Source organism: Silene latifolia, chromosome 11 (assembly GCF_048544455.1).
Source record: "Silene latifolia isolate original U9 population chromosome 11, ASM4854445v1, whole genome shotgun sequence".
In the NCBI taxonomy this organism is placed as follows: domain Eukaryota; kingdom Viridiplantae; phylum Streptophyta; class Magnoliopsida; order Caryophyllales; family Caryophyllaceae; genus Silene; species Silene latifolia.
The window spans coordinates 123,219,872-123,291,960 of NC_133536.1; the positions used below are offsets into that span (position 1 = coordinate 123,219,872).

Consider the following 72,089-nt stretch of genomic DNA (forward strand, 5'->3'; position numbering starts at 1 on the left):
AAAGGTGGGTAGACTGTAACATCCGTAAAATTTTAAATTTATAATAACAAGTTTAGAGTAAAATTAAAAAAAAAAAAATAAAATAAAATGGAGTGTGTTAAGTAAATTAATTGACATGAGTCTATGAATATAATTTTAATTGTGATTAATTTACCAATTTTCGACACGGGCTGACCCGAAAAACATCGGACATTCTAATATGTAATAAGTTGACTTGGTTATTAGACCTAATTTTATTACCGAGTAAAACTCGTGAAACTCACGTATACAAAACTAGCTGCCGCCTTCTTTTTTTTTATTCCCTTCTTTTCCCTTCCTTTCCCATCTCAATTGCTTCCTGTTCAATCTTCATCTTCTACTCCGCTATTGCTCTTCAATCGTTCTAGGTAAATAACTCTGAGACTCGATTTAGTAACAAAATATAATCGTTTGGGTTCGATTTGATTAGTAAAGTTTGGTTCTTTACCTTAATTGTATCGGTGAAGGTGGTGACGATCCGGAGGCTGATTCCTACATAATCGACGACGATATTTAGGGCTACTCATATAAGGTGATCTAGATGCCTCTTGTTTGCTTAATTTCATAATACGTGCTATTTTATGTTGATATCTCTATTGGGCGTCACTTTTGGTTACAAATTGGTATTTATGTGGACTTTGATCTGGGAACTCATGTTCTGTACTACCCTAATTCATGCCGTCAATTAATATGCTGATTAGTTTTCCATGTCAGTATACATGAGCTTTGTCATTGATTTGTGATATGTAATGTTTAACTTTGGGTGAATACTTGATTAATCTATTACTTCATTGCCTGTTGGCTCATGTTAATTGTTGGCGTAATATTGTTCGATTGTGTGTGCTATTCGGTACTAGATGGTTGGATACCTACTGAATTCTATCAACCCATGTTTTGATTTTTAGTTGCTTCTTAAGCATTACCAAATCATATTAGATTTAATGCTTCAAATCATAATTAGACACTAAAAGAAGGAAGTTGCAGTGGCCATATATGTCATAGCTTTAAGTTAGTGTAGTTGGGTGAATTCTTGATTCTATCGCATGCTTGTGATGTAAATTTAGACTAACAAGGATATATATTTCTTCTGTATTTTAATCATGTACCTATAACTGACACCGAGCATAGCTGATGGACAATGTTTTATGAATTTATACATGCTACAAGTCAACCGTAAAATTCGGGTTATTGGCAGGTTTATAGGTTTATAGAATTTATTGTCAATTAACTAATTTGGTTGCCATATTGCTTTCTATCACATGTACCATTTGTTATTATGAATTGAAAATGATGTTGAGTTCATATAAGATTTGTGGACTGATTGTGAATGACGGTCTTTGGTGAATTTGCCACTTATCTTGTCTTTATAATTATAGTAGTTATAGTGGGTCTAGTTGAGAGGTAGCAAGACGGGTGTTTTGACCCCCCTTGTTTTGGAACATGTGCCACCCGTTGATGGGTTATCACTGAGTGGGTAGATCCTTGTGCCATATTGTTGGTACTGGGTCCACGAGGTCGCTCCGTCGAGTAGCTGCGGTTACTTGATTTGAGACTATGGGATTGGTTTACCTTTTAGGTTACCAGTTGTTGAATCGGGTATAATTGGTACTCGAGAGTTTGGCCAAACTTAGACTAGGACCGTATTATGATCGTCGTCCTACCGTAGGGAATTAGATGTCAGTATTGTCTGATTATCTAGAGTGTGTCATATTGTTGATTCACTGGCGTTCCACCGTACTTGTAACTGACCGAGCTACAATAATTATTATTGTTATATTGGTCACGTTTTCTATTATCATATATATTGCCATGGATTATCATGTTGTGTACTATAGTGTCTGTTGTCACAGCTATTATTGATGACGTGAGCTCCACTTGTTGGGATTTGGACATATCTCTTGTTATCATCGTGTATATTCCCTCGTTTGCATATATTTGTTCATTTACCATAGAACATGGTGCATGGAATTGTATTGTGTGTGCTTAACTGTTGAGGCATCTAGTGAGAAACCGTTATTCGGATTGGTGCAGGTTGATACTTCGAAGATGGGATGCTTATCTGTTCGGGTTGGGTTAACGAGTGAGCACACGGACGACTGGTCAAAGATTTAATTAATTATTTTAGATAGTTATTTTACAGATAAACTAGTATTTCGTAACTTTTCTATTCTATGTAATTTAACTATTCATTTTGAGTTTAACGAACCGGGGTTTCTATTTACTCGATAATTCCGCTATCGGGCGAACTTATTTAATTAAAAATATTAAATTTTATTATAAACGTTATTTTAAAATCTGGTTTGTTACAATAGCTCTCTATTTATACTAAGCTAGACCGACTCCTAGAAGAACTTAAGGAAACAAACGACTTCTCTAAGCTTACACGACTTAGGCTATGGATAAATTACCTTATTATAATCCTAATCCTTTTAGGGAAAATAATTAAAGAAAATAAAAACAATAGAATAATTAACTAAACCAGATTTTAAGAAAATTTGAAACTTTCCTAAAATCGGATAGACTACTAATTAGGAAAACTAGAATAAGGAAAGATATGACAACCGATTTTGTGCTTGCCTATGCACGTTTCCTTGCTTCTCCATACTCGGTCTTTGTTACTTGGAGTCCAAGGTAAGACTATACTTAGCGCCCAAGTAAACACACGACTCCTTTGGCTGACTCGGACTTGGCGCCAAATAGTTGATGAATTTGAACAGTTTTGGGGACTGTTTCATTTAGCTGCTACAAGTCTAAGTTAACTTCCTCATCAACCAATATCGTATTATCCCCTCCCCCTTTGAAAGGAATTGTCCTCAATTAAGAAATCCCATCATCATCAAGGTATGGAGATAAATCCCCGACATTAAATATAGCATGTACACCATAATCTCCTGGAAGTTCAATCTTGTATGCATTATCGTTCACTTTCGCGATCACTTTGTAAGGTCCCTCGGCCCTTGGCATTAATTTGTTCTTCCTTTTGCCAGGGAATCTTTCTTTTCTCAAATGTAACCATACTAGATCTCCTGGATTGAAAAGTCTTGGCTTCCTATGTTTGTTTGACTTCTTCTTATAAGCCTCATTAACGGTTTTGATCCGTTACCTTACCTGTTCATGCAACTTGATTATAGACTTCAACTTTGACTCCGCATCCTTATGCACCAATTCATCTTTAGGCAACGGTATCAAGTCTAACGGTAAGTAAGGATTCAAACCATAAACAACTTCAAATGGAGAGTGAGTTGTTGCAAACGTGGGAGAAAGATTGTAAGCGAACTCAGCATGTGCTAATTTCAATTCCCAATCCTTTTGAGGCTTGCTTACCAACCCTTGCAAAATAGTTCCAAGAATACGATTAGTAACTTCAGTTTGCCCATCGGTTTGTGGATGGTGTGAAGTACTAAACAAGAGCTTTGTGCCAACCTTCCTCCATAACATATTCCAAAAGTAACTCAAAAATTTTGAATCACGATTAGAAACTATCGTCTTTGGTACTCCATGTAGACGAACGATCTCCTTATAATATAAATCGGCTATATTGCTTGCGTCATCTGTCTTGTTACAAGCAACAAAATGCGCCATTTTGGAGAAACGACCAACTACCACCATAATAAAATCCTTACCTCGTTGAGTGCGAGGCAAAGCAACAATGAAATCCATCGACACATCTTCCCACGGCCTAATTGGTACCGGCAATGGAGTGTATTCCCCGGGTTTGAACTTGCTTTTCATAATATGACAAGTCACACACTTGCTTACAATGTTATATATATCTCCTTGCATCTTTGGCCAATGAAAATGTTCCTTCAATACATCCAATGTTCTTTGCACACCAAAATGACCAGCTAACCAGCCTCCATATGCTTCACGCACCAATAATTCACGAACCGAGTGCTTAGGTACGCATAAAAGATTACCTTTGAAGAGGAATCCATCTTTAATCACGAATTATTTGAATGAAAAATCTTGACATTCCTTGTAAATATCCCCAAAATCAATATCTTCAATATAGTAATCTTTCAAGGTCTCAAAACCTAGCAAACAAACTTCATGTGTAGACAACAATGAATAACGACGTGAATGAGCATCTGGCACAACGTTACTCTTACCATCCTTATACTTCGACGAAAAATGAAATGATTGTAGGAATTCAACCCACATAGCATGCCCCGGATTCAACTTTTGTTGCCCATGTATATATTTCAATGATTCATGATCCGAGTGTAAAATAAAATGACTTGGTCGAAGATAGTGACTCCAATGATCAAGAGCTCTAACAATAGCATAAAATTCTGTCATAAGTTGAATAATAAAGTCAAGCTCCTCCTAGCTTCTCCGAGAAATAAGCAATGGGTCGCTTATTTTGAACAAAAACAGCTCCAATCACTACACCACTAGCATAGCATTCGACTTCGAGAGGTTGTGAGAAGTCGGGTAATGCTAACACGGGAGCTCCACATAGCTTCTTTTTAATTTTTTCAAACGCCCCTTGGGCAGCCTCGCTCCAATGGAATGTGCCTTTCTTCATACACTCCGTAATAGGACTATTAACGGTACTAAAATCACGAATAAAACGTCGATAGAAAGAAACAAGTCCATGAAACGATCTAATCTCGGTTACTGTTTTAGGACTTGGCCAAGAACTAATACCCTCTATCTTTGTTTGATCAACCGATACTCCATCTTTCGAGACAACATAACATAAGAACACCACGTTATCTACCAAGAATGTACACTTCTCGGCCTTACCATACAGCTGCTGTTTTCGAAATGTTTCAAACACCCGCCGCAAGTGTTCAAAATGCTCTTGTATGCTCTTACTATAGATTAGAATATCATCCAAGTAGACGACAACAACCTGTCCCAAGAACGGTTTCAAAACTTCATTCATTAATCTCATAAAGGTACTTCGGGAATTAATGAGACCGAATGGCATTACCAACCACTCATATAATCCATGCTTTGTTTTGAACGCGGTCTTCCATTAATCTCCTTCACGCATCCGAATCTGATGATAACCACTTCTCAAATTGATCTTTGAAAATATAACAGAACCATGAAACTCATCTAACATATCATCAAGTCTTGGAATAGGAAAGCGATATTTGATAGTAATATTATTTACCGCTCTACTATCGATGCACATCCTCCACGTTCCATCCTTTTTAGGTACAAGCAAAGCGGGAACGGCACAAGGACTCATACTTTCACGAACATAACCACGCTCCATGAGCTCTTCAATTTGACGTTGTAACTCCTTGGTCTCCTCGGGGTTACTACGATAAGCAGTCTTGTTAGGAAGTGGGGCACCCGGTACGAAATCAATTTGATGTTCAATTCCACGAATAGGAGGCAAAACCGATGGTACATCTTCGGGGAAAACATCCTTAAACTCGTGCAATAACTCCTTAAGTAGTCCATCTTCATGAGTTGTTGTGATGGTCTTTGTAGGACTCTCACTTGAGACCAATGCATATACCATTTCACCATCATCAATAGCTTGCTCCACCTCTCGTTCACTACAAAACATAGATAAACCTGGTTTCTTACCCTTCTTTGCGTGCATAGCTCGAATTGCCTCCGGGGACATAGGACGCAATACAATCTTCTTGCCATTCACCAATAAAGAATATTCATTACTTCTTCCATTGTGATTAACATTACGATCAAATTGCGAAGGACGCCCTAAGAGAATAAGACAAGCATCCATAGGAATAACGTCAAAAAGCACCTCATCCATGTAAGAACCCATTGTAAAACCAACATGTACCTACCCTCGTAACTTTTACCTTACTACCATCATCAAGCCAATGTAAATATTAGGTTTAGGATGTACCATATTGACGAGTGCCAATTTATCTACCATCTCCGTTGAAGTCACATTCGTGCAACTTCCCCCGTCAATAATCACACTACACCACTTGTCTTTTACTTGACACTTTGTATGAAAAATCTGGTCTCGTTGCTCCATTGTAATAGGCTCTGTATTAGCTTGCAAAGTACGTCGTAGAACAATATTAGTATCAAATATAAGTGGTTCTTAAGGCTCAAAATCTACCTCTCCCTCTTTGGCTTCATTCATTATAAACAATCCATCTTCGTTGTCTTCTTCAAATAATTCATCACGAACATCCACGGCCTCGTTGTCTTCTTCAAATAATTCATCACGAACATCCACGACCTCTCGCAATGTGATATTTCGTTTGTTAGGACAAGCATTCTGAAAGTGTCCAAAACCGTGACACTTAAAACAACGAACATAAGCCAAACTCTTTTTCTTTAGGCGCCTGGACAGTCTTAGGAACTGTTTGAGTGACTGGTGTTGCTGGAACAGTAGGTTTCGAACAAGAACTCGAACTAGCTCCCATATTCTTTGACGAATTAGGTCTACTCCAGCGATTAACTCTAGATGAGTTACTTACATTAGCACGTTTAGCCTTATTTTGCCCCTCCGCCTTGATACAAAGATCACATAACATGTCGAAAGAAGAATAAGGGTGCATCTCGACCGCATGAGCAATATTAAGGTTTAGTCCTCGAAAGAAATGAGCCATCTTTTGTTCCTTAATCTCCTCTACTTCATTCATAAGGGTTATTCTTTCAAATTAAGCAATATAATCGGCAATACTCAAGCTCCCATGCATTAATTCAACCAGTTTACGATATAAATCAATCTTATAAGTTTTGGGAACAAACCTCATGCGTAGCTTACATTTTAAAGACTCCCAGGAAGCTAGCTTTTCCTTCCCTTCATGTGCCCTAGCAGCTCTCGTACCATATAGATGCGTTCTTGCGTAGCTTTAAGAATGCATATTTGCAACGCTTTTCATCATCAATATCCTTGAAGTCGAACATCCTCTCCATTTGTCTTTCTCATTCAAAATATTCCTCGGGATCCGTGCCACCAATAAAATCCGGAAGTTCATTGATTTTGAACTCGTCTATGTACTTGACCGGTTCTCTACGTGGTTGCATACGATGTCCTGTGGAAACGTTCATGTTCCTTAAAGCCTCTTGGAGATTTTGAAGAAAATTTGGATCATTAAAATCCATGAACACAGTCTTGGATCAACAAACCTGTCTCTGATACCAAATGATACGAAAATTACTCAAAAGAATAAGATTCGTTAGAGCTGCAGCGGAATTAATAAAACTGGACAGTTCCGAGAACTATCTGATTGTCGGATTTGTATGATTTGAACGGTTTAATGAACTGTTTGAATCCGAACGTGAACTTAGTAATTTTTATTTGTTTTTTTATAATATAGACGAAGCAAGAAAATAAAAGAATATTTGCTTGAGCAAGACCTATAGCTCAACCAATGGTGAATTATAATCAAGACCTATTGATTATAACTCGTATTAATGTTCGAAAACGCGTCAAACAATAACGGGATTTGGAACGAAACTCGTCGAACCTTGATGCTTACACAATGTAAACGAAAACTTGAAAGTTTAATGATAATTCTTGGATGTGGAATAGGGATACAATAGCTCCATATTTATACTAAGCTAGACCTACTCCTAGAAGGACTTAAGGAACACTAATGGAAAAAACCCCTATTGCGTCAGTTCTAAAGGGCCTTTTGCGTCAGTTCTGGCCTAACGTATATCGAGGGGTCATATTTGCTATGCGTCAGATGTGGAACCGACGCCAGTTCTGTCTTAAAAACCGACGCAAAAAAGCACCATTTGCGTCAGTTCTAAGCGTCAGTTCTAACGATATAACTGACGCAATAAATATCTGCAACTGATGCAAATAATTATTATTTGCGTCAGTTCTTTTTAGAACCGATGCATTTTTTTTTATCATTTGTTATAAGAACTGATGCATTTGATATTTTGTTTTAGTGAAAATTCATTTTCCTTATTTGCTTCATTTCTTTCAAGAACCGACGCAATTTATTAATGTACTTTCTTTATATATATAAATTTGCTACCAAAATTTCGGCACCACCTCCCCATAAAACTGACAATACGAATACGAATAGCAAAACTTAAAAATCTGCAACAAAAAATCCAACTAACCACTAATACATCACATGTAAAACAACATTACATTTCATTTAACCAAACAACGTTCGGAATACAAACCAATGTATAAATAATGCACAAAAGTTTTAGTTACTAAGCTAATTTATACTAAACGTTCTCTAAACATCTAGTAAACTTACAAAAAACTATATATCAATCCAATCTTCAAGTATATCTCGTCACGACTCTTTCCAAATAAAACTTTGCTGAGTCGATCCTGTAATGAATGTCTTAAAGAACCTATTATCAAGCATAAAGAAAAAAAAGGATCAATGTAACTTGATACGATAAGGTTAACGGAAATCATAAGTCAGACATTTCTTTACACCACCAACTTAAATCCTAAAAACAAAAAAAATACATAAATTAATTTTTTTTTTTGGTGAAATGTGAGCTTTTGATATATTAATTAATAAGAAGAACATTACAACATTGTCCAGAATTCCGCATCAAGAAGACCATTACATAGCACCTACACTAAACATTAATGTCAATGCTACTTAGCCATTGCCTGTCCCTTGATTGCACAATCTCCTTCAGCTTCTGCTTGACTCTACTCTAGACTGCTTCTTTGTATTAGTCGATAACCGAGGGGGCACCGAGCTTGAGTTCAACGCATTGATTCCTTTCCATCCAAATAGTATACCAATAAATCGTTCTGGTAAGACTGACCACCTGAGTCTGCACTTTTGAACAATTACATGTCCTGATTAGCAGCTTCTTTTGGAGCCAAATTTCTAAGCCTGTAAGAATTTGTTGACTATAGGCACAGTCAGCAAACAAATGAGAATGGGTTTTAGGCCCCCCTTCATATAGAACACAATTATCAGTATCAACCACTCCAAACTGAGACAATTTAACTCTTGTATTCAGAGCTTGTCTGCAAATAAACCAAGCAATGAAAGCCTGCTTGGGAACATTCCAATCATTCCATACATCCTTGTACCATGGTACAGAGGGGTGTGAGTGATGTGACCATAATTGGCGCATATTTAGCCCCCGAATTACCATTGTTTCCATGCTTTTTAGTGCCTATTTGGGTCATTTCTTATCTTTAGTTCTTTGTTTTGCATTTTCTTTGAGATTTTGATCCCTTGGTAGGAAAGGAGTAAGAATCTTGCATTTTCATGGCAAAACGAGGCTAAATTGATTGTATTTAATGACCAAGCATCAAGAAGAGACAAGACTAGAAGGCCTTTGTACATATCATAGTAGAAGAACAATGTTGAGAAAGGATCCTTGCGTCCCCAAGGAAATCCCCAAGGAATTTATGAAGAAAAGGGAAGAAAAGAAGAAGAATTTGCCGACCAACAATCCGAACGGATTTGCGGACAATCCGCCGAATCCGGCCCGGCCAAAGACAATCCGAGCGTCCCTCCTTGGAATCCGCTCGGATTCCCCTTCAACAATCCGAGCGTCCCTCTCCTGAATCCGCTCGGATTGCACCGCCCAAATCCATTTGTCCCGACCCTAATCCGCACAGTTCTCTGACAAAGACGGATTTCATTCTTCAAGCTACGAAAAGAGAAGCCCTTCTCTCAGAAAATACCGGGTCCTCCTTGCTCAACTTAAAAAGTATAATTACTAGTTTAGCCCTTAGTTAACCCTAATGCATCCTCCCTAATTTTCACTATAAATACCCCATTAGTCTAATTAGAGGAGCATGTTCTTCTTATCAATAATTAGTGTAGTTAATATCAATCAAATCTCTTTTCAATATTGTAATCAAGTATTAATCAAGTTTTAATCCAAGTTTTAGTTCTTTAATCTCTCTCTTGTTCTTCCTTTATTTTAGGTAATTGAAGATTATTTGGGTTATTATTGGGAGATTGACAACCTCTCAATCTATCATTCAAATACTTCTATTATTCTTGCTTTATTATTGGAATCATTAGTAGGTATAATCTCTTAATCCCTTTTTAATTATTGTTAATTACTTTCATTTATTCATCATGTTTCATATTGTTGGTATGATTGACAACCTTGCTAGCATGATCAACATGATAATGAGTGAGTAGTCTCTTAGCTAGGGTTTAATGGGTGATTAGGGGAAACCATCATGGGGAATGATTCATGCTTAAATCAATATGCTTTCATATCTTATTTGCTTGCTTGTTTTGATCTTAATACATGCACATGTTATATTTGATGAAATGCTAAGCCTATGAATCCTTGCATTTACTATCATCTTCTATCTTTTCAATGAGACTTGTAAGACATAACCCAACTCGAGTCTCATTAGACCATGCATGTGTTGAGTAGGAAAGATTAAGTCGACTTGTAGGTGTTGTACAATCTAATCGATTCGGCTCCGGGACCCAAACTTTCCTAGGATTGTAAGATATAACCCAACTCAATCCATCACAACAATAATTGCTTGCTTATAATTTGAGAACATGTTTGTATGATCATATCCCATGATTCCCCTATGATCCCATGACACCCTAGTGCTTTTAATCAATTGTTTACACCCCTTATTTTATTCATCTTGCTAGTTTATCTTCATTGTTATTTTAGTTTAGTGACCTTCTACATCAACTCAATTTGTGACACCCCTAGACACTACTAGTTGCAATAGAATTCTCATTTCAATACCCGTCCCTTGGGATCCGACCTTTACTTGCCTCTTTACTAATTGTAGAGTTGTTTGTGAAGTATAAATTGTGTTTTGTATCGACCATTGACCAACGACCACATATACTTAATTGTGAACACGAAATGGCATCGATCAAAAATGGCGCCGTTGCCGGGGACGGTGTTTAATTGATTTAAGATTTCTTTTATTGTTATTAGTTGTGTCTTTTTCACCTTGGGGAAGTAAAAATCCTCAAGGTTTGTTCTAATTGTTTTCGAGTTGTTTGATATTTTGCATGTCTAGAAGGTCACAAAGTGATTTGTTACCTTTTGACCGTGAAATCGAAAGAACCTTGACGAATAATAGGAGACTTGTTAGGAGGAATTTGGGAGGTGTTGGTGAAGTTGTTCAACCCACTAGTGAGTTTGTCAATCCTTTCGCAATAGAAGGAGAAGAGAACCCATTAAACAATACCACACAAAATCCACCTACAATGCCTAAATTCTCGTCACACTCTATACCCACCGAGGAGAATCTACCAAATGGTACTCCTACACCGCAACATCTCATCGGTAATTTTATTGCCAAGTCCGCCTTCATCCAACTAGTTGAGAGGAGCCAATTCGGGGGAATGCCTAGTGAGGACCCTCATTCTCATATGGAAACCTTTTGCGATTATTGTGATGCTATCTCTCAAACGGGCGTGACTCAAGACCAAATTAGATGGGTCTTATTTCCTTTTTCGTTAATCAGCACCGCAAAGCAATGGTTGAAGGGCCTTGATAAGGCCACCCTTGGAATAGATTCTTGGAAGAAGTTGGCTCTAGCTTTCTACAAAAAATTCTACCCACCGAAAAAGACTAACATGCTAAGAGCTCAAATTACGGGTTTTAAGCAAAGGGATGAAGAATCTTTGTATGAGGCTTGGGAGCGGTTCAAAGGTATTTGTCGCTCATGTCCTCACCATGGACTTAGCGAATGGTTTTTGGTGCAACAATTTTGGAATGGTTTATATGAAGATTCTAGGAACATTCTCAATATGGGATCAAATGGAATGTTCACCGAAGTTGATGACAATCAAACATGGAACAAGATTGAGGAAATGGCGGTCCATAATTCACAATATAGTAGACCTCGCAAGGCTACAAGAGGAGGAAAGCATGAAGTGGACTCCGTTACTCAATTGGGTGCTCAACTTAGTGCTCACATTGACACAATCAACTTGAAGTTTGAACAAGCTATGGCTAGACTTGAGGAAAACTCAAAATCATCAAAGCATCATGTCAATGCCATGACGGCATCCTCATCAATCCCAAGTGGGATATGTGAGAATTGTGGAACTTTGGGTCATGACCCAAGTGAGTGTAGGGGAACAACCGAACAAGTTAATGCTTTCCAAGCTTACAAAAGTGGTACCCCTTATTCAAATTTTTACAATGAAAACACCAAGTTCCATCCAAATCTCTCATACAAAAGCCAAAATGTTCAAAACCCTCAAACAACATACACTCCACCACCCATGAGAAATCAAAATCAAAGACCCTTTTACAATCAAAACCAAGGTTACCAAAATCAAAATCCATACAATTACCAAAATGACCAAGGTTTTGATGTCCAAAAAGCGGTCCTCCAAATGCAAAAGAATCAACAAGAATTTTTCACCCAAATGCAAAAAGATAGCCAAGTAAAAGACACCACCATCAACAACATTCTAGCTCACACCAAGATGTTGGAAACCCAATTGACTCAACTAGCATCTTCAAGCTCACAAAGACAAAAGGGGCAATTACCACCTCAAAGTAATCCCCCTAGACATGAAACGGTTAGTGCCATTCACTTGAGAAGTGGTACAAGATATGAAGCACCGAAGGAGCAAGTTGAGAATGAAGTTGTGAAAGCTAGTGAGAAGGAAGAAGTTGTGCAAAACTCCAAAGATGGAGAATCATCAAAAGAAGAAAGTTCAAAGAAAAATGAAGACAAGGCCAAAGAAAAGGAGCCCATTGTGATTAGACTTCCTTTTCCAAGTCGTCAAGCCAAGCCCAAATTTGATGATCAACTTGGAAAGTTCATGGAAATTGTGAAGAACTTAGAAGTCTCAATTCCTTTCACGGAATTAATCAATCACGTTCCGGCCTATGCAAAGTACATGAAAGATATCCTCACAACGAAGAAGTCGATCCGGAAACTTGAGACTATCGCCTTCACTAAGGTGAGTAGTGCAATACTTCAAGGGAGTTCACCTCCAAAGTTAAAGGATCCGGGAAGCTTCTCAATACCGTGTACCATTGGCGACACGACGATCAACAAAGCCTTATGTGATCTAGGGGCTAGTGTGAGTGTCATGCCGTACTCGGTAAGTAAAAGGTTGGGAATGGGAGAGCTTAAATGCACCAATATCACGCTCCAAATGGCTGATAGATCGACGAAGACACCGTTAGGGATATGGGAAGATGTCCCCGTGCGAATTGGGAAGTTTTTCATCCCGGTAGACTTTGTCATTGTTGATATGGAGGAAGATTCCAACATTCCAATCATCCTAGGAAGACCTTTCCTACACACCGCAGGTGCGGTGATTGATGTGAAACATGGAGAGCTCACTCTAGAAGTAGGAGATGAAAGCATAACTTTTAATCTTGACAAGACCATGAGAGCTCCTCGTTTGCATGAGCCATGTTTCATGATTGATCATTATAGCCGAAAAGATGAAAGGAAGAAATCGGAACTCCAATGGAGGAAGAAAATTGAAGATGCTCCATTCAAAGAGCAAGTGAATTGTGACAAGGAGAGCTTGCATAACTCATCAAAATCAACTAAGGAAGAAGAGGATGGCCTCATTGGCCAAGAGAAGAAATTGGGAGAGTTGTCTCCATCTAAGCAAGAGATTTTCAATGATCAACTCAATGAAGTTTGTGGTCTTTGGGACGACGAGTTTGAAGGGATTTTTAATCCCTACATTGGGCATGCCATCGATCATGATCAACAACAAGGGCCACGGTCTATTGAGGACCTCTACCACAATAATGAACAAGCTTTTGATTACTTCTTCAAGGTGTTGAGCAACATCAACAACACCTTGAACATGCCCCCTTGACATCTCATCAAGAATGAGAGTTTGGTGGAGTCCTCCCTAAACCACCACTTGTAAATATTTCTAACTCCCTAACTTACATTTCAATTCTTTTATTGCATTTTTGTCATTTTTGGATTTTTATTTACTTTGATCAAAATAAATGTCATGTAAGAGAGAAGTGAGGGAGGGACTAACGACTTCAATTGATGTGTAGTGCTTTACCTTAGTGTGGGGATGGGAATTGCCTAGGCTATTCATGCCTTAGTAATGCCCCCACGATGAAGAACACAAGAAATGAAGAAGAATGGAAGAATGGTAAAGGGAAATGCATTGTGCACGAATGGAATGAATCCGGGTACAAAGGACCAGAATCCGAGCGGATTCCTGAGAATCCGCCCGTCTTCAACAATCCGAGCGTCCTGCTGAGAAGACGCTCGTCCTGAGCTGAGTTGAAATTGAAAATTTCTTGACTGTTGAAGAATCCGAGCGGATTTCTGGAAAGACGCCCGTCTCATAGAATCCGTCCGTCTTGTGAAGAAGACGCCCGTCTTTGCGTTGAAGAAAACAAAGAAATTTCTCGGACGAAATCCGTCCGTCCTGCAAAGCAAATCCCCGTCCCATCACGGAAGAATCGAGCGGATTCCCAGAATCCGCCCGTCTTTAGGCGAGCTTAAAGAAAATTTTGAAGCTGCGAGAATCCGCACGGATTGGGCCTAATCCGCACGGATTGCCCTGCGTTTTCGAAAATTTTGACTTCTTTAAATACCCTCCCACCTTCATTCCTTCATTCATTCATTCATAAACACTACCCACAACATCAAAACCCTCATCCTCTCCATCACAAAAACAAAAACCCTCAACAAAATCCACCAAAATCAAATCAAACCATCCTTCAAACAACAAATCAATCACTCCATCTTCAATAAAAATCAAAACCAAGAACAAAATCTTCAACCTTTGAGTCGATCTTTGATTTCATAAAGGCAAAGCCTTTCACCTTCAAATCGATTTGGGCATTCTACAAATTGAAGATTTTTGATTCTTTTCTTGGTTAGTTCATCAAATGGCAAGGACAAAGGGAGCAACAAAGGCACCAAAGGCAAAGGCTCTCTCTCAAAGGCAAAAAGCTCTCCAAACAAAGAAAGCTTTGGCAATGGTGGTATCAACACCAAACTTGGAAGTGCAACAACAACAACAAACTTCTATGGGAGCATCACCTTCTACTCCGGTAATCGATCAACTCTTGCATTATCCAGAGGTAACTTTTATTTCCGATACCCATAGAAATACATTTGTCAAGTTTGCTATGAAATCAATTCAATCCACCAAATTCATATGTGAAGATGCCTTGGAGAAATTGGGTGTTCTTGAACAAACAAAAGCCTTTTTCAATGCCATGGGTTTGAAGAAATTGTTTGAAACAAAGGAATCGACATACCCTTCCCTTGTCTTGGAATTCTTAAGTTCTTTAAAAGTTACCAAAGTTGAGGATAGGGAAAATCTTGAGTTTCGTCTAGCTAACATTAGTAGACGCATTACCTTTAAGGAATTGAGTGAAATTTTGGGTCTTAGCGATGAATCGAGATATCTTAAGCATTATGGAAAGTATGACCCCGAGCCTCTTTGGGAGGCAATCTCCGGGAAGAAATTTGATGATTTTCATGCTTGTCGTGCTCTTTTGGTCCATCATCCGGGCATAAGAGTATGGTACAAAGTTGTGGGAAATACCATAATTGCTAGGAAAGACACCAATCATTTCACAAGACTTGATTTTATTCTCCTTGAATCGGCTTTGAATGTCGGAAGAATCCATACCAAGCCTTTCAATTCTTTGAGGCTATTGGTTGATAGATGGCTCCATGTTGATAGTGGGAAGAAGGGTACAACCGTTATTGTTAATGGCGGCCTAGTCACGGTCCTAGCCAAGCACTTTGATCCTAATTTCAATAAGGATAGCAAGTACAAAGCAAAGGAAGGTGGCCATCTTATTAATATGCACATTATGATTAACAAGTTCAAGTGGGTTGCCCATAACCCCCTTGACACTAAATATGGATGGCTAACTAGTGAAGCTAGATCGTTCACCTTACCCTCGAAGATTTGTCGCCTAAGTGTCCACCGGACCAACTATCTACTTCCCCTATCCGAAGAAGCCGAGTACATCATTCAACAACAAAAGGGTGATCATGAAATCCCCTCCTCTTCCATTGTTATACCGCCTTACCCCTTTGTGTATGAAGAGTTCAAACCGGAAGGAGTTGAAATTGGGAAAGACTATGTCACTCTTCTTATGCAAGCAATGCACAAGCAAGCTTATGAAGATCGGAAGAATGCATATTTGGCTCAATATCCTCCCCTCCTACATTTAGCTAGGCAAGGACTCCTTGATCCATCTTGTCCTTTGCCTAGTTGGGCGGATAAAGAAACCTTGTTTCCGGGTGCATCTAGGGACGTGGTGGAAGATAATGAGGTTGTTGGAAATGGTGAAGAAATTGATGATAATATTGAGGAAGATGAACAAGGAGATGGAGAAAGAGATGGTGAAGACGATGATGAACAAGATGATGGAGAAAGTGAAGAAGAAAGTGACAAGGAAAGTGGCAATGTAACCACTTCTCATGAGGGAAGTGGTGATGATGATAGCATGATGGAGGACTAGCAAGCCTTGGAGACTCCTACACTCCCATGGTTTGTCTATATCTCTTTGTATTTTATTTCATTTTGATCATTGTTGGTTTAGTCCTAGCAACATCAAAGGACTCACACCTCGGTACCATTGAGGTGTTCTTTATTGTTCCCATTTGTAAAATCCAAAATGACAAAACTAGTTTCATGCATAGCATAGTGTGTGCATGAACTATACCCATCCTTGAACATTAGCAATAGTGTCTCACTCGGTTTGGGGAAGTTAATGCATACGCAACGGGAGGTAATCTAAATTATCATCTCCGTCATAACAAAAACCATGCATCATGTAGTATAGCTTAGTGTAGAATTGCATTTAGTATAGAAATCATGCATCATCTTTGCATAATTTCCATCATTTTGGCCATTGAGGACAATGCCCATATTAGTGTGGGGATGGGAATTCTAACACTTAACTTTTATTCAAAAACCCATAAAAATTGAAAAATTTCAAAAACCATAAAAATTTGAAAATTGAAAAATCCAAAAACAAGTTCATTTCCTTTGTATATATTGTCTTGTATATATTGTGTTTGTTTTATCCTTGTTCACTTTGATTGACTACGCCACATCCGAGACATGAGGATATTGAAGACCGCATGGTATGATCTTTCCAATCTCCTTTTTCCTCTTTATGTTAATGACTATGTGGCTTTATTTTGATTGATGCGGTAAAAACAATGTGAATTTAGGATTGCATTTAGTTTATTTGGCATATTAGTTGGTAGAATCATATGCATTAGGATGTTTATATGTTAGTTGCATCATGGCATGTAGTTTGCATGTTAGAAAAATTTTGCGAAACCGTCTACTTGGGAAGCTTGACAAGTGTATATAGGACCTAGTAGATGCTTTTTATTCTTAAGACTTTGCTTGTTAGAATGCTTGTAAAACACCCTAGGATGTGTCATGCTAGTATCCTTTGACCCATGGTTTAAGGCCTAGTCAAGAGTACCTTGTGGTGTGATAACTCCTTGGCTACCGTTTATTCCAAGGTGACCCTTGAAACCATGCACCCATACATCCATCATCCATATTCTACCATATTTTTGTCAACAAAAGGGAATGGGCACAAAAAAGAAATCAATTTGAGTTCAATGAAATGAAAAGTGAAAGAAAGTTTGCAAAAATGCATCAAAAGAAAAGAGGAGCAAAAATAGACTCCTAAGCTTCAAATACAAGGCACCCTCGTTACTAATTGGGGTGACTTTGAAAATGTTCAAAAAGAAATGCAAAAAGTTGTCAAATATTGAAATGCCAAAAATAAAAAAGAAATGGCAAGAAAGTGTTCTCAAATGTCAAATGCCACGAGAAATTGGGGGGAAAACAAAAACAAAAGCAAACTCCCAAAGTGAAACTCAAATATCTATTGATCCCTTTATCCACCGTATCCATTTTTGTGCATGGTAGAGAGGGGACGACCCTTCTTCTTGTCTAGGCAAGAGGGGGAATTCCGCGATCCTCCAGTGTTTCTAACACCATAGGGAGACTATTCTTGACAAAAGCATTTAACGATTGAGGACAAAGGTACCCTAGCTTGACACATTTTGGAGGTGATTTATTTGTATCCTTCTAGGCTTAGTAGTTTGAACAAATTGCATCTATGAAGGATTGTGTACCCTTGAATTGCTTCCCTTGTAGATAATTTCCGCCACTTAGATGAGGAAAGTGGTTATTCTTTTGTAGATGCATCCATTATGTGATTTTTATGTGCTTAATGTTTGGATGTGTCGCCATTTTGGCAAGACCCACCTTGCCTTGCAAGAAGGCATCCTACCTGTAACACCCCACGGTAATTGAAGAGGTCCAGTGATAGGCTTAAATGACTAGTGCTTAAAGGGATTGGAAGTACTACTCATATCAACAAAGTGCACTTTCTTTTATGGTCATCCATGCGAAAGAACTACAAAGTTAAGCGTGCTTGACTGGGAGTAGTCTTAGGATGGGTGACCTCCTGGGAAGGTTTCCGGGATGCGCATGAGTGAGGACAAAATGCGCTATAAAGGACCCGTGTTGATCTGTGGGCCATGTACACAGCCTGGTGAGCTATCATAAGTAACCGCTCCCGACCCGGTTTGGGCCGGGGTGTTACACTACCTCATGGTTGTCTTGTTATGAGTTGAAGGGGCGGAGTGAGACCCGCTAATTGTCTCATATCGGCTATTATTATTAGGATAGGTTAGTATTGGTCCTAGTCTTTGTCACCTCTTTACTCGGGACGAGCAAAGGTTCGGTTTGGGGATATTTGATGTGACCATAATTGGCGCATATTTAGCCCCCGAATTACCATTGTTTCCATGCTTTTTAGTGCCTATTTGGGTCATTTCTTATCTTTAGTTCTTTGTTTTGCATTTTCTTTGAGATTTTGATCCCTTGGTAGGAAAGGAGTAAGAATCTTGCATTTTCATGGCAAAACGAGGCTAAATTGATTGTATTCAATGACCAAGCATCAAGAAGAGACAAGACTAGAAGGCCTTTGTACATATCATAGTAGAAGAACAATGTTGAGAAAGGATCCTTGCGTCCCCAAGGAAATCCCCAAGGAATTTATGAAGAAAAGGGAAGAAAAGAAGAAGAATTTGCCGACCAACAATCCGAACGGATTGCGGACAATCCGAATCCGGCCCAAAGACAATCCGAGCGTCCCTCCTTGGAATCCGCTCGGATTCCCCCTCAACAATCCGAGCGTCCCTCTCCTGAATCCGCTCGGATTGCACCGCCCAAATCCCCGGCCGTCCCAGGACCCTAATCCGCACGGAGTTCCCGTGACAAAGACGGATTTCATTCTTCAAGCTACGAAAAGAGAAGCCCTTCTCTCGGAAAAATAGGGTCCTCCTTGCTCAACTTAAATAGTGTAATTACTAGTTTAGCCCTTAGTTAACCCTAATGCATCCTCCCTAATTTTCACTATAAATACCCCATTAGTCTAATTAGAGGAGCATGTTCTTCTTATTAATAATTAGTGTAGTTAATATCAATCAAATCTCTTTTCAATATTGTAATCAAGTATTAATCAAGTTTTAATCCAAGTTTTAGTTCTTTAATCTCTCTCTTGTTCTTCCTTTATTTTGGGTAATTGAAGATTATTTGGGTTATTATTGGGAGATTGACAACCTCTCAATCTATCATTCAAGTACTTCTATTATTCTTGCTTTATTATTGGAATCATTAGTAGGTATAATCTCTTAATCCCTTTTTAATTATTGTTAATTACTTTCATTTATTCATCATGTTTCATATTGTTGGTATGATTGACAACCTTGCTAGCATGATCAACATGATAATGAGTAAGTAGTCTCTTATCTAGGGTTTAATGGGTGATTAGGGGAAACCATCATGGGGAATGATTCATGCTTAAATCAATATGCTTTCATATCTTATTTGCTTGCTTGTTTTGATCTTAATACATGCACATGTTATATTTGATGAAATGCTAAGCCTATGAATCCTTGCATTTACTATCATCTTCTATCTTTTCAATGAGACTTGTAAGACATAACCCAACTCGAGTCTCATTAGACCATGCATGTGTTGAGTAGGAAAGATTAAGTCGACTTGTAGGTGTTGTACAATCTAATCGATTCGGCTCCGGGACCCAAACTTTCCTAGGATTGTAAGATATAACCCAACTCAATCCATCACAACAATAATTGCTTGCTTATAATTTGAGAACATGTTTGTATGATCATATCCCATGATTCCCCTATGATCCCATGACACCCTAGTGCTTTTAATCAATTGTTTACACCCCTTATTTTATTCATCTTCCTAGTTTATCTTCATTGTTATTTTAGTTTGGTGACCTTCTACATCAACTCAATTTGTGACACCCCTAGACACTACTAGTTGCAATAGAATTCTTATTTCAATACCCGTCCCTTGGGATCCGACCTTTACTTGCCTCTTTACTAATTGTAGAGTTGTTTGTGAAGTATAAATTGTGTTTTGTATCGACCATTGACCAACGACCACATATACTTAATTGTGAACACGAAATGGCATCGATCAGTGAGCCCTGCAACCATTGGTACCCAGAGCTTAGAGAGTAGCCCTTAGGGTCAGCTACCCATTGATTACCATGAAAACCACCAGAGAGAAGTCCACGAACCTTGCAAATATTCCTCCAATTCCAGTTGGAATCTTGAGGAGGGTGATAAGTATCCCAATCAAGGCCTTTCATATACACATGGTCTATCTATAACACCCAAAGTCTGTCTGCTTTTGTGTATATCCAATTAACTAACTTGCCAACTGTTGCCACATTCCACACCCCAGGTTCTTTGATTCCCAGTCCCCCCTCCTTCTTGCTGCAACACACATCATGCCAGGCCACAAGAGGGGATCTGTGGTACTTAGTGTCCCCATTCCATAAATAGTTCTGACAGATTGCCTCAATTCTGTTAATCACTCCTTTGGGGATCAAAAAAATAGAACACCAGTAGTTATGTAGAGTATTGAAAACTGAGTTAATCAAAACCAGCCTCCCTGCATAACTCAAATTCCTGGCACCAATACTCCTGACCCTTGAAACAATCTTCTCAATCAACACATTGCAGTCATTCCTAGTTAGTCTCCCGGCTGGATAGGAACACCCAAGTATTTAAAAGGGAGCTTACCTTGGTGAAACCGAGAGATCTCGGTAATATCCCGCCGGACACTGATGTAACCTCATTAAACACTACCTCAGACTTAGCTGCATTAACCCTAAGTCCTGAAGTAGCAGAAAAAGTAGCCAAAGCCCTTAGCAGCAACATAATAGATTGAGTCTCTCCTTTGCAAAACATCAATAAATCATCAGCAAATAACAAATGAGTCAGCTTGAGGCTCTTACAAAGTGGGTGGTATCTGAAAAACCACTTATCAGTTGCATACATCAGAACCCTAGAGAGATATTCCATGCAAATACAAAAAACAAGAGGAGATAAAGGGTCTCCTTGTCTCAACCCTCTTCTTCCTTTAAAATATCCAAAGCTTGCCCCATTAAGATTGAGGGAATAAGAAGTAGTAGTAATGCAGGTCATCACCATAATTCTAAACCTAATAGGGAAATTTAAGGCCTCCAACATCTGACCCACAAAAGGCCATTCAATAGTATCATAGGCTTTTTGAAAGTCTAGCTTGAACATGCATCTAGGAGAAGCCATTCCCCTAGAATGGAGTCTCACAAGGTCCTGACAGATAAGAATATTTTCGAGTATACTCCTCCCTTTAACAAAGGCACCTTGATTTTGACTAATGATATCAGGCAAAATTAATGCAAGTCTAGTACAGAGAATCTTTGAGATTGACTTGTAAATCACATTGCAGCAAGAAATTGGTCTGAAGTGCTTAACACTTGTTGGTCTATCCACCTTAGGAATCAAAGTGATCACTGTAGAATTAATCTGGTTTAAAAGCTTTCCAGTTGAGAAGAAATCAGCAATAGCTGCACAAACCTCCTCACCCATAATATCTCAAGCATCCCTATAAAATTGGCTATTAAAGCCATCAGGCCCTGGTGATTTACTCTTGGGAATGCTAAAGATACTCTGTTTGATTTCCTCAACTGTAACTGGCCTATTAAGAATATTCCAGTGTTCATCTGTACAACATGAACCCCTTCTAACCACAGACATACTAACAGGATCGATGAGTGATATGAGTACCCAAAGCAAAATCGATAATAGGATAAGAAAGCACCCTGGATATCATCACCCAGTACACACAACTTTCCATGCATATCCTCTATCTACAAAACTTTGTTCATCATTATCCTCTTCCTGATAGCTTGATGGAAATAAGAAGTATTGAGGGCACCTTCTATAGACCACTGAATTTTAGCTTTCTGAGTCAAGAAGCTATCCTACCGAGATAAGTTCCTTTAATTCGGTGGACTCCATTTCTGTTGAATAATCTCCAAATTTCCAGGCTCATCCATAAGTCAAGTCGAAGGTTTTCCAACAAAGTACTTGCTATTGGTACTATTCTCAATATCGAGAAACAGGACTGTTCAAACCCTTGAGCACTTGGTTTTAAAGCTTTCAATTTCTTAATGAGGCGAGAACATTTTAGTCCCACTTTGTAAGACCTACCCCAAACAAAGTAGCTACTTCACTAATAAAAGTTTGACTTTACCCCACATATTAAAGTACTTAAAACTTCTCCTCCCACCAATTTGAACATTCCTATCCACTACAGAACATGGACAGTGATCAAACATGCCCTCAGGATGGAAATGAGCCACATAATCCCCATAAGACGCCATCCATTCCTGGTTGCCCATGGCCCTATCTAGCCTGCTATAAACCCTATCTGCAGGAGCCTGCTTGTTAGACCATGTATACAGGGCACTTGTAGCTTGTATATCCTCCATGCCACACAATGAGACACACTCCTGAAAAAACTCCATCTCGCCCGGTGGTATTCCCCCAGTAGTTCAATAGGAGACAAAACAGCATTGAAATCTCCCATCCATAACCAGGGACCAGTACAAAAGTTAGCAGTCTCCTTCAAAAAATCCCAAAGAGCATTTCTATCATGTAAATCATTGAATGCATATATCATTGTTAAATAAAATTTCTTCTGATCCACTCTAGACTGAACAAACATATGAATGTGTTGAGGGCCATAAGATAAAAAGTTAATATCAAACCATTAAGGCTTCCAGAACACCCAAATTCTCCCCCCTTTATGTTTACTACAATTAGAAGAAACACTTCATCCTTCACATATAGAGGTATCTTTCTTAAGTAAAGTATCTGGCTTAAGTTTAGTTTCCAGTAAACCAAACAATCCCACTCCATGATTATGCATAAACCACTTTACAACCTTCGTTTATTCGGTCATTAAGACCAGGACATTCCAAAATCCTAAACTATGCATGAGCAACGGTTGGGGGTCCTTACCACTTTCAATTACACTTCCACCGGGCGTAGTAGATTGTATCAAAGCATCCTTGAAGGTATAAGGGCTAAATTTACTTGATAATCTAACTCCTTCAATACCCTCCTACCTAGTCATTCTCATAATAATCTTTTTTGGGGTAGCTTTAACAAGCGTTACCCTAACTTTGTGACAAAGGAGGAAACACAAACAGTGTGACTATAATTGGTGAAACTACGGTCTCCCTGGTAATAAGTGGAGCTCTTTGTTTAGGTCTCCACACTTTCTCTTTGTTGAGGTTTAGAACCTTGTGTCTTCCTCTTCCCTAAAATTTTCCTGGTTTCTGCGGTGATCGCATCATGACCCACCCCTTTGCAACTAGCACAAGAGACAGATCTCCATTCATAATCCTTTGAAACACTCACCACGGACCCATTCTCATCCACAAATTTCACTTTGTCGGCAATGTTTGATCCATTTTCAATTCAAACGAGAACACGAGCATAAGACAGACGAACCTTATCAAACGTATCCCTATCAGTTTGGACAAACTTTCCAACTAGACCTGTTATAGATGGCAAGCACTTCCCCCAAAATTTCGAGAGGAATGCGCATAACTTGACCCACACAGAACAACATCTACCTTTTCTTTAACTAACTCCATATCTACGAGACCGGGGTTTGATAATGACGGCTTGTTATCAAAGAGATAATAGCCGACCTTCAATAACGCATCCCTATCTGGAGACTTCAAAACCGAACAATAAACATCCCATTATCCAAAAAAGACACTCTATCAATACCAAACTCCTCCCATACACGATAAACATAGCCTTGATAATTTGCCACGGAGGGTTAGCCCCCATAATAAAGCAAACAACAACGTTATTCCTGAATTCTACCTTAGTTTGGACATCCTCCGGTGTGAACTGAAGCAGACCAGAAAGATCCTTCTCTTCCTCTATGGTAGATAACACTGGAATGCTCTTTCCTCCTTTTCGCAGCGTCCACCCTTCATCATCAAGTTCCTCAGCCTCAGCACTCAAGTCAAGTACAGGGATACCATTCATCTCTCTAAGAGATTTTGTTTTCGAGCATCCTCTCGTAACGGGACCGAAAAGTTCCACCTTTACTCTCTTTGGTTGAAGAAGAAGCATGATTAGGATTTATTAGGATAGTTTTAGGATTATTTTGTGAGTTTTTTGCAGCTGACGCTAATGGCGAAAACCGATTTGGTGTAAACTTCATGACGGCCATGTTGAAAACTAGGTCTATATTTTAGAGTTTTTCTCTCTCTTCATTCTCTCTCTTTACATAAATTGATTTGGTTATAACCTTACTTGTAGAAACTTGCTGGGTTTTGTCGTCAATTTGAAGCACAATGGATTTGCTACTTAAAGAGCTATCTCTATTCAAATCAATGCTTATTGGAGCCTTGTTGCTTCGTTTTCACCCGTTGGCTGTTCGTCCGTAGGAGAGACGTAAAATATTCAAAGTTCCAAGAAAAAGCAACCACTGTTGTACAATAGTGGAAAAATAAAACACTTTCTTTAACACCTTACCAAAACAGGATATCCAATCAGAATGTTCAGTACTGCCGATTTACCTTCACCCTGTATAATTACACCCAAAGAGATATCAAATTTATTGAGCACCAAAAAGGTGAACTGTCGATCTTAAGAATGTGTATTATATTTTAACTGTTATGTAAGACCAACACAAACTAAAGCACAAAAGGCAAAATTAAAAGATATCTAATCAGAATTGTACTCGTTTAAGTTAACGTCGTATACTATAGATAACCAATAGAGACATCAATAAATGGGTCAGCTTGAGGCTCTTACAAAGTGGGTGGTATCTGAAAAACCACTTATCAGTTGCATACATCAGAACCCTAGAGAGATATTCCATGCAAATACAAAAAACAAGAGGAGATAAAGGGTCTCCTTGTCTCAACCCTCTTCTTCCTTTAAAATATCCAAAGCTTGCCCCATTAAGATTGAGGGAATAAGAAGTAGTAGTAATGCAGGTCATCACCATAATTCTAAACCTAATAGGGAAATTTAAGGCCTCCAACATCTGACCCACAAAAGGCCATTCAATAGTATCATAGGCTTTTTGCAAGTCTAGCTTGAACATGCATCTAGGAGAAGCCATTCCCCTAGAATGGAGTCTCACAAGGTCCTGACAGATAAGAATATTTTCGAGTATACTCCTCCCTTTAACAAAGGCACCTTGATTTTGACTAATGATATCAGGCAAAATTAATGCAAGTCTAGTACAGAGAATCTTTGAGATTGACTTGTAAATCACATTCGACAAGAAATTGGTCTGAAGTGCTTAACACTTGTTGGTCTATCCACCTTAGGAATCAAAGTGATCACTGTAGAATTAATCTGGTTTAAAAGCTTTCCAGTTGAGAAGAAATCAGCAATAGCTGCACAAACCTCCTCACCCACAATATCCCAAGCATCCCTATAAAATTGGCTATTAAAGCCATCAGGCCCTGGTGATTTACTCTTGGGAATGCTAAAGATACTCTGTTTGATTTCCTCAATCAGAATCGCCTATTATTAAGAATATTCCAGTGTTCATCTGTACAACATGAACCCCTTCTAACCACAAACATACTAACAGGATCAGTAGCAGTATGAGTACCCAGCAAATCCTGATAATAGGATAAGAAAGCACCCTGGATATCATCACCCAGTACACACAACTTTCCATGCATATCCTCTATCTGCAAAACTTTGTTCATCATTATCCTCTTCCTGATAGCTTGATGGAAATAAGAAGTATTGAGGGCACCTTCTATGGACCACTGAATTTTAGCTTTCTGAGTCAAGAAGCTATCCCTAGCTGAGATAAGTTCCTTTAATTCGGTGGCGACTCCATTTCTGTTGAATAATCTCCAAATTTCCAGGCTCATCCATAAGTCATTTTCGAAGGTTTTCCAACAAAGTACTTGCTATCTTTGGTACTATTCTCAATATCGAGAAACGAGGACTGTTCAAACCCTTGAGCACTGGTTTTAAAGCTTTCAATTTCTTAATGAGGCAGAACATTTTAGTCCCACTGTAAGACCTACCCCAAACAGTAGCTACTTCACTAATAAAAGTTTCAGCTTTACCCCACATATTAAAGTACTTAAAACTTCTCCTCCCACCAATTTGAACATTCCTATCCACTACAGTACATGGACAGTGATCAAACATGCCCTCAGGATGGAAATGAGCCACATAATCCCCATAAGACTCCATCCATTCCTGGTTGCCCATGGCCCTATCTAGCCTGCTATAAACCCTATCTGCAGGAGCCTGCTTGTTAGACCATGTATACGGGGCACTTGTAGCCTGTATATCCTCCATGCCACACAATGAGACACACTCCTGAAAAAACTCCATCTCTGCTTCAGTGGTATTCCCCCCCCAGCCGTTCAATAGGAGACAAAACAGCATTGAAATCTCCCATCCATAACCAGGGACCAGTACAAAAGTTAGCAGTCTCCTTCAAAAAATCCCAAAGAGCATTTCTATCATGTAAATCATTGAATGCATATATCATTGTTAAATAAAATTTCTTCTGATCCACTCTAGACTGAACAAACATATGAATGTGTTGAGGGCCATAAGATAAAAAGTTAATATCAAACCATTGAGGCTTCCAGAACACCCAAATTCTCCCCCCTTTATGTTTACTACAATTAGTAGAAACACTTCATCCTTCACATATAGAGGTATCTTTCTTAAGTAAAGTATCTGGCTTAAGTTTAGTTTCCAGTAAACCAAACAATCCCACTCCATGATTATGCATAAACCACTTTACAACCTTCTGTTTATTCAGGTCATTAAGTCCCCGGACATTCCAAAAACCTAAACTATGCATGAGCAACGATTGGGGGTCCTTACCACTTTCAATTACACTTCCACCAGGCGTAGTAGATTGTATCAAAGCATCCTTGAAGGTATAAGGGCTAAATTTACTTGATAATCTAACTCCTTCAATACCCTCCTACCTAGTCATTCTCATAATAATCTTTGCTGGGGTAGCTTTAACAAGCGTTACCCTAACCTGTGACAAAGGAGGAAACACAGCAAGTGTGACTATAATTGGTGAAACTACAGTCTCCCTGGTAATAAGTGGAGCCTGCTGTTTAGGTCTCCACACTTTCTGCTGTTGAGGTTTAGAACCTTGTGTCTTCCTCTTCCCCTAAAATTTTCCTGGTTTCCTGCAGTGCTCAGCATCATGACCCACCCCTTTGCAACTAGCACAAGAGACAGATCTCCATTCATAATCCACTGAAACACTCACCACAGACCCATTCTCATCCACAAATTTCACTTTGTCAGGCAATGTTTGATCCATTTTCAATTCAACCAGAACACGAGCATAAGACAGACGAACCTTATCAAACGTATCCCTATCAGTTTGGACAAACTTTCCAACTAGACCTGCTATAGATGGCAAGCACTTCCCCCAAAATTTCAGAGGAATGCCAGACAACTTGACCCACACAGGAACAACATCTACCTTTTCTTTAACTAACTCCATATCTACAGACCAGGGTTTGATAATGACTGGCTTGTTATCAAAGAGATAATAGCCAGCCTTCAATAACGCATCCCTGCCTGCAGACTTCTGAAACCGAACAATAAACATCCCATTATCCAAAAAAGACACTCTATCAATACCAAACTCCTCCCATACACGATAAACATAGCCTTCAATAATTTGCCACGGAGGGTTAGCCCCCATAATAAAGCAAACAACAACGTTATTCCTGAATTCTACCTTAGTTTGGACATCCTCCGGTGTGAACTGAAGCAGACCAGAAAGATCCTTCTCTTCCTCTATGGTAGATAACACTGGAATGCTCTTTCCTCCTTTTCGCAGCGTCCACCCTTCATCATCAAGTTCCTCAGCCTCAGCACTCAAGTCAAGTACAGGGATACCATTCATCTCTCTAAGAGATTTTGTTTTACGAGCATCCTCTGTAACAGGACCCCGAAAAGTTCCACCTTTACTACTGCTGGTTGAAGAAGAAGCATGATTAGGATTTATTAGGATAGTTTTAGGATTATTTTGTGAGTTTTTTGCAGCTGACGCTAATGGCGAAAACCGATTTGGTGTAAACTTCATGACGGCCATGTTGAAAACTAGGTCTATATTTTAGAGTTTTTCTCTCTCTTCATTCTCTCTCTTTACATAAATTGATTTGGTTATAACCTTACTTGTAGAAACTTGCTGGGTTTTGTCGTCAATTTGAAGCACAATGGATTTGCTACTTAAAGAGCTATCTCTATTCAAATCAATGCTTATTGGAGCCTTGTTGCTTCGTTTTCACCCGTTAATTTCGTTCGTCCGTAGGAGAGACGTAAAATATTCAAAGTTCAAGAAAAAGCAACCCTTTGTTGTACAATAGTGGAAAAATAAAACACTTTCTTTAACACCTTACCAAAACAGGGATATCCAATCGAATGTTGATCTTGCCGATTTACCTTCACCCCGTATAATTACACCCAAAGAGATATCAAATTTATTGAGCACCAAAAAGGTGGTATCGATCTTAAGAATGTGTATTATATTTTAAGCGTTATGTAAGACCAACACAAACTAAAGCACAAAAGGCAAAATTAAAAGATATCTAATCAGAATTGTACTCGTTTAAGTTAACGTCGTATACTATAGATAACCAATAGAGACATCAATAAATGGGTCAGCTTGAGGCTCTTACAAAGTGGGTGGTATCTGAAAAACCACTTATCAGTTGCATACATCAGAACCCTAGAGAGATATTCCATGCAAATACAAAAAACAAGAGGAGATAAAGGGTCTCCTTGTCTCAACCCTCTTCTTCCTTTAAAATATCCAAAGCTTGCCCCATTAAGATTGAGGGAATAAGAAGTAGTAGTAATGCAGGTCATCACCATAATTCTAAACCTAATAGGGAAATTTAAGGCCTCCAACATCTGACCCACAAAAGGCCATTCAATAGTATCATAGGCTTTTTGCAAGTCTAGCTTGAACATGCATCTAGGAGAAGCCATTCCCCTAGAATGGAGTCTCACAAGGTCCTGACAGATAAGAATATTTTCGAGTATACTCCTCCCTTTAACAAAGGCACCTTGATTTTGACTAATGATATCAGGCAAAATTAATGCAAGTCTAGTACAGAGAATCTTTGAGATTGACTTGTAAATCACATTGCAAGAAGAAATTGGTCCAAGTGCTTAACACTTGTTGGTCTATCCACCTTAGGAATCAAAGTGATCTTTGTAGAATTAATCGGTTTAAAAGCTTTCGGTTGAGAAGAAATCGGCAATAGCCGCACAAACCTCCTCACCCACAATATCCCAAGCATCCCTATAAAATTGGCTATTAAAGCCATCAGGCCCTGGTGATTTACTCTTGGGAATGCTAAAGATATACTGTTTGATTTCCTCAATCAGAATCGCCTATTAAGAATATTCCGGTGTTCATCGTACAACATGAACCCTTCTAACCACAAACATACTAACGGGATCGTGAGCAGATGAGTACCAAAGCAAATCGATAATAGGATAAGAAAGCACCCGGATATCATCACCCAAGACACACAACTTTCCATGCATATCCTCTATCTCGCAAAACTTTGTTCATCATTATCCTCTTCCCGATAGCTTGATGGAAATAAGAAGTATTGAGGGCACCTTCTATGGACCACTGAATTTTAGCTTTTCGAGTCAAGAAGCTATCCCTACCGAGATAAGTTCCTTTAATTCGGTGGCGACTCCATTTCTGTTGAATAATCTCCAAATTTCCGGGCTCATCCATAAGTTTGCTTTCGAAGGTTTTCCAACAAAGTACTTGCTATCTTCGGTACTATTCTCAATATCGAGAAACAGGACTGTTCAAACCCTTGAGCACTTTGGTTTTAAAGCTTTCAATTTCTTAATGAGGCGAGAACATTTTAGTCCCACTTTGTAAGACCTACCCCAAACAGTAGCTACTTCACTAATAAAAGTTTGACTTTACCCCACATATTAAGGTACTTAAAACTTCTCCTCCCACCAATTTGAACATTCCTATCCACTACAAAGACATGGACGGTGATCAAACATGCCCTCGGGATGGAAATGAGCCACATAATCCCCATAAGACTCCATCCATTCCTGGTTGCCCATGGCCCTATCTAGCCTGCTATAAACCCTATCTGCAGGAGCACGCTTGTTAGACCATGTATACGGGGCACTTGTAGCCTGTATATCCTCCATGCCACACAATGATGAGACACTCTGAAAAAACTCCATCTCTCGCAGCCGGTGGTATTCCCCCCAGTAGTTCAATAGGAGACAAAAAACATTGAAATCTCCCATCCATAACCGGGGACCGATCAAAAGTTAGCGAGTCTCCTTCAAAAAATCCCAAAGAGCATTTCTATCATGTAAATCATTGAATGCATATATCATTGTTAAATAAAATTTCTTCTGATCCACTCTAGACTGAACAAACATATGAATGTGTTGAGGGCCATAAGATAAAAAGTTAATATCAAACCATTGAGGCTTCCAGAACACCCAAATTCTCCCCCCTTTATGTTTACTACAATTAGTAGAAACACTTCATCCTTCACATATAGAGGTATCTTTCTTAAGTAAAGTATCTGGCTTAAGTTTAGTTTCCAGTAAACCAAACAATCCCACTCCATGATTATGCATAAACCACTTTACAACCTTCTGTTTATTCAGGTCATTAAGTCCCCGGACATTCCAAAAACCTAAACTATGCATGAGCAACAGTTGGGGGGGTCCTTACCACTTTCAATTACACTTCCACCAGGCGTAGTAGATTGTATCAAAGCATCCTTGAAGGTATAAGGGCTAAATTTACTTGATAATCTAACTCCTTCAATACCCTCCTACCTAGTCATTCTCATAATAATCTTTGCTGGGGTAGCTTTAACAAGCGTTACCCTAACTCGTGACAAAGGAGGAAACACAAAGCAGTGTGACTATAATTGGTGAAACTACAGTCTCCCTGGTAATAAGTGGAGCCTGCTGTTTAGGTCTCCACACTTTCTGCTGTTGAGGTTTAGAACCTTGTGTCTTCCTCTTCCCCTCAAATTTTCCTGGTTTCCTGCAGTGCTCAGCATCATGACCCACCCCTTTGCAACTAGCACAAGAGACAGATCTCCATTCATAATCCACTGAAACACTCACCACAGACCCATTCTCATCCACAAATTTCACTTTGTCAGGCAATGTTTGATCCATTTTCAATTCAACCAGAACACGAGCATAAGACAGACGAACCTTATCAAATGTATCCCTATCAGTTTGGACAAACTTTCCAACTAGACCTGCTATAGATGGCAAGCACTTCCCCCAAAATTTCAGAGGAATGCCAGACAACTTGACCCACACAGGAACAACATCTACCTTTTCTTTAACTAACTCCATATCTACAGACCAGGGTTTGATAATGACTGGCTTGTTATCAAAGAGATAATAGCCAGCCTTCAATAACGCATCCCTGCCTGCAGACTTCTGAAACCGAACAATAAACATCCCATTATCCAAAAAAGACACTCTATCAATACCAAACTCCTCCCATACACGATAAACATAGCCTTCAATAATTTGCCACGGAGGGTTAGCCCCCATAATAAAGCAAACAACAACGTTATTCCTGAATTCTACCTTAGTTTGGACATCCTCCGGTGTGAACTGAAGCAGACCAGAAAGATCCTTCTCTTCCTCTATGGTAGATAACACTGGAATGCTCTTTCCTCCTTTTCGCAGCGTCCACCCTTCATCATCAAGTTCCTCAGCCTCAGCACTCAAGTCAAGTACAGGGATACCATTCATCTCTCTAAGAGATTTTGTTTTACGAGCATCCTCTGTAACAGGACCCCAAAAAGTTCCACCTTTACTACTGCTGGTTGAAGAAGAAGCATGATTAGGATTTATTAGGATAGTTTTAGGATTATTTTGTGAGTTTTTTGCAGCTGACGCTAATGGCGAAAACCGATTTGGTGTAAACTTCATGACGGCCATGTTGAAAACTAGGTCTATATTTTAGAGTTTTTCTCTCTCTTCATTCTCTCTCTTTACATAAATTGATTTGGTTATAACCTTACTTGTAGAAACTTGCTGGGTTTTGTCGTCAATTTGAAGCACAATGGATTTGCTACTTAAAGAGCTATCTCTATTCAAATCAATGCTTATTGGAGCCTTGTTGCTTCGTTTTCACCCGTTGGCTGTTCGTCCGTAGGAGAGACGTAAAATATTCAAAGTTCCAAGAAAAAGCAACCACTGTTGTACAATAGTGGAAAAATAAAACACTTTCTTTAACACCTTACCAAAACAGGATATCCAATCAGAATGTTCAGTACTGCCGATTTACCTTCACCCTGTATAATTACACCCAAAGAGATATCAAATTTATTGAGCACCAAAAAGGTGAACTGTCGATCTTAAGAATGTGTATTATATTTTAACTGTTATGTAAGACCAACACAAACTAAAGCACAAAAGGCAAAATTAAAAGATATCTAATCAGAATTGTACTCATTTAAGTTAACGTCGTATACTATAGATAACCAATAGAGACATCTCAAATGCTTTTCTAAATGTAGGAATCTAGATAGAGTCGCTCCAAATATAATTGATCCATAACTAGGCAAAGAATATGATAACATTGACATGAACAACCTTGAAGCTATTCAGCTATTCATTTAGAATAAGACTATTACACTAATAGTCAGATACCCTCACAAGCAAATATGTATACACTTTGTAACCAGCAAAGCAACATACCATTCCAGTTACTCAAGGTAAGTAAAATAAAAGCTAAGATAAACATAAAGGGTAATTATGGCACTAGAAAAGTAGTTTTACATGGCAAATACACCGAACAAAAGAGTATTTGACTCATCAAGGTCGAATACGCCACAACGACAACCACATATAACACATTATCGTAATAGAGTGTCATATAAAATTAATACGCTTGAACTGATTTGCATTTTACTGGGGTTTGAGCTACCGCGGTAAACCAGGTCCTAATCACACTGACTCTTAAAAACAAGTTTAGTTGTCCAGTGTTGGCCGGCTTTTCAGAATTTATACGCATATATGCTATGCCCCACTACAATTCATTTCCATTCAAAATCATGAGCAACTTAGGCAAAGTTCACTAAGGGAACATTAGAAAAACAAAATGTAACAAACTCATAGAATCATAGTCAATGTGCCAATTCTTAAAGAGGTGTAATTTCGGGAAAAAAAAGAGTAAAGGAAGTTCATATCAGGAGCAATTGGTCCCCATAAACAATAATAAAATTTAGCCACTTGCACTTTCACGGTGCCAAGTGAATACGTCTATGCCTCTGAAAAAAGAGACTTGCAAATTTAGTAAGCTAGAAGGCATCCACTCAATTACAAATGGAAATAGACGACATGACATTGCTTGATTGGCCTTACTTGCATCATTAGGTATCGGTATGACAAATCTAAGACACAGTCGAACACAATATCCCCATTTCATCAGCCCTCTTATATACTTCATCCATACGCCAACCATCCTTAATGCTTAAAAGTTCAACTGTCAAATGGTTGGCTTTTCAGTAATCTAACCTTGTTCAACTTTTAGTCTTTATTTTAATTATTACGACATTTCCTCTGTACCTTAATTATGAAATGACGAAGCAGGTGCACCCATTCATACTGGATACACCAGCAATGTTTTACAAATCCTAATGAGAAAAACTAGAAAACGTGTTGTTGTGATTTTTACTAGAAGTAATTCATTTCTAAAATCTTTGGCCAGACAGTACAATATGATTAAGGCACGACAATTTCTAAATGACAGGTGAACAATCATTTCCAAAAAACAGAGAAAGAAATCTCATCAACAAAATTCAGAAAATCATATAAAGCTCTTCTGAACAGCTATGTTAATCAGACTCGTATAAGGGTATCTGACACAAGTGTTTGTTTAAGTATCGGGCTCGGCTATTTGGTTGATAAATCAGCGTATTTTGGTGTGTCCAAGGTCATACCCATGGCCGAGTGTCGAGTGTTGAATACGGATATACGAGTGAATAAGAAGAGTCGAGATTTGAGAGTAACATAGTTTTGAAGAAACATAGTCAACATCTCGCACCCTATTATCACTTCTCATCACCAAACTGATAGTTCACAACTAAATACAATTAACTTCCACTTGTAATGCGTAAAGTCAAGTAATATCAATTTAATCCTAATAAATCAAATAGAACATCAATTGATTATCAAACAAGAACAGTAACATCATATAACAAACTAATATAGTCGATTTAACATGAAACTGGGTAACATGAATCGTTGTTCCAAACCCTAAATTCAATAACCCTAACAGATACCAATTTTCAAATTAGATGACAGAAATTTGCAAACTCTAAACTATCTTAACCCTAAATTTCAAATAAACGTAATTCAAAATCAAATTAGAGGATTGGAGTAATTAGATTCAAAATACCGTGGGCAAGGCCGGTGGAGGGATTGGAGACTGGCGTTAGAGAGTTTGCGACTGGTGAGTTGATAACTAAAATGGCGATGTTGTTGTGGTGGGTTTTTGAATTGGGGATAAGAGGAGAGGATAGGAGAGGGGATGACGGTCATGCGACGACAGAAGTAGGGCATTACGGTTTTGCTGTATGAGCCTGCAATGGGGCACGGGGATGGCGGTGTTGCTGCGACAGGAGCAGCGGGGCACGATGATGGTGGTGGTGGTTGTGAGATGATGGAGCAACACTTATGATTTTAGAGATGAGTTGTTTAATTTGACATGAGTGTATAATACGAGAGATTGAGAGGCTGTATAATATGTAGGGTTCAACTAGTGGTTTTTTGTTAATCAAATATCATTTGCATCGGTTTTCATAATAACTGATGCAAAAAACATATATCAAATACGTCTGTTGAAGAGCAGAACTGATGTATCTAAAGCCCTTATAAATGTCCAAAGTTTTCTAAAAAGTTGTTTATGAACAGTAGAGCAGTAGTTTTCGTGCTGCTCACGTGATGAATAGCAATCTGAACTTTACCTCCCTCTCTCCTCATTTCTTACTTATTCTTTGTTCTTCTTCATGCTACCCTAATCTTTCACTCTCCTTTTCTTTCCTGCTCACCTCTTCCCTTTCGGTCTCGCCTCTTCCTTCATTCTCTCCCCGTACTTTAATTAATTTTTACAATACGATTAATCGTTTCATTTGCACAACGGTTTAACAGAGGTTAGTGGTTAATTTTGTTGGTATATTATTTCGTTTGTGGTTAGAAATTAATTGGGGTTGTGTCTTGTGATTCGATTTAGTGGTCTGGTTATTGTTAGGTTTTCATTTGGGTGAATTGTTATGTATTGCGTTTTTCATAGCTGATTGATTTCATTTGATGATTTCTTCTTTTTGTCTATTTGTTGATTTCGATTGCTTCATTGGTACGATTAATTGTTCATGTGTTGCGTTTTCTTAGAGCTGATTGATTGATTGCTTGATCTACGTCTTCTGAGTGTCGTCGCAATTTCGTTTGTTCTATGTCTCCTTTATGAAGTTGGGTTTCTAAATTTCTGTATAATTTCATTTGATCCATGTTCCATTTCGTTTGTTCTATGTCTCCTTTATGAAGTTGGGTTTCTAAATTTCTGTATAATTTCATTTGATCCATGTACCATCTGTGAATTATTTGTTTATAGACCCTCCTTTGTCATTGTTCGTTGGCTTTAATCTATTTGATTTAGGATTTCAATTTCAAGGTGAAGGGCTACACCCAGTTGATGATGCTATTGGGGATATTGCTTTGAGTCCCTAGCCACTGAAGATCCTAGAAGAGATACTGGAGAGGGGATACATCATATAGATGCTAATGTTGAGTATTGTTCTGTCATTAAAACACAACTTGGCGATCATCATCTGTTAGTGGGTGCTAAAATAGATTGTTGTGATTCAACTGATGATGGAAGGAGGTTTTATGTGGACTTGAAGACATCTCGAAAGGTATGTATTAAGGAATTTTGTAAATCTTCACATTATGTCTTCCAATTTCTTTGGCTGGGTAGGAAGGAATGAAACGGAAGTGGTTGGAAGCTTCATTAGTTAATTCTCATTATTATGAAAAAAACTTATCTTGGGATGTTGATTTGATTTGCAATATCACACCTGAAAAAAGATATGAGAGGGAGAAGTTACTCAAATTTTGGGTAAGCTTAGTTTATTGTTTTATTATGCCAACAATCTTGAGTTTCTGTCTTTGAGATCGATTGTGACCATCGATATCAAATATTGTTGAAATCACTTTTTCAGATCCAATCATATTTTGCTGGTGTTCCCTATATTGTCGTTGGTTTTCGGTAAATTACTCATCTGTTGCAAAGTATTATCTTTCAGTTTTTCTTTATCGTTTTTTTTTAATCTTCTTTTATGTATGGACCGTTTTTATGTACTTGTTGCTAGGGGTGAGCAAAAATATACGAAACGGTTTTAATATACGGATACGATACGGTATACGGTTTCAATTAAACGAATTTCCGTATATACGATACGGATTTCCGTATACACGATACGGTTTTCAAAAAACCGTATCGTATCCAAATCGGCAAAAACAAAACCGGGTATACGGTTTACGATACTGATTTTGAAAATAAATAAAAAAAACCAAAAATATCTTACAAAAACTAAATAATTTAACCAAAATCACTTTAACTTGTCCACTTTCTTTTTCCCTAATGCATTTGTATAATGAATATTGAAATTTTGATTATTTTAATATGTAACCTATTATTAAATTTAAGTTAGGGTGTACCGGTTTTATCGCGTATGAAATAAATTGAACAACAAACAAGTGAAATCCGTATCCGGATATACGAAAACCGGATATACGGGAAAACCGGGTATACGAAAACCGGGTATACGGTTAAACCGGGTCGGATCCGTATCGACAAAATTGTGAATTTAAAAACCGTATACCCGATACGGTTTTCAAAACCGTATCGGATATACGGTTTTGCTCAGCCCTACTTGTTGCATCTGCTGAGTGTTGGCTCAGTTGTGTACTCCATGTACTGCTCTTTCCTGTGCTTAGGGGATAGCATGTATAATTACTTTTTTTTTGTCTCGAAAAAAGACATTGCAACATGTAGTTACTTGTTTGTTGAAAAAAGAAAGAATGTACGGTGGCTGTCACCATCAATGTGATCCATGAAGAAAAAATTCTTAACACTAGCTTTGTGATAGAATTTGTTTTACCTATCAGCAATTTGTTTTTATGAACTGTTATCGGTCTGCCAATATCAGTCAAAATCGTTCGTTGTATACTTGTATCATATAAAGTACATTTTGTGTCGGACTCACATCCGTCATTGCCAGAAGACTTCAAATTTACATGTTCTCATACATGTTCTCAAACTAGACAGTCTCACACAATAGTTTTTGTGAGGCCACTCCATTATCCATTAGTACATCAATCCAACTCTATTCATTGTATGTCTTTTATTTGCGAGACAGTGCCATAGGAGATTGACTAGCTTTAGAATGTTGGATGCACATTCAAAGTCTGTTTACTTCTTGCCTTGCGCGAGGATGATTGAGGGGCGGATTGTTCGGACAGAAAGAATGAGGACGAAAGACATTAATCACAGGGTGAAGATGGAGAATTCTTGGCAGGTGAAATATTTATGCTAAAAGTAGCGACCATGATATTTCATGTAGTCTCGGTCCCTTAAGTTGCGAGAAAAACGTACAAAGTTGACTATATGACACTTTGACTTATATAGTATAGCCTATCTTTAATGGTTGTAATAAGTATTGGTTTTAGCCTTGATCTTGGAACTGGTCGTCACGAGGTATTCTCGGTCTTGGCAGAGTTGTTCAGGTTTGTAAGTTTACCACAATCGTATTTTGAGTCTATATTGGCTGCATTTCTACAACCCTTATAAATGTCTGAAGTTGTGAAAATTAGTTGCTTGTGAACAGTAGGCCAGTAACTTTCATGCGGCTCACGTGAGAAACAGTCTATGCACTGTTGTTGCTCTTTAATCTTCTTTTATTATTGCTTCTCTCTTGCATCTCTCCATTGATTCTTCGTCTCTCATTCTCCTTTTTTCCTAGATCTGATTAGTTTCTACTCTTTCATTCTCCTTTTCTGCATCTCTAATCATCTCTCATTATTTCTTATTTTCTAATCATCTTATCATTATTTCTCCTTCTACACAGGCTCCCTAGAAAATGGTTTAGTTTGTTTATACTTTGATTTGTGATTGGCTTGGTTCTTTCTTCCTGTACTGCAAAAAGTTCTTATTTTTTGGAGTTTGTACACAATAGGTTGGAAGGGACTTTGCTTATGATGGTGGAGAGAGGTTGACAACATTGGCTTGTTGGTTGTGTACGAAGTGGGGAAGCAAAGCAAGTTCATTTGCATCATCAATGGTTGTAATCGCCTTAATTTGAACTTGGACCATCACTGATCGATTGATTTGAAGGTTAGTTCACTTTCTTCTGGAAATATTATTGTCTCTATACTTTGAATGTTCGTTTACTAAATCAATTAATGGTTGTACGAAGTGGGGCAACAATTGATAATTCGAGGAGGAATATCGTTTTGCCATATTGGTTTATTTTCATATATTTATTTCTACAAAGGTTGAGACAAATGATAAACTTTGATGAAGAGAGTGATATGTCCGAAAAATGAAAAAAAGGAGCGACTTAGGTATGTATCAGCTTGATCAGAGTAACTTAGCCTGTTATTACTCTTGCATTTGCTTACTAAATCAAAATTCATGTTGCATATTAAAGTTTTTGACTGGGTAGCTCATATAATATACAGCTACATTGGTATAGACAATTAGTTGGTACCAAATTACGTAGGCATTTCTTAAAATTATCATATGTGGTGCATTTTAAAGATTGTGGAATAAATCAAGTATGCTTGTCTAACTGTGTTTAAGATAGTTCGCTGTGTAGGGGTATAAAATCTAGGTCCTTTTGTCTTTATTTTCAAATGTAAAATTTAATGGATTGAGGATTTCAATTTGTAAGTCTTAGGGTTATATACTACTCTACTCATTACTATGGAACACGAGCTGATATGAAATCTCACAAATATATTACAGTAGCTCACCCTTTTTGGTTTTAGTTGGGTCTTTCATTTGGTTCTTATATAGATGGTGTATAATTGAGTCACTATCGAATACTCGGAAATTATAAATAATGGCAGTGAGTACAACATGTCATTTATTCTGAATTGGTTCTCATCAAAAGCTATAAAACTGTTTGATTTTCATGGAACAAAAACTACACTTAGTTAAGGAGAATTGATGAACAATATTGTTTTTAAATCATGCTTAATCAAAGGCTATGTGTGTACTCCTTGTTACTGAAAGCTTTGAAACCCACTTTTATCTTTACGGTTTACATATATGCTGCTATGCTGTTCTCCTCTTTCCCTCATCCGCATTCTGTCGTGATAAAGGTCATTAGAGGCGTGGCTATTGGATTTGTCCTTTAACAAATGGTGTGGCAGGAACCATCATTTTGTGTGAACATTTTCTTGCAATTTTTTTTAACGAATCCAAGCTTCTTGTTATCCTTACAAATGGGACGTCAATCTGTGACTTGGAATTGCTAATTGCATAAACAAGGAGATCCCTTCGCTGCTTAGAGTAATGAAAATGCCTAATATAGTACCCCATATATATGTTTCTTACGCCCACCATAAAATTTCCTTTCAATTATTTAATGCTTTCCACACACATCTAGAATACTTGTGCATATTTGGATGTACTTAATCCCTTTTGGTGTGAGTGTTTACTGTTTGGGACGGGAGTAGAAGAATAATTCATGATACGGAGATCCGAGTTGCGGATCGGAATTGAACTGGCTATGGGAGAGGAACAAATTTGTGTTTGTTAAGATTATCGTTTTTTGAGGTTTACAGATATACCTTGGCTGGAGGCTGATAGCATCAGATCACCTGTCCTCAGTAAAAAAACTGCTGAGTGGTAACTGATATCGACCCTTTGAGCCACTATTCTTTCTGGTTCAAAGTTTAAAAGCATAATAAACAACTTGCTTACAGTTTACCCATTGGGATGCAGATCCAATTTGTATTCCACTTGTTCATCACTAACTTTTTGCTTGGAATTAGTTTGACCTAGAGATGTCACTTGTCAGTCGGTTACTCGGGTTAAAGCGAGTCACATCATCTCGGGTTTGAGTTTGGAAATATTATTGTCTCTATACTTTGAATGTTCAGTACTATGCTTTTTCACATACTGATTTCGTCATCTATCTAATTTGAATTTCATTCTAATCATTGAATTTCATCCTAATTATTGTCTTCTTTTACTAAATTGTTCAACTTTTGCTGCAGTGGAAATCGTTGGTTCTACCTGAGTGGTTCTCTTTTGGCTCCAATTCGGCAAACTCTACGCCTTCTCAGGTATTACCCTTCCTTTGCTTATTGTTTCAGGTGATCCCATCGTATTTCACTCATAGGATGAGGGTGAAATTGTTAGATTATTTAAATTGGGTAAAAAGGATTTTAATTTTGGTTAAAATTCCAATCAAGTTGCCGCAATGAGGAGGTATGAATGGTGGTGGTAAAGAGAAGGAAGGGGTGCTAGCAATGAAGGTTAATAGGACTAACCTGCTTGAGGCGGTTAGGCTTAGAGAGGTAGTATTGACGGCTAAGGGTTTGGAATAGAAGAAGATTGATTCCAAGATGAAAGCTAAGGTTAGTGCGGTGGGACTAAGCCTACCGATTCGCAGAGGAGTTGCTGGTCATTTGTATTTCACTTCAAGCACCAACCAGTCCCCTCCGACTGGCTCTTGCAATTAGTGTCGGACTTACGACAAGGTTCTTCTATGCTTATCTTAACAATGCATTTCAGGGTTTTAACCGTGTGCTTAAAACTTAAAACTTAACATCCAGCAATCTTCGATAAGTTCTGGTCGGAATATAGGCTAGAGGTCTCATTTTTGCTTGTCTTGAAGTAGTCATTTACTTTGTGTGGGCAGATTTGTGCTGGTTTTTCAGTAAGTCTTTCTTAAGACAGTACTATCCGTCTTAAGCTTAAGACGGGTCAATACATACCACTTGGTAAGGCCAAATTTCATTTTTTTACTCAGATACGAGATATAATTAGTCATGTTCAAACAAGTTGACTTCCCATTCATAGGAAAGAAATATCATCAGTTTATCTTGTTAGAATAATTGATTCTGGTTCCAAGGGATTTAAATAAATTCTTCTTTGGCCAGGAAACAAAATTTTGTTCATTTATTATAGGTATGTATTAGTATCTCTCTACAAGTTTCTAATTCTCTGTACTTTTAACATATGAATGTTTACTATAGTGAGACGTACTTTTTCTTTAGATTTTTTTTTCCTTCCTAGATTAATGCAGTACTAATTCATTTTTGGTTTGGTGTATGTATGGTAGGAGAGCCATCGGGTTCATCGAACAATTGGCAAACATGGCTTACAGAGGATAATTATAGGGTACCTAGAGACTACAAGAGTGCAAATAATGAAAGATCCAGAGAGGAACAAAACGCATACGGAATGAAGAGCTAGAGTTTTTTTTTCTTTTTTAGTTGGGGGTAAAGCATTAGACTATGGGCGCCTTTAACGTGAATTGGTTACTCCAAGATGTCATTTATTTTCCGAAGCCTCTTTTCCTGCCTATATATATTGTAGGAAAGTCGCTCTAGATTTGCACACTTGTGATATTTTAATTATATTGCTCACTAATGTGTAAATCTATTAAGTTTGTAGGTAATGTTTTTTTTTATGTGCAAATGGCAAGTAATTTAAGGTACGGCTCTTAAAGGCTTTGTTTATGCTAGCCAATTTTTTTATATGAATAAACGAAATTTATGAAATAGTTCCTTAAGTATATGAGTTAGAGGTAATAGAACATTGACGTCATTTTTTTTTGGGCGAAATGTGAATTTCTCATTAATATGCAATAGAAACCATTACAACATACATGTTACTTAGCTTACTTTCTCATTAGATCATATCTAGCCTAATCACATCAAATGTTTCAGTCTAAACCACTGCTTATCACATCTGCTCATACTACAAACATCTATGGCTTTTAACCGGCCCCTAATGCTCTCTTGAATCTTCTTAACAGCAACACAAGGGCGAGGAACACACATCTCCACCTTGCATTGATTCCTACTCTCCTAAAGGTAGTACATTAAGCCGCCACAAACGATCATAGTGACTCGCTTTCATAATAAAGACCTGCATCTCCACCCAACATCCATGGTATAAGTTCTCCATGCCAGTGAAGCCCCAATCATCTAAAATAATGCTAGGTTAAAGAAGTTTTTTTTTTTTTTTTTTTTCAAATGAGCGTATCTTATGCCGCAGGTGAGATTCGAACCCCCAACTTCATGAGTGAAGTAAGAGAGTCCATACCACTTGAGCTAACTTAGGCTAAAGAATGATTGTACGATGGTTATTTTATGCATTTTACGGCGAGTCTTCGATGAAACTAGCAAAACAAATTCATGTTACATGTGGGAGAATTGTGAAGAAATGTTCCCTCGAGCCTCTATTTTTGAGCGACAATTCTCGCTATTAATTTCTCTTTCTTTTATTGCCTATTTATCTTTAAATAAGAAGACAATAATGTTTATTGCTCGAGGGAAAATAGAGACTTAATAAGTTGACTAAAGGATTTTTTCTACTTTTAGATTTTACGAAGGTTTTTCTATGAAGGGATGAGGAGGAGAATAAGGAGAAAGCAGCGACGAATAAGAATGAGAGAAAAGAGGATAACAAGAGATGAAGGTAAGCGTGAAATAGGGGAATAATGATGAGAAGGAGGTGGCAGCACCGAAGAGAGAGAGAGAAAGAGAGAGAGAGAGAGAGAGAGAGAGAGAGATGAGATAATGATTTATATTCAATTTCAACAAAAATGCTTGCTAAGACGTTTAGTATCTCCTCACGCCATTATTGCTTCAAGTAAGACGACTCTTTGCACAACAACGATTGTTGAATTACTTCTATGTATATTTTTAGAAATTGTGCAACCGTATTTGTTACTAAATGATTATGTCTGTAAATTGTAGGAAAATAGAAAATGGATGGGAAGAAGGATAAGGATGCGGAAATGAAGGGGAAAGAAAAGTAGAGGAGGAGAGCTAAAGCAAAGTGGGAGAGGGAGAAAAACGAGGATTAATTAGATGGATAGAACTAGATGAAAATAAGAAGTGGGAAGTCATTAAGGAGTGGGGGCAATGGAAAGAGAATAAGGAGGTTGAGCCAACGACTAAGGGGAAAAGGAAGAAGGAGGAGAACGGGAAAGTGATAACAATATATGGGAATGGAGACGATAATCAACCTGTTGGAAAGTTCGAGAATCCCAAATTCGAATAGTACCATCAGAAGAGTAAGAATGCAAGAGTGAAGAATCATGTGTTAATTTCCAGATTTTGAAGAACCATGGTCAATGTGAAACATCCTCTTAAATTTAAGAATTTGGAGACTAATGGTCAACTTGAAACATCCTACGTTAAATGCACCGAATTCAACACAAACTAATTTTTCAATTGTTTTAATTTCATATCTCTATTTAATGAACCAAGTTAAGTGCATCAAAGTTAACCTCCATGTATTATTAATGTTAATTCTCATACTCATTCGATCGATTATGAGAATTGCGTACGAGACTTCAGTATTTTTAATTTTCAAGTAACATACTAACATAGAACAATGAACCGGGAGAAAAAGAGATGTTCTGTTCGACTAAAAATGATTACAAAACTTCACAACGAACATGACAACTATTTAATTACGACATATGCATCTGTTTGTAAAAGGTCATTACGGTGCCTTTGCTATGGATCATACAAAATTAATTCAGTATGTAGTTTCTTAGTGCAACAGATGCTTTGCTTTGGGATACATGTGGGTATGTATTACCAAATATGTCAAGACGAAATAAATAGAGTGTGTTTAAATCTGCAACAGACTAAACAACAATACGGTACAATTATAACAACCTGACCCACCACGGTCGTAACACAACCCAATAAGATGGGATATGTATCTTTGGGCTCATTACTTGTCCTCACTTAAGCCCAAAAGTACAAGGCCTTGTTACTAAGTGGTGGGTGGAATCCCTTATAAACATATACCCCGATGTGGGACAACCTTACTCTCTATATCTTGGGGTGTTAGAATCTCCCCCACTTAAAGAACACAACGTCCTCGTTGTCCCTCCAACTTGACCGCAGCCAAGCCCAGAATCCTCCCCCACTAGATGTGTGACCCGGGTACTCCCGACCATGGGCTCACCACACGGTCGCTCTGATACCATTTATAACAACCCGACCCACCACGGTCGTAACACAACCTAATAAGATGGGATATGTACCTTTGGGCCCATTACTTGTCCTCACTTAAGCCCAAAAGCACAAGGCCTTGTTACTAAGTGGTGGGTGGAATCCCTTATAAACATATCACAACCTCCTCAATTCCCCGATGTGGGACAACCTTACTCTCAATAACTTGGGGTGTTACAACAATAAGGAGGCCGCAGTTAACATTAGACGTAAACAGAATAGCTTCGACAACTAAACAAAACGCATCTTGGATCTCCGCGCGCAACGCGCGCGGAGAGACAACTAGTTTGATCAAATACATCGGTTTTGCTAATAACTGACGCATTATATACGTCAGTTTCTTCCAAGAACCAACGCAAAAAACTTGACTATAGGGAAAAATTGCATTCCCGCCAAAACTAAGTACTTTTTGCGTCAGTTTTTGTAGAACCGACGTAAATCGACTGACGCAATAGGTATTTTTTCTACTAGTAAACCGTATCAGGTACTTTAGCAAAACACAAATCAGAAGAGAAAGAGCAAACCTGAAGATGTTATGGAAGAAGGTAAAGTATAACAAGTCGGTCAGGTACGCCAACCGAGTTAATGTTGATTGTTGTCTGTTCAACACTTCCAACAAACATGTTAACACTTAAGTTGGTTAATCAAGGAACATTAAGGTCCTAATTTGTAATGAAGAAATAAATTTTAAGTTGGTTACTAAATTGGTCTTAGTAATACACCGACCTAGCACACCTCTCTTGTAAAAGGTAAAGATTAAAAGACGAAGGTTATTCAGATAAGTCGTAGAGAGAAAAACATGTATCCAAATAAACTTATGGTTATTAAAACCAGTAGCATGAGCCTTATTCAGAACACAAATAAAAGAACATCAGCAACTCCTTTTCTAATACGACAGTGTTGGGTGCTTAGTCTCATAATTCGCATGGCTAACATGGTTACCTGGCCATTGTTGAGAAGTTCACTATAAAGAACAATACGAAAATGAAAAATACACTTTAGTCATAGTGAATTATGTGACCCTGGCGATTGTAAGATTCATTGGCTTCAGATAAAGCATACTACTTCTGACCAATATCAGGTGTTAGTTACTTCCATAAAATTCATTCAAACAACTGAAATAAAATAAATAACCGCCCATTACAGACGTAGTCCCTTGGTGAAAATTCAATCCGTCACCAACTTCCATAAAATATTTAACCTGAATTAAAATTTTGCCATTGAAAATAGATAGCCTCTACATAATAAACTCAGTGAAACTCGTATCTACCCCAAAACTCAATTCTTCAAAACTGCCAAAACTACTAGAAGAAGAGTTCACGATCAAATGACCAAAAACGGTTTTTCATTCAAACTTTGATCAAACATAGCCTCTACTAGAAGAAGAGTTCACGCTCAAATATTTACCTTTTAGGACTTCACAGCAAAAAATTTGGATGACTGAAGATAACCAATAGCAAATATTTTTCGACCTCTAAATACTTATATTGAAGAATCAGAAATCCCTAATTTGTAATGAAGAAAAATTCCCTAATTTCATAAACCCTAATAATCGAATCCACTCAGTCTAAGCCAAATACTTATAATGCAACATAAATTTAGTATATTTAACATCAAATGACAGTACAAACATTAAAAAACAAATCAATTTTGTAAAATTTGAATATAAAACTAGTTACCTAAAAACCTAATTAGTTAAATCGAAATTATTCAAGTTAGGAGATTATACCATGGGAAAGAGAACGAAAAATCGCAGAGGGATGAGCCGCCGTTGTTGGGGTTGTCGCAGTGGAGAAGTTAGCTGTCGATGATGGCAAGGATGAGTGTGTCGATCGCAGAAAATAATTGGTATTTGAGATTTGGGAAATTAGGTTAGAGCTGAAGAAGAGGAGTAGAGGCGTAGAGAGCTTGTGACCGTGTGACCATGTGTACAATTGTGTTTTTTTAATTAATATCATTTGCATCAGTTGTGATAGTAGGCTTTTACCAGATGCATGGCTGAGAAGAGAGAATTTGGTGACGGATTAGAGGTAGGGTTAATGTGAGAAAGTCAGAAAGGGGGCAATGACAACAATAATAAGGTGCATGTGATATGAGTCCGGGAGAGGAAAAGAAGGGGAATTAGCAGAAGATTAATTAAAAAATGGCATGCAAGTAATAAGAAGGAAAGCCATGGACAAAATCGGGAAAAACACCCAAAATTACTGTTACAGGAACAGTAGCACAACTTTAGGTTTTTAAAAGGAGTATGGATATCATTTGGATCACATTCAGGTAAAATTGATGCAAAAACATAATATTAAATAAGTCGGTTTAATAACATAACTGATGTATTTAATCAAATACAATTTAATCAAATACATCGGTTTTGCTGAAAATCGACGCATTATATACGTCAGTTTCTTCCAAGAACCGACGCAAAAAACTTGACTATAGGATGAAAATGGATTCTCGCCAAAAGTGAGTACTTTTTGCGTCCGTTTTTGTATAACCGACGTAAATCGACTGACGCAATAGGTGTTTTTTTCTACTAGTGACTTCCCTAAGCTTACACGACTTGGGCTATGGCTAAATTGCCTTATTATAATCCTAATACTTTTAGGGAAAATAGTTAAAGGAAATAACAACAATAGAATAATTAACTAAACCAGATTTTAAGAAAATTGGAAACTTTCCTAAAACCGGAAAGACTACTAATTAGGAAAACTTGAATAAGGAAAGATATAGCAACCGACTTTGTGCTTGCCTATGCATGTTTCCTTGCTTCTCCATACTCGGTCTTTGTTGCTTAGCGTCCAAGGTAAGACTATACTTGGCACCCAAGTAAACACACGACTCCTTTAGCTGACTCGGACTTGGCACCAAATAGCTGATGAATCTGAACAGTCTTTGGGACTGATTCATTTAGCTGCTCCAAGCCTAAGTTAACTTCCTCATCAACCAATACCGTATCAATAGCAACGATTACCTTGAAATCTTTTTTAAGTAGGGGTTATAAGACGTGAGGATTGTTTTTAATAATTTTCGTGGATCATGTAGGAAATATATATAGTCTGAGTTGATTGGGAAGCATAGGAGTACAAGGGCAGTGAGATTGAAGCGTGTTGCAATAAAAAGGCAAGTCATGTGATGTTATGAGTGGTATTGACATGAAATTTAAGGATGTATTAGCATAATATTGTTGGAGTATGTGTCCTCGACAATAATGCGATCACATGTTTAAATCTCATAAAGAGAATGCATGAGGGAAAGTAATATTTTATTGTCAACTGATCCACATTAATCGGTAATGATTAGCTGACTAGAGTTTGACATTACTGTCGTATGACGGTGGTGATCAGTTGATCCCTTAAGGTCATACCTCTAGGGTAACACTCTTAATTGATTAATTAATTAATTGTATGATGATACAAGTTAATTGATTCCTTAAAATTGAACGAATGATTTTGTGAGTATGTATACGTATCTTGTTGTAATTCGATTAAATAAGATTCGTACTAAGTAATTAAATTGTTTTATTACTTAGGTTTATTTATTGTTTATGAAACAATTAAAATAAGAATGAATGGTTTATTATAAATACAAGTTGTTGTGATTTAGAATTCTATGACCCATTTTAAGTACTTGTAATCATGAATTACTAGTTAATTTTTGTATGTGATATATTTTGTTAATATAATGATTTTTAATAAGTTAAAAATGCATTATTTTATAACATGTCTAGTAACATGTCCAATATGTCACACTATACAAATTGACAATTGACAAACTTAAAATGGACCTATATTAAGCTTATGGGTGCCGTGTAAATGGGGATGGTTAGAGAATTGGTTGTGTCTGGTTCTATTAATTAGAGGGAACATAATGATGCCCTACTAATTATAGGCTTGCATGCCTAAATCTTGAGAAAAACAAACTTGAAAATGTATTTGGCAACCTACCCCATACCATCCGGCCACCCATATGAAAAAGAAGAGTTTTCTCTTCTTTTTTTTATTGTTATTCATTCTTACCCAAAAATGATATTGATAATTTTCACATAATCTCTCTAAAATTGTCAAGAACAATTAGAAAGAAAATCTCACAAATCTCTAATATTATTCCTCCATTACTAGAATTATTAAACTATAATATTAGTATCAATTTTAGGACACTTATACTAATTTCTAGTATTCAAATTAGTATATGTATTAAGGGTGATTATTTTGGTACAAAACCTTGAGGAGCAGATTCTACTATTGAATATAAGGGTTTTATTAGAGCATTTGGATTTTATTAAGAAGACTAATTTGGTAGGAGACCGATTAGTATAAACCATTCGTCCCTTATTGTAAGTAGATCGGTTTTCTTTTTACTTTGTATTATTTTGTTATCCATGCATAAGATCTAGTTTGTTTATGACTAAACTAAATTTTATTAAGTTATTAGAAGTGTATAATAAGAGGTTAATGAATCTTACAATTGGTATCAGAGCAATGGTTGTTGCATGCATAATCGGCGATTGTTTTTCCGAGTTAATATGTTAACATATAAAACTAGAAATTTTTTATTTATGAGGATAAATGCCACGAAATTTTTGCAAGAATAACATTCTGGTCCTAAATTGATTTTAGGTCATTTTTGATGATTTATGGTATTTTATTGCTCTTTAATATGTTTTTAGTATTTTTTATTACATTTTATTGAATAAAATGACACTTAAAATACTAAAATTAGTTAGACTATAATTCTGACCTTAAAATTTTTACACGACCTCACATGCATATTTTACACATTGTATGTAAAATTTCGTATAAAAGTGTTTTATATTCCATGATTTATGATTTTTACATGATAAAAATGGATTAAATAGAGGTATGTTGGTAAAAAATAGTTAAACTTTGTCTATGCCCATGAAATTTTAGTATGCTGTCACATACAATATTTACACACTGTATGTAAAGTTTGAGATAAAATGGTTGTATTTTGCATGATTTATGATTTTTAGATGTAAAAATCACATAAATAGTGACTATTTTAGCAAAAATAGCTAAAATAAATTTTATGGCATGAAACTTTTTGCCAATATTGTATATATGATATGAACATTAGATCTAATGTTGTATGTCAAATTTCGTTTGATTTGGGTGATTATTGATTTTATATAATAAAATTGATAAATAGCAACTTTAAATGGTCATAATTGTAAATTCGATTTTTGGGGCTTGAAAATTTGTCATTTTCAGATTTTGGAAATTTATATAGAATATTCAAAATTTTAATTTTCATTTTTACATAATTTTATGTTTAATTTGGAATTAAGGGGTTAAAGTTACGTATTATGCGATTTATTTGTGAAATAAGTTGAATATATTCCATGGGCAATTTTTTATTAAAATTTTGGAATGTTGGAAATTTTTACGAATATACAAAATTATTATTTTTAAATTTTCGAATTTTTATGACTTTTTGGGAATTATTTCTTTATTATTATGAATAATAGTGTTTAAAGAGCAATAATAAAATATCAAGTTGAATTATTGTCAAATATTTAGTGAAGACTAAATTTTTGAGTCCTAAGTAGGTTGGGGTAATTAACTTGGACATATATTTGATTTATGTAATATTGTGTGATTTTAATAAGTTAATAGTCACAATTATCCATAAAACCGGACCGAATATACGATATTAGCTTAAATAGGGTGATTTGGCACATCACATGGCATGTTTCATACATATATTAATGCTGCATTTTTATTATGATTGTCATATTTTAATTTTATATAATTTTGAATTATGTAATTTGTACTTAGTATGGCCTTAGTTTTTAATTGATATTTCCCTAAATGAATGGGGATATCGATTCGGTTGTAATTAATGTGACTTCGTATCATTTTTATTTTTATTTTTGTTTTTGTTTTTATAATGTATAAAGTATAAAAGCTGTGTAATTTATTTATTCCAGAGTTCCTTGAAGACGGTGCCATTCGGAAAGGCGTTCCGATAAAGATGGTGTTGCCTTGGAGTGCGTGCCAAATGAAGTTCAAGGGACCAAAGGAGTTGGTTTCCAAATTTGTAAATAGTTTATTAGATTTACTATTTTAGGAAGGCCATACTAGGATTTTATCTTTTTGCTTAGCATTTATTTTATATGTTTGCATGCATAGCCAAATCGCCATAACTACACATGCATATTATTTTATCGAGTCATCGACCGTGTCAATTATAATTATCGTACTATTTTAGGAAGTACTTGTAATCATGAATTACTAGTTAATTTTTGTATGTGATTTATTTTGTTAATATAATGATTTTTAATAAGTTAAAAATGCATTATTTAATAACATGTCTAGTAACATATCCAATATGTCACACTATACAAATTGACAATTGACAAACTTAAAATGGACCTATATTAAGCTTATGGGTGCCGTGTAAATGGGGATGGTTAGGGAATTGGTTGTGTCTTGTTCTATTAATTAGAGGGAACATAATGATGCCCTACTAATTATAGGTTTGCATGCCTAAATCTTGAGAAGAACAAACTTAAAAATGCATTGGGCAACCTACCCCATACCATCCGGCCACCCATATGAAAAAGGAGAGTTTTCTCTTTTTTTTTTTTTATTGTTATTCATTCTTACCCAAAAATTATATTGATAATTTTCACATAATCTCTCTAAAACTGTCAAGAACAATTAGAAAGAAAATATCACAAATCTCTAATATTATTCCATCATTACTAGAAGTAGTAAACTATAATATTAGTATTAATTTTAGGACACTTATACTAATTTCTAGTATTCAAATTAGTATATGTATTAAGGGTGATTATCTTGGTACAAATCCTTAAGGAGTAGATTCTACTATTGAATCTAAGGGTTTTGTTGGAGCATTTGGATTTTCTTAAGAAGACTAATTTGCTAGGAGACCGATTAGTATAAACCATTCGTCTCTTATTGTAAGTAGATCGGTGTTTTTCTTACTTTGTATTATTTTGTTATGCATGCATAAGATCTAGTTTGTTTATGACTAAACTAAATTTTATTAAGTTATTAGAAGTATCTAATAAGAGGTTAATGAATCTTACAAATATTTGGTCAGTTAGTAAGGTGAATACAGTAAATGTAAGGGTGACAGATTTAAAGAAATTAAATGTTTGTGAGTGAGTGAGATACTTCATAATATAATGGAAGAGAATAGTACCTAATGAGCTTTAATTGTCTTATTGACGAAGCATGGAGTTGAAGATAGTCGTATGCTTAGAAATTTGGGTTATTAAGACGCAAATTTAGGGCGTATGTACGTAGGAAAGTAAACAGGGCGAGGTAACGATTTTTGTTTTGGGAGTTCTTAATTATGAGGTATGATAACTAAACATGAAATGTTGATGGCTATTTTGATTTTATGGCGGTAAAGAGGATTAGATTGTGGAGGTGTTACAGCCTTTATTTACTTGAGAATGTCTTGCTAAAGGTTCTTAAATAAATGGGGGTGTTACAGCTATATAAAGTAAAAAATGCTTTACATAGTAATTCAGATAGACAAATTTGAAGAAAGAATTTGAATTTGATTTTTCGAAACCCAGGATTATCGAAAAAAGGTTGATTGTTTTGCACTCATCGAAATTTAAAAGACTTGGATTTGAATTTTAAAAAGGCTTGAAATTTGGATTTGAAAGTTCAAAGATTTGAAATTGATTTAAAATGAGGTTTGAATTTTGAAAATTTTAAACGTTTGACTTATACTTGGTTATTTTAAACTCGAGAGACCAGATGACTATTGATGACTTGGGTACTTGACATATGAAGTTTATCGGGGTTGACTCGAATTGGACAGACTCCTAAATGTGCAGGATCCTTGAGACAATTGACACACGACGTGAATCAAAGATAGAAGGCGTCATAACTCTCCAAGCAAGTCTTTCTCGGATTGCGAACCATATCAAGTCGAACATCTTTACCAATACATGTTGGATAAAGCTCATTCCGAGAGTTGACGATTACTCGTCTGAATATAAATCCTCATCCTAGCCTAAATCGAATACAAAGACTGACGCGGTTGAAGGTGGCTTGATTTGGACTTAGTTAAGACCCATAAGAAATCAACAAGATAAATGGTGGATGGATTGAATCCTCTTTCTGAAGGACTGCCTACGTACTCGCGTGGAGCAAAATCACATCTGACGTAGTTGAAAAGTCTATCGATCCGAAATACTCAAGAGGGGGGGAGTGAAGGTGAATTGAGGATTTAAAACTTTTTGAATGCTTTTCGATTGTATGATTGTAATTGATTATTTAAAGTTTATTGATTAAACTTTAACTAATCAACTAATGAGTGTAAAAGAAAATAAGCAAGCGAACGAAAGAGAGGAGACACGCGGTTTTTGAAGTGGTTCAGTTTCACAAGTCGAAACCTACGTCCACTATTCTCGATTAATAAATTTAGTACCTTTCTACGAATTATAAATTTACTAACCCAACTCGTACAACTAACTCTAGCTGTAACTCAATGAGTACCGTTAAATACTCGAGTGACTAACTTACGCTAATAAGAAAGCACTAATGATTCTTGCAAAGGTTCACGTTAATGAACAAGTAAGAAATCAAATAAGCACTATTATCTTATAATGATAACTTAACAAATGAATATACGAGTTTAAAACACACGACCTTTCAAAAATAACAAAACGGTTTTCTGGTTTGAAACACACGATTTGCTTTGTAAATAAAATCAATTTTTATGCTTAAGGTCACTATCTTAAATGTTGCAAAGAGTAAAGTATTTATAGGAAGGAATGAACAAGCCAATTCGGTTTTTAGAAACCCTAATGGCCGAATAATGTGAGATATGTTAACAAATCATATCTTCTATTATTTCTTTCCTAAAAGCCTAAAAGATAATAAAGAATATTCCAAAAGATAGAATATAATCTATTCAATTATTATCTTTACTATAAATTCTAAGATATGATAAGATTTTCTATAACAAGAATATCTTTTATCATAAACAAATATATTAGGTAAGATATATAAGATATGTAAAGATATAGAATCTGTACCAAACATATCTTAGTCTACACGAGATTTCACGGCTCATATGCCTCGTGACTCGTGCAAACTCTAGCTCAATATATGGGTTAGAATTTAGGTTTTAAGAGAGGCTTTGTTGAAACCCTAATTAGTAGCATGATCCAACTCATAAGTTGACCCAAAATGACTACTAGTAAACGTTCAACAAAGAACCGAACTCCGCACTAAACCGGGCTTTATCAAGTAAATACTTTTATCAAAACATTTAAAAATAAACTTTAAGCAATTTTAAAAATAATTTTAAAACATTATATGTCGTGTATTGTAAACTCAGCATCTCAATGTTATAGTATGAGAGCTATAACATCGAGCTCTTTTACTAGTAATTTTATAGCTGCAAAGCTATAACTTTACAAAGTTTTTTTTTTGATGAAATGTGAGTATATATATATTGATATCAAAACAAGTACAAATTACATGCGAGGAGAAACCAGCTGAAACAAACTGAAGTCCCCCTAACAGCCATCATTTAAACCAAACTACCACAAAAACTAGACTACAATGCCCCATTTTTAAAGCCAAGTCCTTTCATCAGTCATTACAATTCGCCCCATTTTTGACCTGATCCTTCTCATGGCATCCTCTCTGATCTGCAAAACCAGAGCTTCAGGCCTAGTAAGGATCATGTTCACCCTCGAGTTGTTCCTCTTATTCCAGATATGATAAAAGCAGGCAAACCAGAGGAGGTAATGAGTATGCAGCTTCAGTCTTGCCCCTGCACTTCTACCACTGCTAGTATAAGCATCCACTGCAATTTTGAAACCACACCATTGCTCAATTAAACTCAGCACCTGCCTGCTGTATAAACAGTCAAAAAACAGATGCTCCAATGTTTCAGGTTCCTGATCACAGATGCAGCATCTGTTGTCAGGACAGCAGCCAAACTGAAATAATTTGGCCTTGATATTAAGACCCTGGTTCATCACAAGCCATGAAATCAACGCATGCTTTGGCAAATTCCAATCACTCCAGACCAGGTGAACCCAATCTTTCTTAGGCTGTTTATTTCTAAGCCACTCATAACCCTCTCTGATAGAATACCCCTTCAGGTTAGCTGCCCAGTGGTTATTCTGATATCCAGTCTTCATCATTTCCTTTACTTTGCAAATACTTTTCCAGGACCAAGCCACACCAGCTGCAGGAGTGTAGGTGTGCCAGTCCTGCTGTTTAAGGTATACCTGACTTATCCATTTGATCCAGAGCTTATCAGCTTTGTTATAAACCCAATCAACCAGTTTACCCACAGCTGCAATGTTATATAGTTCTGCTTTCTTTATGCCTAAGCCACCTTCATCTTTAGGTAAAGTGACCTTGTCCCAAGAAACTAATGGAACTCGATGGTAATCAGAGCTACCATCCCATAAATAGTTCCTACAAATGCCCTCAATTCTTCTGATTACCCCTTTGGGAATAATGAACATTCCTGCCCAGTAGGAATACAATGTATTAAGCACAGAGTTTATAAGGACTACCTTGCCTGCATAGGACAACTTTTTGGCTCCAATACTTCTGATCCTATTCACCATTCTCTCCACCAGGGCATTGCATTCTAATTTGGTCAACCTGCCAGCCTATATAGGGACTCCCAGGTACCTGAAAGGTAAAGAGCCTTCCACAAAACCTGTAGCTTGTTGAATGTCATTCTTCAGTTCTGATGCAACACCATTATAGTACACTTCAGACTTAGTATTATTCATAGTGAGACCTGATGCTTTGGAAAATGAGGAGAAGGCCCTTATCAACAACATAATAGACTGTGCATTGCCTTTACAGAACATAAGCAGGTCATCTGCAAACATGAGGTGATTAAGCTTTACTCCCTTACATAAGGGGTGATACTGGAAAGGCCAATTATCAGTGGCATAGGCAATCATCCTGGTGAGATAGTCCATACAAAGGGTGAACAAAAGGGGGGAAATGGGGTCCCCTTGCCTAAGCCCTCTCTTCCCTTTAAAGTACCCGAACTGGCTCCCATTCAGGCATAGGGAGAAACTTGTTGATGTCACACAGGTCATTACTCTTTGTGAGAAGTCTTCAGGAAAACCAAGACCATGTAAACTTTACTAAGTTAAGAAACTCATTCTTGGTTATCATTACGAGATAATCACCTATACTATTCTAATCTTCAAGGAGATCTTCGAGTATAGGCTACGTCATCATCCAAGCTTGATTATTCTTTAGACGGACTTCGTCTTCACATAAATCTTGAATGAATCTTCACATCGTTTGATCTTGAATTGAGGCTTGATTCTTATATACTTCCATCACAACTTCCTTTATTGTTTATATTAGATAAATCGAATCTAAAAGACTTAGACAAACGATTACACGCAACAAGTATATAAATTATAAAGCACCTTGACATCATCAAAACATAAACATATATACTATATGGTTCAACAGTAGTTCGGATGAGGTGCATAAAATTGGTGTTTTTGTTACTTGTGTGTACACACCCAAAGTTTTTACCTAAGGTATCATGTTGTATCCTGTTCTAGCCTGCAAGTTACCTTTAAATCCTGTATCTAGGGTTGGTGTAAAAGGCTTGGATGCTTTGGGAGATGAATCTTGGTAATAAGGGGTTTGAATGGTGAACCATCACTCTAAAGGTTTATTTTGCGGTGCTTAGGCCAATGGGTTATGGCTGCTGATGCGTTGGAAATAGTGTCTCGGGTTTGAGGAACCCAAGTGCAAATGGGTTGGGAAATTATGCGGGTTCAAATTTCTTTACCTTGACCCTATATGCTTGGGTGTAATGGCACAAGCTAAATGACTCCTCAAAAATCTTGACTACTTCTCTGTGACGGTCTCGAGAAGGACTTAGGGATGTGGAAGGTTGGTAATGATGCTAGCTGACTATTTTGGATTTTCATTTTGAATTTTGATCAAAAGTGCTTGATATTGAAGTTTGGCTTCTACAACTTTGGCATTTGTATTTTTGCTTTTTGCTTTTTTTTTTTTTTTGTTTTTTTCCTTTTCCTTTTTATTTTTTGTTTTTTCATTATTTGCCTTTTGCTTATATTCTAGTCATAATTGATTTGTCATTTGAAATATTTGGGCTTCGCCAATCGGTTTGGGTCCGTACTAACATAGATTGGTCTTTTCTATTTTCGAGATGGGATGATTTTGTGGGGAATGGGCTTACCTTCCGTCATAGATATGAGAAACAGGGAAGAAGTCCGAGTTTGTCATAGGATCGTCTACGAGCTTGTTATAATAATTGGTTTTGATGGAATTTTTCTACTGTCAGACATTAAAGGAAACAGACACGGGATCCTAGTGTACCTTACCATTTAAATTGGGACATAATCTAACCCCAGGGATGCCTTTGAGTGTGTGTAGATACCTCATTTCTGCACCTCCCGCAAACCACCCGGTGATGATTGGGCCGCATGTTTGGTATACGGAACGACTTGTGACAGTTATTCGTAAGTTTATCGTCAAGTGGTCGCTCAAACACTTGTGTCTACCTCTTAATTGTCATCTATGTGCCGATACGGTCGTTTTGGCAATAATTAGAGTATATTTGGAGTCCGGGTCAGAAAACCGTCTTCATTTTCTAAAACCGAGTTAGACTGTTCTGGAATGTTCCGGATATTTCTATTCCATATTTTCCAATCTTTTGATCTTTGGTAAAATATCTCCCGTAATATTCACAAAAAATATTAAGGAAACGAGATTAATCCGCTATTCCATAATAGAAACGCGGAAATCTTTCTTCCGCAGGAAGAAACCACTGAGGAAAGGACGCAGCAGGTGCTGCGCCTCTTCCAAGGGACGCAGTGCCTGATGCGCCTCTTCCTCAGTCCTTTTCTGCGTATTTTCCGTATCTTTTCGAGATTCACTTCCAAAGTTTCTCCGAAAACCCTACTTCCTCCGTGTGATTAGTATAAATAGAGACCTTCGGTCTCACATATTTCTCACGCGAGTTTCCGCCCTTCTCTTCTCCCTTTGCATTCTAGACCACGTTCTTACTTTTTGGCGTCTACGTGCTTGAACTTCCGACCACGTAAGCTCGGATCCTTCTGAGTACCAGCCTCGTTTTGCATGACCGAGCAATTTGACCAACTCCACATCAATCAACTTTAATCAATCTGTTTAATTTCCTCCTAGAGGGCACTTTCGTCGTTCATTCGAGTCGAGCATCACTAAACGTTAACTTAGTCAATCTCGTTTCGTCAAACATGTAAGTCTGAGGGTGTATAATCCTTATTTTATTATTGTTATTTATTTTTGTAATCATTAATGTAAGATTTACATAGAAAATATGCTTAAAACCGATTTGTAAAACATTGTTTTAAACCCTTTTTACGGATTTACAGGAGACAAACGTCGAGAAAGGACGCAGCAACTGCTGCGCCTCTTCGAAGGGACGCAGCACCTGCTGCGCCACTTCCTGAGGCTGCCGCAGTTCCTGCTTCCTTTCTTCTTCCTTTGTCTTTTGATAATTTGATTGTCTTGTTTCGTTTTGAATTGTTCATTGTTTCATTAACATGATAATTTAAGCATGATAATTTTAACCTGTAATTTATTAATAATTCTTCATTATTAATTCATCTTTTAAATCCCGACTTAAATCCCTTATAATCCATATTTGCGGGTTTTCGTCATTAAAATCAATTTCGGTTTTTAGAGGTTCGATTTACCCATATTGAGTCTGTGGAATTCATCTTTGATATATTTGTATCTATTATTTACCCTCACCGCCGTTAATTCATCATTAATAACCTGTTTAACCTAATTAATTTGTTTTAGTTAGTTTAATTCGTTTAATTTGTAAATAATCTTATAAATCTTGTAAATATATTCATCCTAATTAATTTCATCCATGTTTTATCGTTTTTATGACCTCAATCACATGTAAATAATATGTTAATCACTTTCATCCGAGTCAATTATTCATAATCAACCATTAAATTCACCTATGAATATTAACGAGGTGCAGTTCCGGCTTCACAACCAAAACTCAACCCAGGAACAGACGCAGCGTCTGCTGCGCCTCTTCCAAGGGACGGAGCTCTGCTGCGCCTGTTCCCGGTTGATTTCTGTCCCTGAAGTCCTGTTTATGCTTTGACCTATTTTAATTACGTATTTAATTAACTATTGACCGTATTATCACCTAATCTGTTTGTTTGTTTATTTATTCCTTCTTTTCTAAAACCATCCGTTTTAAATGTATTTTCGACATAAATCAACTAATCCGATGTAATTATTGTATTTTTCTTTATTATATTTTTATTGTATATCTTTTATTGTATTGCTTGTATGCTCTCACAAGTAATCAATCTAAATTCCTACCTTGACATTAATTGTATGCTAAATTACGTGATTACCGACTTAGTTAATTCTCACATGCTAGGATTAATTTATTGGATGTTGCATTGCATGCATATAAATCGTCAATATATCGAGTATAGACGATTTTCCCTAATCATTAGTAGAGGCCGCTATCGAGGCGGGCGGGATTAGGTGTTCGATCAAAAGAGCTTCCTAATACGTACCCTCACCCCTTACTCCAGATCTCTGTGAACATCCGTGTTCATTGGCATCCACGAGAGTCATTCTAGACATAGAATACTAAGGGTAACGAGTTCTTGGTGTTCATGTCACAACTTTTTGTCTTGACATGGCACGAGGTATTCGAACGGTTTCCAATTTTCCACTATAAATTGGTGGCGACTCCACAAATGCAAACAAACAAAGAGTGAAAAGCTTGCTTCGCTTTTCGCCCCCGTGGGCCCGCGTCCACAGTTTGGCGACTCCGCTGGGGATAATACACTTACGTGTAGCCAAAAGGGTGAAACTTAAACAAGGTTAGGGAATAGTTTGTACAAGACAATTGTCGGTTTTCATAACTCGGTCTTCCTAGATCGTTTCATTCGGCCTTCCTAGGCCCAACCCAACCCATTCAACCAATCGTCCCGTCCAAACGGTCCTAATTCTTATTTGGGCCTAAGGATGGACAGCGATTGACGGCATGCATACCATGGTACTTACTCTTGTTTGTATCAAGGACTTTCACTACTTGAGGAAATGGACTAGGAATCGGCCTTACTCTTGTTTGGTACGAGCCTCTCCACAGACCTCGGGTTTTATTGTTCGGTATGGCAACCCACCCTTTAAAACTAAAACCCTTCTAAATGCACTCAGTATCCCATTACAATGCTTGTATAATGTTTGTACCATATGTGATCACCATTTCTAAACAAAACCATGACGATTTTTGTAAAATCAAAATCCCTTTTTTTTTAAAAAAAAAAAAAAAAAAAAAAAAATTGAAACTTAGGCCTAATATTAGCGCAAAACCAGTCGAAACTATGTCCAATTGTCAAGTCAAAATTCGGGCCTCCTATCCCATTTCAAAACCTCAGTTCGAGTCCACTCCTACAACTACACTAAAGTTGACTAGGACCAACATTTTCAAACTTTGTCTTTTCAAAACTCACTTGACACAAGTGGCACACTCCCACTTCACGAGTCAAAACATTTGTTTTCGAGTAAGTGTGCTAGAATGGTCGATCGTGTTTTGATTCGTCGTCAATCTCTTATCCATATTCCAAGATGCCTGAAACAAGAGACGTGAACTTAAACCAACTCCAGAATAGTAATGATCAAATCCTAACCGTGCTAGCTCGTCTCCAAGTCACTCAAGACCAAGTGTACGATCGCCTTGACACAATCGAAGGCCGAATATATGCCGTGGAAACGAGTATGCCTCCTCGAGAAAGTGAAGTCTCTGATGAATTTGTGAATAACTTCGGGGACAAAAACCCTCCCACAGGTATGACTACAGCTGCGAAACGACTCCAATACTTGGAGGAACAATTAATGTATCTCAAAGGGGATGACATTTATAGGGAAAATAATCGCAAATATGAAGCCGTGAGTTCCAAGTTGCCAACCAACTTCAACATGACAGATATCCCTAAATTCAAGGGGCATGAAAACCCTTTGAACCATATCCGTGCTTTCAAGGACTACATATCTATCAAAGGCATTAAACCCGAGATGTTCTTAAGGATCTTTCCTTCATCTCTTGACACCATCCCAAAACAATGGTTCTATTCTCTAGAGCATAAGAAGATCGCTACCTGGGATGATGCTGCAATTGAGTTCGCCAAGCAATACGCGGATAATGCTGAAATCCAAGTCAACATGCGCACTTTAGAGGTTCTTACCCAAAATGACAAAGAAGGATCCACCGACTTTCTAAGTAGGTGGAGGAAGACTAGTACTCAACTTGTTGAACGTCCAGATGAAGCTACCCTCGTGGAAAAATTCGTGGACAACCTAAAACCCATATATGCAAGTCATTTGAGGTACCAAAATATTAAGACCTTCAAAGACTTAACCGTACTAAGAACAAGGATCGAAGATGACATCTGTAAAGGGTTCTTGTCCAAAATGGTAGGTCGTGGATATCAAGGCTCAACAAGTCGTTCTTACAGCTCTACTAGCAAAACTGATGAAGTTAACCTTCTCGAGCCATCTAAGAAGAGTACCCCACCAAGGAAATTCACAAATCTTCGAGACATATATTCCAATGCTCTGAAAAGGTTGATGAAACTGGGTAAACTTCAACCCATATGCCCTACACCCGAACCAGAAATGAAATCCAAGTTCTGGGATGAGAATTCGTACTGCGAATACCATAGAGGCAAGGGACATGATACAGAGAAATGCTACAAACTGAAAAATGTGCTTCAAGACATGATTGAAGACGGTCGCCTACCAATACCGCCTGGAGGTAAGCCTAACAACATTCAGAATCCTCTTGGAGTTCTGATGATTACAAGTGACGAATCTACCTTAGATTGCTCACATCTTATCTCCCCAAAAGAGGATGTAATCAATGGGATATGGACAGATAGCGAGGAAGATGTCTACCTCCAGGATCTTCCCTTAATCAAGAGCGCCGAAAGCATCATAGATGAGATCATTGCCACACTGGGCACAGAAACCAACACCAATCAGCAGAAAGGATGGAGAAAGTCGATCAAGTGGACAAACAATCAAGGAAGACTCTTCAAGCTCACCACTGGAGAAGGAGAGATGTTCAAAGGAGAACCAGAAGACGATGAATTCGAGTCAGAGTCGGAGTCTAGAGAAGTTCCTAGAGAGTCTCCTCCTGTCGTCATTCCCACTCCCCTTGTTTCTCCTAGCTTAGCATCAAGTAGTAACAGTAGTTTGGGAAATGTCCCAACGGCTGTCCCTTTACCGCCACTGACTACAGATCAGATGGCTTCTTTGTTTCAACTTTTCTCAAATTTTAATATGAATAAATCAGGTTTTGCTTACTCTTCGTGTTATCTTGAATGCAATTCTGTTTACGATGATACTGAGGATGATCCAGACCCAAACTCGATCAAAATACCTCCCTACATAGCCAAAGAAATACTACAAGAGGGGGAAGGGGGACCAGTAATAGAAAACACTGAACCCATTAACGTAGGAACCGAACTAGAACCCCAAGAACTTAGGATAGGGATGACCTTGAGCCCTACCGAAAGGGCCAGTTTCATAGACCTCCTGCAAGAGTTCAAAGACGTTTTTGCTTGGTCCTACAAAGATTTGCCAGGGATCGACAGGGATATCGCAGAGCATAAAATCCCAATCAAACCAGGTTTCAAACCCGTGAAACAGAAACTTCGTCGAATGAGGACAAAATGGGCTCTCAAAATCAAAGAAGAAGTCGATAAACAGTTCAAAGCCGGGTTCATCAAAGTTTCCGAGTACTCAGACTGGGTAGCTAACATAGTACCCGTACACAAAAAGGATGGGGGAATTCGCGTTTGTGTTGATTTTAGAGACTTAAACAAAGCGAGTCCCAAGGATGACTTTCCTCTACCACATATCGACATATTGGTGGATAATACAGCAGATCACGCGTTACTATGCTTCATGGATGGATACGCGGGATATAACAAGATCAAGATGGCCATAGATGACATGCATAAGACCGCCTTCGTCACTCAATGGGGAACCTACTGCTACACAGTTATGCCGTTTGGGTTAATCAACGCCGGAGTTACATACCAACGCACCGCAACTACGCTCTTACATGACATGATGCATAAAGAAGTTGAGCTATACATAGATGACATGATTGTAAAGTCCAAGGATAGAGAGGGGCACATTGCGAACCTTCGCAAATTCTTCTCAAGGCTACGGAAGTACAACATGAGGCTCAATCCTCAGAAATGCGCATTCGAAGTAACATCTGGTAAACTCCTAGGATACGTTGTTAGCCAACGAGGAATACAAATAGACCCATCTAAGATCAAAGCTCTAATAGAAATGCTGCAACCTCAAACGGAGAAATAAGTTAGAGGATTCCTAGGCAAGGTGCAATACATAAGTCGATTCATATCGAAACTCACCATGATCTGCGAACCTATCTTCAAAAAGTTAAAGAAAACAGATCACACTATATGGGATGATGACTGTCAGAAGGCTTTCAGCCGAATCAAGGAAATATTAGCCAAACCACTAGTGCTCATGCCACCATAACGAGATCAACCTCTTGGTTTATACCTCACGGTAACTGAAACGGCCATGGGCACCATGCTCGCTCAAACCGTAGGAAAAGAAGAAAGAGCTATCTACTACCTTAGTAAGAAGTTCTTGGAGTATGAGTGCAAATAAACACCACTCGAGAAGACATGCCTCGCTCTTTTGTGGGCAACGAAGAAACTATGCCATAACATGCTTAGTTACTCCGTCAAAATATACTCCAAAATGGATCTTGTCAAATACCTCTTCGAAAAACATATTCTCAATGGACGCTTAGCAAGATGGACTTTGGTCCTCTCAGAGTTCGATCTCAAGTATGTATCTTTGAAAGTTATAAAGGGGCGCGCCGTTGCCGAATTCTTCGCAGAAAATCCTATTAATGATACACAAACGATAGACACCTGGTCTTTTTCGGATGAGGATATACTCCAAACCGATGTAGACTCCTGGGACCTTATTTTGATGGAGCATCGAACTTAAGAGGATTTGGAATAAGAGTGTTGCTCATTTCTCCTGAAGGCGAGCATACACCAATCTCTGTCAAACTCGACTTCGAGGTAATAAATAACGCTGCAGAATACGAGGCTTGTCTCATTGGATTGAAAGCAGCAATGGGTTTAGGCATCAAGAATCTTCGAGTGCATGGGGATTCATCTTTGATCATCAACAAAATTACGGGATCTTGGAAAATCCGAAGTGAAAGCTTAGCTCCTTATCAAGCCAGAATAGACCAAGTAGCCCAATTCTTCGATCAAGTAACCTACCTACACCTACCTCGAGAGGAGAATCAATTTGCAGATGCTCTTGCAAAACTCGCATCTTTGATTAATATGCCAGATAGCATGGTAGAAATGCCTTTATGCATCGAACGACGGTCAGAACCAGCTTATGTGCACTAAATCGCTGATGAAGAGGAAATCACAGAGGAACCTTGGTTCCAAGCGATCCTAAACTTCAAAATCAATGGCACCTATCCACCAGATATGGACAAAAGAGGACAACGCGCTATACACTTACTAGCTACCCAATACGTTCTCATGCAAGGAGAACTGTACATAAGATCACCTCTTGGTGTAATCCTACGATGTCTTGATCATTCACAGGCACGGAAGGTGATGGAAGAAGTCCATGATGGAAAATGTGGCCCTCACATGAGTGGACCCATGATGGCCAAGAAAATCACACGTTTGGGGTATTATTGGACCACGATGGAATCCGATTGCATCAAATATGTAAGACATTGCCACAATTGCCAAGTCTTCGGGAATGTGCAACATGTCCCTCCTTCATTGCTCTACACCATGACATCTCCCTGGCCATTTTCTGCTTGGGGAATTGACATCATCGGCAAGATCACTCCAGCCGGAACAGGAGGTCACTGTTTCATCCTAGTAGCAATCGATTACTTCACCAAGTGGGTAGAAGCGGCTTCCTATACCAGTCTTACAACCAAGAACGTGGCAAAGTTCATACAAACTAACATCATCTGTCGATACGGTTGCCCACATGAGATCATTAGTGACAATGGGTCACATTTCCAGGCTGGGACTGAGCAATTACTAGCCAAGTACAAAATCAAGCATCACCACTCCTTGCCATATAGACCACAAACTAATGGCGCGGTAGAGGCGGCAAACTAAAACGTTGTCACAATTCTCAAGAAAATGATTGACAACTATCGAGATTGGCCAAGCAAGATACCCTTTGCTTTATGGGGATACCGTACATCTGTTAGGACGCCCAGTAGGCCACCCCTTTCTATTTGAGCTACGGCATGGAAGCTGTATAACCAGTCGAGCTAGAAATACCATCCTTGTGTATTTTACTCGAAAGTCAAATTCCAGAAGCCAATTGGAAGAGGGATAGATATGAAGAACTCATCCTCCTGGATGAACGAAGATTGCATGCATTACATAATGTGCAAACATATCAGGCACGTATCAAATGAGCCTTCAACAAAAGGGTTAAGCCAAGGAACATCAAAGAAGGAGACTTGGTCCTCAAATCAATTAGAGCTCTTTTACATGTCGATCCACGAGGAAAATCAAACCCAATTGGGCCGGGCCATTTTTAGTCAAGTCCATACTTCAAAGGGGCGCGGTTAGGATCACAGACTTAGATGGGAACGAATTTGCCAACCCGATAAACCTCGACCAACTAAAACGTTACTATGCCTAGAATAGAAGCAAAAACGCGCCTCGCGTAACCTCACGTGTCGCTCTTGTGGCACGAAAAAAACGGCCCCTGGCCAAGCTAAAATAAGCTAATGTCATCTTGCTCTTGCACTTTGACAATTTGTCATCCTCATGTCATCAAATAAACTGAAATGCATTTTAGGAGTAAGTGAAAGCTCATGCTTATTTTCTAAGTTCATTACAAGCTCTCGCTTAGAACAATTATTCTTTTACATTTACTTGAACTACGTGCAAGGGTTTGATTTTATTTTTTAAATGAATACGTAGGCAATCCTTCACAGGATACAACTCATTAATTATTTTAAATGTGAATAGAAGGACATTTGCAAATACATATGGAATTCGAAGAATAATAATAGAAAATCGTAACGGTTTCATAGCCAATCAACCTCTTTTATTTCTTTTCTTTAATAATAATATACCACATAATATAAAAAAAAAACAAAAATAGGCTAGGATTCTAAAAACCCCACCTTCTTATTACAATAATAATAATAATAATAAATAATAATAAAAGACTTAGGCTATTCTTCCATTTTCCCTTTGCCTTTGTCATTTTTATCATATTTCTTGTCTCGACCTCGAGCCGGACGCTCTTGCGCCACTTCCGACCTAATCACCAATGATCTCTCTCGTGGTCTAGCCTTGCCATTCTTGTCAACCACCATCTCGACGGCAGGAGAAGTCTTCGGTTTCTTCGAAGGATGAACAACTCGAAACCCGACTTCTTCCTCTCCCTCAGTTAGATGCTTCTCTTTCTCCTTTTCTACATCACGAACTTTGTAGTCAACAGATTCGCGTTTCCTCAATCTCTCGCGCTCCTCCAGAGTAGTAGCTTTCCTCCACCGCAGATAGGAATCTGACACCCATAGAGCACTAATAGAAGAGTTCAAGAACCACATATTCCTTTGAGCCCATTTGATGGCCCATTCTCTTCGACTCTCATTAGTAAGCGCCACGGCAGTCTGCGGGACAGTGTCAAGCTTCGGAATCATCTGCTTCAATCCAACCTGCCTCATCAACCTCTCCGGAAAGATGCGTATCATGAACTCCAAGCCAGGGATGCGCACAGACCGGGTGATTAATGCGGCAGGGTTGAAGTGGTCTTCCTGTAGTATCATGGTAATGATCTCGTCCTGCGCAGCTCTAACAAATCGGTCTTCTCCAAACAAAAGGCTAACAGCCTGTTCGTCTAAGCAAGGTGCTTGACGAGTCTTGACGGTATGAACTGCTTCTGAAGGAATAAAATAGCAATCGTGAAAGATCTCGATTCCAGCTAGTTGCCTTCCTTTATAGTGCTAAGGTTCGGGAAACCCATGAAAGTATTCCTGACTCCCTTCTCTAACGAAGTATCCATTTAGGGTAGGGAGGTAGGGTCGCATTTGGATTCCCACATTCTTACGGTTTTGAAACTGCGTGAGCATCTCTAGGGCCTCTTTCTTCGTGGGTTTGTATCCCAGTCCTAGTGGTATCCTTTGAGAGTTTCCTTCTTTGTAAGGTGCAAAGGTATTTCTCTGGGTAGGATTCAGTGGCATTCCCGGGAAGTATCCCTGAGACTTGAGTATGTGGTTGACCACTAAATTGGAATATGGATCGAAGTATAGAGGTGCCAGTTCACTTTCCACAAGGTTTATGTTATGGAAGCCCCCAAGTTCGTATACTAGATCTGTAACTACTTGGTTGCTTGACATCTTTTCTATTACGGCCTTGATAGGTGACGAAGTGATCGTCACTACTTTGCCATCTAGTGGGATCTTGATTTTCTGGTGGAGGGTGGATGTTACTGCTTTAGAAGCATGAATCCAAGGCCTTCCGAGAAGTATGTTGAATGATGCTTCGATATCCACTATTTGAAAGTTAACCTTTTGCTCAATCGGCCCTATGGCTATGGTGAGGTTGACTAGTCCTACTACTTTACGTCGTGTACCGTCGTATGCACGAACACCTTGATTAGTAGGAGTCCAATCCGACTCTTTCATAACCAACTTATATGCCGTTTTTAATAATATGACATTGACTGCAGAGCCATCATCCACCAAAGTCATTGGCACATTCTTCTTTAAACAAATGACGGTAATGTATAGAGCCAGGTTGTGACTAGCGCCGAAAGGTGGTAAATCCTCATCTGAGAAAGTAACTAGGTTACTTAGCTTAGTTGAATCTTGGAAGACCAAGTTGACTACGTCGTCAGGCGTAGAATTGTGTGCTACATTTAATTTAGCCAAGGCTTGCAGTAAAGATTGGCGATGAGGGAATGAACTTGCCACTAGTTGTTAGACTGAAAGATCAGCCTTTGTCTTCTGTAGTTGCTTTAGTAAGTGGTCAGTAGATGTGTCTTCGCCATCGTTCGGCGTGATGACATTGGTGTTGTTAGCTACAGGACCATTTTGAGAAATATTTTGATATGGACGCCCTGAACGAGTAAGGTGGTCTATATCTTGGTCTTCACTATTATTGACTATGTCCTCACTAATCTTGACTAGATAGTGCTCAGTGAGGTATTCATCTTCATCGTCATCGGCCCGTATTCCGTTGACGGTATCAAGCTCTCTCAACCTGATGATTTCAGCTTCTAAGTGAATTATTTGATCGATTAGGTTATCAACCACGATTACCACTTCTTGCATTGTAGAATTTTGAGATAGATTTAGTGGCACACTCTCCTTGGGTATGGTGCTTGGATTGCGAAGGGATGCTAGTACTTCTTCTAGCTCTGAAACTTGTCTACTCACACTCTTCGCCCAAGCAACAAAGACAGCTATGGTAGGAGAAATGGTGGAATAACTCCCGTCATCTTCTAATGCATGGATCTCATCTTCAATTGGAGAAATGAGGTATGAACAATCTAAGGTAGATTCTTCATTTGTAATTACCAGAATTCCAAGAGGATTCTGAGTATTGTTAGGCTTACCTCCAGGAGGTATGGGTAGGCGACCGTCTTCGATCATATCTTGAAGGACATGTTTTAGCTTGTAACATTTTTCTGTATCGTCTCCGTTTCCTCTATGATATTCGCAGTATGAATTTTCGTCCCAAAACTTGGACTTCTTTTCTGGGTCAGGTGTAGGTCCTATGGGTTGGAGCTTACCCTGTTTCATCAACCTTTTCAAAGCATTGGAGTACGTGTCGCCAATGTTTGTGAACTTCCTTTGGGGGTTATTCTTCTTTGATGATTCGAAAAGATTAACCTCATCAGTCTTGCTAATAGAGCCGTAAGAACGACTCGTTGATCCTTGATATCCACGACCCACTGTTTTGGACAAGAGTCCTTTACAGATGTCATCTTCAATTCTTGTCCCTAGCACAGTTAAATCCTTGAAGGTCTTATTGTTTTGGTACCTCAAGTGATTTTCATAAATGGGTCTTAAGCTATCCACAAACTTTTCTACCAAGGTAGATTCATCTGGACGCTCGACAAGTTGTGTGCTTGTCTTCCTCCACCTACTTAGGAAGTCGGTGAAGCCTTCATTCTCATTTTGGGTAAGAACCTCTAGAGTGCGCATATTGACTTGGATTTCAGCATTATCCATGTATTGCTTAGCAAATTCGATTGCATCGTCATCCCAGGTGGCAATCTTCTTATGCTCTAGAGAGTAGAACTATTGCTTAGGAATGGTGTCGAGAGATGAAGGAAAGATCCTTAAGAACATCTCAGGTTTGATGCTTTTGATAGACATGTAGTCTTTGAAAGCGCGAATGTTGTTTAAAGGGTTTTCTTCATGTCCCTTGAACTTTGGGATATCAGTCATGTTGAAGTTGGTTGGCAATTTGGCGCTCACGGCCTCATACTTGCGATTGTTTTCCCTATAGATATCATCTCCTTTGAGGTACATTAGTTGCTCCTCCAAGTATTGGAGTCGCTTTTCAGCTTTAGTAAGACCTACTGGAGGGTTGATTTCTGGTTGTCTAACATAGGGTGGAAGGTTATCGTGCACAAATTCACTAGGACCATCATCTTCTGCAGGAAGGAGTCTAGTTTCTACAGCAACAATTCGGCCTTCAATTATGTTGAGGCGATCATAAACTTGGTCTTGGCTTGTTTGGAGACGAGCGAGCGCAGCTAGGATTTGAGAATTACCATTGGGGGGTTGACCGCTGGCGCTTGTGGTACTAGTTTCAGGCATCTTGGATACTGGATAAGAGATCGACGACGAATCAAAACACGATCGACCACTCTAGCACACTTACTCAAAGGAAAGACTCGACTTGTAAAGTGGGAGTGTGCCACTTGTGTCAAGTGAGGTTTGAAAATGACAAAGTTTTGAAATGTTTGTCCTAATCAACTGTAGTGTAGTTGAAGGAGTGTTGACTTTAAGTGAGGTTTTGAGGCCCGAATTTTGACTCGATATTTGGACAGGGTTTCAACACATTTTGCGCTAATTTGGGCCATTTTTTGAAAATATTTACATTTTGAAAAAGGTTTTTGATTTTACGAAATTCTTTATGGTTTTGTTTAGAAAATGGTGATCGCATATGATACAAGTATTAAAATATGCATTATAACGGTATGCTGAGTGCATTTAAAGGGTTTTGACTTAGAAGGGTGGGTTGCCATACCGATCAATCAAACCCGGCTCTGTGGAGAGGTTCGTGCCAAACAAGAGTAAGGTCGGTTCCTAGTCCATTCCCTCGAGTAGTGAAGGCCCTTGATACAAACATGAGTAAGCATCATGGTATGGTTGACATCAATAGCTATCCATCCTTAGGCCCAGATAAGAATTTGGACTGTCCAGACGGGACGATTGGTTGAATGGGTTGGTTTGGGCCTAGGAAGGCCGAATAAAACGATCTAAGAAGATCGAGTAATGAAAACCGACAACTTTCTCATATAAACTATTCCCTAACCTTGTTCAAGTTTCACCCTTGGTAACACGTAAGTGTATTATTCGCCAGCGAAGTCACCAAACTGTGGACACGAGAGGCCCACGGGGGCGCTTGGGAAAACAACCGTTTGCATTTGTGGAGTCGCCACCAATTTATTGTGGAAAATTGGAAACCGTTCGAATACTTCGCGTCATGTCAAGACACAAAGTAATGACATAGACACCAAGAACTCGTCAACTTAGCATTCTATGTCTAGAATGACTCTCGTGGAGCATCCGCTATCGAGGCGGGCGGGATTAGGTGTTCGATCAAAAGAGCTTCCTAATACGTACCCTCACCCCTTACTCCAGATCTCTGTGAGCATCCGTGTTCATTTGCATCCACGAGAGTCATTCTAGACATAGAATGCTAAGGGTAACGAGTGCTTAGGGTTCAGGTCATTACTTTGTATCTTGACATGACACGAGGTATTCGAACGGTTACCAATTTTCCACAATAAATTGGTGGTGACTCCACAAATGCAAACAAACAAAGAAGAAAAGCTTGCTTCGCTTTTCGCCCCCGTGGGCCCGCGTCCACAGTTTGGCGACTCCGTTGGGGATAATACACTTACGTATAGCCAAAAGGGTGAAACTTGAACAGAGATCTGAAGTAAGGGGTGAGGGTACGTATTAGGAGGCTCTTTTGATCGAACACCTAATCCAGCCCGCCTCGATAGCGGCCTCTACTAATGATTAGGGAAATTATCTATACTTGATATGTTGTCGATTACATGCATGCAATGCAACATCCAATAAATTAGTCCTAGCATTTGAGAATTAACTAAATCGGTGAACAATCAATTAGCACTCATTAATGTCGAAGTAGGGTTTAGATTAATTACATGTGATAGCAAACAAACGATAATAAAGATACGATAAATAAAATAAAATAAATAAAATTACAATGGTTACAACGATTTAATGATTTACGCCGAAAATATATTTAAAACGGATAATTTGAGAGAACAAAAGAAAAATAAATTAGGATAATATGGACAGATTGGAGGCGATATTACGATTAATAGTCGATTAATACGTAAAATAACAAACTAAGTCAAAGCAATAACGGAAGTTTAGAGACAGAAATCACCCCAGAACAGGCGCAGCAATGCTGCGTCCCTTGGAAGAGGCGCAGTGGTCACTGCGTCTGTTCCTGAGGTGAGTTCTGGTGTGAAGCCGAAACTGCATATTGTTAATGTTCGTTGGTGATTTAATGATCGATTACTGACATTCGACTCAAGTAGAAGTGATTTAATAGATTATTTACATGTGAATTGGTCATAAAAGCGAATGAAGAATGGACTGAAACTAATTGCGATTAATTATAAGTCATTAGTGCAAATTAATACAAATTAAAACAAACTTATTAGGTTTATTTATGTTAGACTATTAAGAAAGATTGTGATAAACAGATGAAAATATACAAAAGGCGAATTCCGGAGACTTGATATGAACAAATCGAATCTCTAAAATCCGTGTTTGATTCTAATGACGAAAACCCGCAAATATTGATTATAAGGGATTTAAGTCGAATTTAAAAACGAAAAATCATTATGAATTATGTGTTATAATTAATTATGAACGAAACATGAGAAAAAATAAGAAAAGACAGAACAAAAGAGACGAATCAACAAAGAACAAAAGAATAAGAAGAAAGGCAGAAAGTGCGGCAGCCTCAGGAAGAGGCGCAGCAGATCCTGCGACTCTTCGAAGGGGCGCAGAAGTTGCTGCGTTTCTTCTCGACGTCTGTCTTCTGTTAATCCGTGAAAATAGGTTTGATAAAGGGTTTTATAAATCAGTTTTAAGCATATTTTCGACGTAAACCTTA

The 72,089-nt window shown here is 38.0% G+C and overlaps 3 protein-coding genes, 1 long non-coding RNA gene and 1 other non-coding gene across 5 annotated transcripts; all 5 read right to left on the reverse strand.

Moving 5' to 3' along the window:
- Window positions 1-4,333: 4,333 nt before the first annotated feature.
- On the reverse strand, window positions 4,334-4,909 carry LOC141613930 (putative mitochondrial protein AtMg00860). Its single transcript, XM_074432670.1, has one exon. It carries the CDS (start codon window positions 4,907-4,909, stop codon window positions 4,334-4,336), a length of 576 nt encoding a protein of 191 aa, XP_074288771.1.
- A 3,106-nt stretch (window positions 4,910-8,015) lies between these two features.
- LOC141611892 (uncharacterized) lies at window positions 8,016-46,697 on the reverse strand. The gene is made up of 3 exons (XR_012528859.1): window positions 46,347-46,697; window positions 45,142-45,216; window positions 8,016-8,292 (listed from the first exon to the last, which is right to left on the reverse strand). It is a non-coding gene; the product is annotated as an uncharacterized LOC141611892 (long non-coding RNA).
- LOC141616572 (small nucleolar RNA R71) lies at window positions 11,493-11,599 on the reverse strand. Its single transcript, XR_012530910.1, has one exon. It is a non-coding gene; the product is annotated as a small nucleolar RNA R71 (small nucleolar RNA).
- On the reverse strand, window positions 28,586-35,158 carry LOC141611891 (uncharacterized). The gene is made up of 2 exons (XM_074430545.1): window positions 34,743-35,158; window positions 28,586-32,634 (listed from the first exon to the last, which is right to left on the reverse strand). Exon 2 carries the CDS (start codon window positions 32,276-32,278, stop codon window positions 31,196-31,198), a length of 1,083 nt encoding a protein of 360 aa, XP_074286646.1. The 5' UTR covers window positions 32,279-32,634; window positions 34,743-35,158; the 3' UTR covers window positions 28,586-31,195.
- A 7,503-nt stretch (window positions 46,698-54,200) lies between the features above and the next one.
- LOC141613931 (uncharacterized) lies at window positions 54,201-55,562 on the reverse strand. Its single transcript, XM_074432671.1, has 2 exons — window positions 55,310-55,562; window positions 54,201-55,111 (listed from the first exon to the last, which is right to left on the reverse strand). The coding sequence occupies exons 1-2, from the start codon at window positions 55,560-55,562 to the stop codon at window positions 54,201-54,203; spliced, it is 1,164 nt and encodes a 387-aa protein (XP_074288772.1).
- Window positions 55,563-72,089: the final 16,527 nt, after the last annotated feature.

Excerpts from the sequence above, each read along its gene's own strand:
- LOC141613930 (XM_074432670.1), bottom strand. The coding sequence starts at position 4,909 with ATGAATGAAGTTTTGAAACCGTTCTTGGGACAGGTTGTTGTCGTCTAC.
- LOC141611891 (XM_074430545.1), bottom strand. The coding sequence starts at position 32,278 with ATGGCCGTCATGAAGTTTACACCAAATCGGTTTTCGCCATTAGCGTCA.
- LOC141613931 (XM_074432671.1), bottom strand. The coding sequence starts at position 55,562 with ATGATTGCCTATGCCACTGATAATTGGCCTTTCCAGTATCACCCCTTA. Across the intron at positions 55,112-55,309 it reads TGACATTCAACAAGCTACAG|GAATGTTCATTATTCCCAAA; the intron begins GTTTTGTGGAAG and ends CCTACTGGGCAG.